This window comes from Galendromus occidentalis, unplaced genomic scaffold, assembly GCF_000255335.2.
Source record: "Galendromus occidentalis unplaced genomic scaffold, Mocc_1.1 scf7180000077185, whole genome shotgun sequence".
Lineage (NCBI taxonomy): Eukaryota > Metazoa > Arthropoda > Arachnida > Mesostigmata > Phytoseiidae > Galendromus > Galendromus occidentalis.
The window spans coordinates 561,434-633,187 of record NW_003805173.1 but is presented as its reverse complement, the minus strand read 5'-3'; the positions used below and the strand labels follow the sequence as shown (position 1 = coordinate 633,187).

General features: G+C 53.3%; 1 protein-coding gene across 1 annotated transcript; it reads left to right on the top strand.

Annotated features, from left to right (window-relative positions):
• The first annotated feature begins 30,836 nt into the window (after window positions 1-30,836).
• Window positions 30,837-69,746, top strand: kug (FAT atypical cadherin kugelei). Its single transcript, XM_029110976.1, has 20 exons — window positions 30,837-30,964; window positions 32,182-32,353; window positions 35,754-36,005; window positions 41,545-41,734; window positions 42,599-44,990; window positions 45,127-45,413; window positions 56,137-57,474; window positions 57,620-57,817; window positions 59,024-59,182; window positions 59,367-59,548; window positions 59,670-60,342; window positions 60,506-61,390; window positions 61,686-61,709; window positions 61,876-62,218; window positions 62,403-64,221; window positions 64,322-64,688; window positions 64,917-68,011; window positions 68,165-68,399; window positions 68,557-68,856; window positions 68,974-69,746. Exons 1-20 carry the CDS (start codon window positions 30,837-30,839, stop codon window positions 69,744-69,746), a joined length of 13,812 nt encoding a protein of 4,603 aa, XP_028966809.1.
• Window positions 69,747-71,754: the final 2,008 nt, after the last annotated feature.

The following is a 71,754-nucleotide window of genomic DNA, read 5'->3' as shown; positions in this document are numbered from 1 at the left end:
ATCGCTGGGAAGCTTACAGCTGTCAACGCAGTGCTTGGCTCGGGCCGTACGAGACTTTTTGAACTATCTATATATGGAGCTTTCTCAGGCTACTCTGTTGTGTACCCCGTGGGGGACCAGCGGAGGGCTTCGCGCGGCGTCGTGAGATCCGCTGCGGTCGGCGAAGACATCTCCCAGAGCGAGACGTGCGTCTTAGCGTCTGTGTCCGAAGCTAGTGAAGTGATTGGATGGACAACTGGGGCTTGTCTACTAAGTACCGATTGGTTGCCACGACCGTCGCGACGGCTCGATGACTCTCCAATGAAGAACTCGTTTGTCGACCGATCCGACTTGAAGTTGATACACGTCTGCCTTCCTCCGTCCGCGGAATTTCGCTTGCGCTAAATGCTCGTTGTTTTTTTCGAAATCTCGGTCGACTTGTATCGATTTGACTCGTAATTGCTCCCTCGTTCCCTGCGAGACACCGGATCCCGAATCAAAGTGACATAGCTCATGGGTTCCGGAGCATTTTTCCGCCGACCTACTCTACTCTCCCTCCAGCCGAGCGAGCGGCGGCGGCCGGCGTCGGAAAGTGCTCAACGGGGTCCGTTGCAGTTTTATGGTTCTAATAAGCCTGCCGAGTTGCTTGCCTAGCTCCGTTGGTTTGTTGAACGGGTCCCCGGCCTGAGTCGCAGGCTACGAGCGAAACAACAGAGGGTAGAAGAAAGGCGGAAGAAAATCCAGCGACGAACAGATCGACGGGCTTTCCGAGCACGTTTGCCGCCGCCGCCGCCACAACCATCACGACCGCAAGCGCCGGTGGCGGAAGCAGCCGCCGCCACATTACGGAGGCAGGGCGAGTCGTGCTCGCTGGTTCGACGTCCGTGCCTCCGTCGGTCTTCGTCGTCATCCCTGGCGCTAGTCAAAGGATACGAGTAAGAAAGGACGACAGAATATAGACAACAGATAAGTGAAGGCTACACTTTACTAGGGTGCGGGAAAAATACGCGGCACACACCTCCTCCTATTCCGACTTCAATGTCGGGAGGTTTACTCATGTTCCACAGAGCGCATGGTGAGGCTCCGTCCCCTTTATCCATTTCGCGCCCTCACCTCACGCTGTGACGAAGCGGCGTAGATCGCGAGAACGGAGCTTCGAACACAAGGAGTGACGAAGTTGGTTGAAGCCCTTGATGACGTAACTCGCTCCGAAATACCTCGCGGTGCGCATCCGCGGATTTGACGTGGTTTCGGGACTTCAACATGGAGAATACAAGCGCAACACGAAGGGTTATCCGGAGGCGACACGGAATTCCCTTCATTTCTCGCCTCGTTCCGGTACCTCTGTTAACATTGGCTAATAGCGGAGACTCAACCCCCTCTCCCGCGAGAGCTCTACCTCTGTTCCCATTCGATGTACGTGGGTGCAATCCTGAAGGGAACTGAAGCCCTTCAGCAGATAGGATTTCGTCGTTGTCAAGGTCCCAGGGACATCGCCACTCCGCGCCGCACAGATTAGTCCCGGTAAAAAGTGCTGTGTTGACCCTCTGTGTCACTCATTGGCACCTGCTCCGCCTCTCTCACCACCTGTTCCCTCGATTCAATCTCTCTTTCGATTGTAGTCTGAATTCCGCTCTAAGCCTCGGTCTCCTATTCGTATGTACTTTCTGAAATCTATTCCGTCTCCTGCCAGCTGCAGTTGTTGAAACGTCGAGTCCCACTCTCCAATAGTCTTGTCCTCCCCTCCAGCGCGGGTAGTTCTCCCACGACTGCAGCTGTTGTAAGTGCATTCACTTATTTCGCCACTTTCCGATAGACCTTCACGCCCGCCGGGGCGGAATAGTCAACAAAGTTGGAGCCGGCTGGAGCGAAGATCCCGGACCGAAAACCTCACTGTGCAGTATCCTTCACTTGTCTGCTTCCAAAGCGACCCCTCTCCTCCCTCTCCGTTACTTTCCACGAGGGTCCGCTTTTAGAGCGCACTCCATCTATCAAGTCTAAAAAGGTCCAATGAAGCTTGCTCCCGTCTCTTGAGGCAGTGCGTCCGAGAAGGAGCGTTGGTGCCACCGCGGCATCTCAAAACTCTTGAGTTGGTCTTCGTCTGCTTCTCCTGAACTCATCTCGTCACATCAAGAGACTCTCCCTCTTTCTCGAGAATATCGTTTCGGAATTCTTCCGACTCCTCCGGAACGCGCCGTGGCCGGCCGGCCGGTCGCTTCTCTCTCCCCTACTGCGGTCAACAGATCTCTGATTCCGGCCGGAAGCGTCTCATTGATCCGAAATAGGGGAAGTCATATAATAATACGTCATGGACAGAGATGAGCATATACGTAGCTTTAGAGACGTGCTGGGTCATTAATGTTGCTCCGTCACGTAAACTACGCGTAGGAGCCTCCTCCCGTCCAATGCGGCCGTTCGTTCGTGAGGGAGTCCGTCGCGATCCGGGACAGGCGCAGTATCTCGCTCGATCGCTGCACGTATTCTGTCTTTCCCGCGTCTCACTCGTCCACTGCGAATCGCATACGTCGCGCTCTTCTGCGAGCAGACAACAAGCAGACAGGCGGGTCGGCTGTCATATGGGCAAACAGGTCCGAGAGCAGCCTACATGGGAGCTCACGTGTACCTGGTCGACGTTAGGCAGCTGGTCTAACGGAGGGTCGGTCGGCTGGCTGGCTGACTGAGTGGGTGATTTGTGGCTCAAGAGAACCAACATGCCATACGTTGGTAAGGAGTAGAACCCTCGTTTCGTTCTCCAGGCAGTATTTCCGTTGGCCTCGTTGTCGGTCGGTACGAGAGAGGAACAATTCGACTCCTCCAGCCGGCGTGTTTTATGACCGTGTGCTTGTTCTCGCCACGCTCGTCAGAATCCTCCGCCGAACGGTCTCTTCTTCTCGAGCAGACATACCTACATGGATATCCGACTCGGGCTCCGGGTATTCCGACGCACGCAGACCGCCACTGAACACTTGGGAGAACTCACGAGGGGGAGCGGACGGTTCTCTCCGCACCGCCGTTGATCGATTCGCTAAAATGGAAGAAATGCAGCATCGGTCGCTGCTGCCGTCGATAGCGCGTGGACGCTGGGAAACACCACATTGGCAGTGGCAGCGAAGAAAAATAGAGCCAAATGGATTTGTGAAATACCAGGAGCCGGGGCGGAGCGCAGAGGAACGAGAAGGGAAGACAAGTGCACAACTAAATTTGCAAATGACCAAAGCAGACCGATGCGGAATGGAGGCAGCGGCGTCGAGGCTCCCGTCGAGCCGGGGCCCTACCTATGTACCTACATCTTTTCGAGGCTCTTGATCGAGTTTGAAATTCACGTTTCGTCGGAAAACGAGGAGAGGGAAAGTGAGCGAGAGAAACGCGAGAAGAGCTACGAACAAATGTGATAAAAGCAATGAACAGAATGGAGTCCAGGGAGGGGAGCCGGCGGGAGGCGGAAGACGACCAGACGAATGAGAGAGAAAAGACAGAGAGGTGGAGCAGAAGGGGATGGCGACGAAGTAACGCGAAGCCTGAGTCTAGCAGGAGGAAGCCTCAATTTGCTGATGGCTAACATCGCCGCTATCGCTCGCTCTCCCGAGCTCTCGTCCTCTCTCTGTTGGTTTCGCGCTCCCAGTGAGACGATTAGACGCTGGAGGAAACCGGGTCACGGCATCACTGAGAATTTGAGCTTTGGAGTTCGCCGAACAGCGGACGCGAGAAATTGAGAGTGGAGAGACAGAAGCGGAGGAGGAGAGCGCGCAACGCTGCTCTGGAAGAGCTCCGCTCGCAGAAATAATTCGGCTGCGATCCGCCTAATGTCTCCGACGACCATTTGTCCACTCCCTTGCCTTCCCCCCTATATTTAGTGGCTTGCAAGTTGTGAGGAACGATCATCAGAGGATGATCGTCCTCCGGTTCCTCGATCTTCACCGCTCCATCTTTCCCTTGCCTCCAGTGAATTAGGCTGTTTGTGAGAGGGGCGGCAGATCGGGAAGGAGAAGCACGCCGACGACGACAGAGACACAATGGGAAGCGGCAACCTAAGGAAAAGTTAAGAATTTAGGTGATGAAGAGGAAAATAGAGTACCATCACAGAATGAGACCTACGGAGCCTCAGAAGGGAATGTGCTTGAGCGAGGGACTCAATTCGCGGGAAGGCTGAGTGCTCTGACGTCGAGAGAGGTCTAAAGAGAGTCCAAGGAGAACGAGGCACGGCCGAGCGACTGCCGTGGGGGCGAGGAAGAGGACTAAAGGAGCTAGGGGGCAGAAAGAGAAAGAAAACGATGACGGCGACGGGAGGCAGGACGAGCTCGACATTGCGGGTCTTTATTATGTTTAATGAACTTCATTGAGAACTCGCCGGGGACCTCATTATCCACACTTCGGCAGCGATGCCCGCCTGCTTGTTCGCTCGCTTGCTCGCTCGTTCGTACGTTCGCTCACCGAGGCCTAGACGTTTTTCGTTCACTGCCCAGTGGCCGTCGTGCCTGTGCGCCACATTCTCACTCGACGGAACGAAATTACAGATAAGTAGTTTTTCGGCTCAAGAGCATGCCCAGATATTCGTACCCGAGCACGTTGACGATCGCCCCTCTCGGCACTTCAGGAAAACCTTCCATAGCCCGCGGAAGTCCAGAACAAAGTCACGAAATCCATATGATCCTGTCTGTTCATATCTTCATGGGGAAATTCACGATACATCTCACCTATTCAGTGCCTCGCCGAAGGGGCAAAGAGGTAGGGGGCAATGGAGTAGTTAATTCCGATTTTCTTCCGGACTGCCCCTAGGCGGGAAACTATCGCGGGCGACGCATCTTCCACATTTGGGCCCCCGTTCTCCGTAACAGCATGGGTCTCTATGGTGTGGGCACTAAGAGCAACCAGTCCGCATCCGACGAGGGTTTTAGCGTTATCCTTTCCGTTTTTATCCGCCACCCCACCACCGACATCATCACGGTCATCACGATATTTCTCGTTCGTCTTACATAGCCCCAACCCATCTTCCCTCGGCATCATTATCGCGGTGAGTGAGTGACACGGGGCTTCTCTTGTCCCAACTGGGCCGCCGAGTCCCTCGGCGACGCATCATTCGCGGGGATCGCCGAAGAATAGATGGCTTGAAGCGTCATTTTTCTTATAGCGGTCTCGAGATTCCCCTCGGCTGTCGCATGAGGCACGGCAAGTGTCCAGTGTCCTCAATTTCCCCTGCCCCTACTGGAATTGAAGTTCCCCTCCAATAATTTGGTTTTTCCGTCGAGAGACACGGAATTACTCCGATACGGTCCCGATGCTGATGTCCTCAGCGATTCGTGTTGTGAGTGTTTCGAATCTCGCTTGCGTGCGCTTGTCGCCAGACGTCGGAGACAAGAGGAACGGCGGAGTGGAATCCAGCAGTTGTGCGATCGGAGAGGAGAGCGGAGGGGAATTCGAGAGCGGAACTATATTGTATTCGGAAGTCCATTGAGCTGACTTGCCTCTGGCTTCATCTGTGCAGAAAAGACGCGCGTCTTCCTATGATAATGCGTTCCATGTCAAAAGTTTCAACAATGCGGCCCGTCGTGATGCCTATTACAACGTGCGATGCAAGTTCGACGTTCATTCGATGTTCGAAGACGGCGCCACGCGTCACGACAACAGGAAAAGACGACGACAAGGGGTGACTAGCGTCTGCTGACTTGACAGCCATACCCAATCCGAGTGGAACCCCTCTCGGAAGGACACCATAGCGTAATGTCATCGTCGCCGGCGTGTTCGTAATGTCGGGAGACCGAAACGACGCTCTATTTTTGCTGCCTTCTCGGTGTCTGTTTTCTCGGATGGGCATCTCGAGGACAATTTGGCGCAATACTCTCTAGATACAATTTCCACCGAAACGAATGGAGGAACGCACAAGACGCGAGGATGCGCGCTTGGAAAATTACTGTTTTTTGTAGCTCTCTCCATCCGCGCATCGCCAGAGAATCGCGCCAACCGGTGTCTAGTTGAGAGTTTGAGCCTATAATTCGAATTAAGCAGCGTCGTCGTGTCGTGCTCGCGCTTGTGCTCGTTCCCATGGAGGAATCGTCTATGCGGTCTCAAGGAATCTCTTCGCGGCCCCGACTCAAGACGCGCTCCCCCCTCATCCTCTTGTGAAATTCCACAGAGTGGAGGTCTCTCACCATTCCCATGGCCGCTTCCATCCCTTTCGTCATTTCCACGATTTTTAGTGCGAGTCTACATTAATGCAGCACTATCAGGATGATGCGCCCCAGTAATTGAATTAAATTTCATCACCCTGAGGATTCTTCCTCCGGACTCCTGGCGTGGCAGCGAATGGAGCATCAAACCCGAGTGAATGTAGCGATCCATGATACCGGCAAACAATACGTATGAATATTTCCTGCTGCGGTTCTCCGCAATTCGATACCTCGCCTGTCGGAGGGAGGCTGGGACTTTTTAGAGGTCTCGCTCAGGTCAGGCCGAAACCTCAATGGATACGGACAAACGTTTCAGTTCATCGTATCATTGCAGACGACGCGGGACGTCCATGCGGTGCCCCCTTCTTCCCCACACGGTGCAACGTGGACGTCACAGCTAGGTGCCCTGAATCACAAATCTCGCTATCTGCCAAAGGATTTCGAGGATGTTTTCGCGATTCGCTGCAACTGCTGTGAATGCAATACGCAATATGCTTCCCTCTAAGGCTTTCGCATGAAAAATTCATATGGTCCCTGAGACGTTTCCCATACCTCCCGATTCGCCCTGTATCCTTCCATCAAAATTCCTTTACGTGCTCATTCTAAGGCCACGCGGCAGCTGTTGCCTGGAATTCTGCGATTCCGAGGAACTACCTACACGTATATTCCATCTCGCCTTGAAGAGGATCTTCCTACAACAGTGTTCCTCTCCCGTCGCGTCGTTTATTCCTTTAAACACTATAAGAGCGAAAGGCCCGATCGACGGAGGGAGATAGCTGACAGGAAGAGCGAACAGGAAGTCCCGGGACAGTCCGGCTATTAGGGTTTCGGCGGATCTGCGCTGGAGGAGAGCGATGCTCGCGTCGGGCAGAATCACGTCGGAGAAAAGGAGGGCGGACACGCGGAAAAAAAGAGCGAGCGAGACGACAACCAAGACAGCCATGATATCAAATGTCCTGAAATGCACTCTCTTGTCTTTTTGCTTTCATCCTTGCTTGTAGAGGACGGAGATTGTTGTTGACGTCGTCAACGCTGTCGTGCGATCATCAAGGCTACTCGGAACCTCTATTGTGTTCCATCAGCGGATTTCCGATCGCCGAACGATATATAGGCCATTAATTCCACTTTGTCATCCCGTGTAGTTCGAGCCGTCCCTGCCGCTCGGATCTAGGGAAGAAAGATAAGTCCTTCGACTCCGTGGAAAGAAAATATTGTTTCCCCGTTGTCATTCACCTGTTTGCGAACGGAGAGCGCAGTCAATCCTCCGCTTCGCTTCATCGGCGACCGAGCATGACTGACACAGTTTCCGATAAATAATTCAGTCAAGGACTCGTGACTGGACTCGGAACGACGAATCTGCTTGGGTCTCTTATCGATCTTGAAGGGCAACCTGGAGGCCACGATGATGCTCATATCTGAGTCAGAGTGGATCGTTCAACAAAGAAGAATCACAGACCTATTGATCTTCGTGCAAAGCTTCTCACGACAGCTCTGAGAATCATCAGGCAACATTCTGTCGCACTCGGGCGTGCTACAAGGAGCTACGAATTTCCTCATGGGCTCCGGGGATTTCCCGACCGTACCGCGAGATCGATAGCGAGCTGACAGAATTCAGGTGGATATGCGATTTCGAGCAGCATACCGAGCAGAGACGGAGCGAGAGATCAGAGCGATACGCTACTCTACGGGGAGCTCGCTTTCCGGGACCCACCGGACGTTTGGGGCGCCAGCAGCGTTTCCCGTCGCGCCCGTAATTCTTCGTTAGTTCTGTCTCAAGTGTTCTCGGCTCAGCAGTTGTTCTGATCACTGGACGTTGCTTTCGACCACCGACGGGTGGTCGAGTGGTTAGCGCGTTTGTCACTACTCGTGCAAACGTGCATAGCCGCAACGACGCCGCTCGCGCGGGAGGCGGTGTGGGTTCGATCCCTGCTGCCGGAAAAATATGCAGGTACTCGGCCTTGATCCTCCTGGGTACATTTGCTCTATGGATCCGTCCTCGGAAGCAATGTGAATAACAGTACCCGGGACGTTAAACCTTGGCTGTGTGGATCAGCCCGAAAAAGTTAGGTCGTTCACATTGGTGGCTCGCGGAATGTTCCTTTTTTCGGTGGTTTGAGGCAGGAATTCTCTTTCTGTTCCAAGAGCAAGCATTCTCTTAGTAATCTCATTCGCGACTATCGATAGTGTCCCCTCTCGATTTCCAGGATCTCTCTCTCTTCCGCTCGCTATGCAGCCCGGTCCGGTCGTCCCTCACTGAATTTCGAGAATTTTATTGTTGCGCCGTCGATTCCCATCCTCTCGCAGCGAGTATTCCAAACGGCACGAGCAGGGAACCGAGAGGGTGAGGTCGAGCTCCCGGGCGAAAGTCCTCAGCGGCTCCCTGCCGACATTTTCCCAGCTGTTCTCCCAACTCCAGGGTTGCGGTTCCTGCTTTGGCGGCTCCGAGCTATTTAGACCGGTGCTGTTCCCGTGGCGGCCGAAATAGGCAATCCGACCGCAGTAAATGGAGTCTGTCTATTGATATGAAAGTGCATCGATTCGATATGGCGGCTGGTCTGCAGCATTCGGACCGGCCGAGGGAATAGGCGGAGTTAGGGAAGGACGAAGGCCGGGCCGTTCGACACTAACAGCTCCTAATGCTTGGTTGACACTCGCTTGGAAAACTTTGCCACTAGAGCAAATTGCCTCTTGATGTCTTGCCTCTCGTTAGCCGCCGTGATGACGTGGCGTAAAGCGATCACATTGACATGTTGTAGCCTCTCCCGTATTATGACTAACGGCGACTCGGGTCGGTTGCGTGCTTGTCTGCCTTCTCGGATGCGCCACGCATATCTTATCCTGTCTCTTATTTCTCTGTAACCAATCTGTTTGGGTCGAAGATTGGATCGACGACCCCTTCGTTAAGTCTCGAGCGGCGGAACCCTACGTTCGTTCCCTCGACGCCGACGGAGGAGTAAGGCTCGGGCTCCGGTCCATCCCACTGCGGTCTCCGCTGAGCGTAGCCTTCGTTTGGATGGCCCCTTGAAACTCTCCCGCTGAATTCGGAGCGACCAACTATCTACTCTAGACGGGCTGCTTGTCGCCCGCCTCCATTTCCTCGCAAGAACCGACCGTGATGAGTTTCGCTCGAGGGGAACAGGGACACTACGTGATTCCCCTAGAGCTGCCGGAGTTGAATTGAGCTGCCAGAGCCGGTTTTCAGGCCGCCCGTCGCCATTCGAGACGTTACATACATCCTCCTTAGATCCTGTGTCCGAGCTTTCTTTTCTCTTGTCTATCGTGGTCGCCGTCGTCTCCATTCTCCTCGTCCCCTCGCACCGATGTCTAGCCCTCGACTCGCGGTGCGGCGTCCGCGGTCGTCGTTGTCGACCCGGTCTTCCCGTACCATGTTCTCCCGTTCCTCACCCCGATTCTCCGGCTCGTTTCTTCCCGCCGGGGTCCCCAAGCGTGCGAGCTAATTCCGTTGTGGGCTTAATCATACGTTATTAGTGTGTGCAGGTGCGCTACGACAAGGCCCTAGACGTGTTTAGTGACCACGTGATGCCCTGCCACATATTTCCCGCGCTCGAGACTTGAGCCGTCGCCCTCCCTCGAAGACTATTAAGAACTATTTTGTCCTAACTCGAGCGTAGTTTCCCCGAGTCGCTTGAGCTCCTCAATCTCATTATGATGAAATCCCGGGAAAATCACCGTTCGACCAGAACTATGGAAGCGATGGAATCACTAACGGAAATTTCCTCTTTCCAGGTCGGGAAAGGGCGTCTATAAACGATGAAATGAGCGGCTGGATTCAGAGAAGTCTGAGGTAAGTATTTTCGGGGTCTACATATATCGGATCGGATTCGCCGTTCCATCCCGTATTTTCCCCCCTCACACGGCACTGGAAACTTCCTTCGTTGGGCCAAGCGATGGAATGACAGCAGTCGTGTTCATGCGAATGATCACCAGATCCCAGTTCCCGTCAAGAGTTATCAAAACCATTCGTCGCGACCCGCGCTCATTTTGAGACGAATGGTTTTGATACTGACTCGCTCACGTTAAGATTCTTGCCGACAAACTCAGACAGTCTCGGTATTCGCGCTGATGTGAAACCGCGCGTACAGCGGGGAGGATCCTCGCTCGTTTCGGCTTTCGCAAAGTTTTGCTCGTCGACCAGAGTCGAGAACGACGAGGCGAGCAAACGTAGGGCGCTGAAAAGAGCATCCGTTTTCTCTCTTTTGTGCCCGGGTCATTGAGGTCTTATGACGCCCGTATACAAACCATATCTTCTCGCCATTGGGACTGCCAGTGACGTCGCATTCCTCGCCATGGTTGCCGACGCCGTTGTTGTCCAAGTGTCCAATGAGCCATACAAAATTGCCAAAAGTCCTCCCTCTCCTTTCGTTCATGCGTCCTAGACCTCTGGTCCGTTGACTTCTTGCGGCCGAAACTTCTCGACACGTCCCATGTGCATTCAGAAATTAATCTAATCCACCTCCCGATTCGGTGACTTGATCCGGTTATGGAGTGGGGACGAAAGAGTAAGAGGCACAAGCGGATTCGGTTTCGCTTATTCCTGTCGCTTCCGCCGCTTGCCGAGCATCTGGTCGCTGGAGCTACAACCACAAGCCCCACGAAGGGAGTTAATTAGACTGCGCGACTGAGAATAGAAACAACAGGGTGTTGCATTTGGCGACGAATTAAACAGACAGACCGGCGCAGGACATTAAGTCAATGGGGTTGCACCACCTGCTGCAGCCTAACTCTTCTGAACTTTTGACTTTCCGCCAGTTCCTCAGTTCCTGGTTTTGATAAAGCGACTCGACTCGCTATGAATCTCGGTCGCGGTCCCCGAGCTCTGGCCTGTCCGAGGGAATCATCGCTGCCAGGAGCCGACTTCTCAAAAGTAAAATATCGCGGAGGACGGGCTGTCCTAATTCATGAACTAGATACTAGAGAACGCCGCCGCGAGAACACCGCCGGCCATTCCGTTCCTTTCCTCCGCAGGAGACTCCGTGCCCGGGTCATTGTGATTGGAATTTCGAAACGACGTCTCCTATTTCGATCCACGGATTCGCAATAATGAGGCGCAGGTCGGCAGCAGCGGATCGAGTTCGAGGGGACGACAATCATCATTGTCGTCTTCAATATTTCTTCTCTATCTTCTCACGATTCAATCGTAGAAGATTGCGTGACTTCATTGTATCGACGGATGAGTCTGTCCTCGTTGAACTCATTCATCCCTCCCACTCCAGTCGCCGCACGAACTGCATCCCCATCGAAAATTCGTCTTCGCCACCCATTTCCGTCCGCGTTTCTAATCTCGATCCGAGGCTTCGTTTCCCCTCTCGTTCGAGCTGTGTCTGTCCAATCGGTCTCCTGCTCCAGGGGCATCGAATCCCTTTAGCCGTCCGCGCGTTATTCCTTTCAGGTCCCATCTCGGTTACAATCTCAAGCTTTTTCTGTCCCGATCGCGAAGCGAGCAAGGCTGCCCCACGAATAGATTGAACGCACATGACGCATGAGTCGCTGATTGTGAACGCATCCGAGGCTGTTGCAAAAGGTTCAATGTTATGTAGCGATACTAGACTATCGAACGCGAGCACGGAAAACGCGTCGTTCCATCTATGTACGCCTGCTGGCAGCCGTCGGCTTTATCGAAAAGCTGCACCCCGTCTCTATTGTCTTTGCTTTGTCTCTGTCGGTTACATTCTGCCGGGCGGCAGAGGCTGCTGCTGTACACCACTGCGTTCACAGCAGATAGATAGCGAGCAGAGCTTATAGGCGACCCACCGACCCTCAGGCTTTCCTCCGCGCCACCCCTCGAATGAGAGATGAGCTGCGGCAAGCTGTACATTCATGCCTCAGTCCCCGGGCTTTTGATTCGTCGATTTTCCGTGCGATAGACAGTAGCACCGAGAGCCGCATACTTCAATAGCGCGCTTGTTCTCACCGTCGAGGGCACGCCTATCGCGTGTAACGCGTGCTCTACCGGGATTCTGGGAAATGCGGTCCCGCTCGGCTTCTAGGGAACACATTTGCCTCGCTTTGCTCTATTGTCTCCATGTACCTATTCAGCTAGGTACATCGATGAGTAATTTGAGTGTCTGCGCCCAGCCTCTTTTCGGAGTCGTTACCCGACCTGATCGAATGTGACGTTTTTGGATGACAACAGCTGTGCCCTGAGAGGCCGCGCGACAGCCCGACCGTCCGACTGACCGACCAACATGGCTTTCGCGTGAAGTTCGTGACCCTAAGTTCCCTCAATGTGGGTATTTCATAGTCTCCGATAATACGTTCGTCCGTTTCTCGAGACGGAGATTCGAGCTCACGCTCAGAATTTGAATCGGCCGAAGTTCGAAGCCACAAGCGCCATTCGCGTCTGGGTGAGGTTTGAATTCGAATCGACGGGCTATATGAAATTGTTTCCGAAGGAAACGGAGAGGGGAAAAATATAAATGGCTGAAAACATCCACTCGGACGGACAAGCTGATGGTGGAACGGACGAATGGATGAACGAAGTGGCACACACCGGAGTGCAAGCGAAGCGTAACCCCCAATGTTCAATGGGAATACCCACGCCTCTCCATGCGTGTTCGCTGGTGGGTCGCTTGGTCGATTGCCCGCCTCGCTCGCCGTCCCTCGGAACGATCTGACTGCTGTGCAAGACAGAGTTATGGAGTTCATTCGCAGAGCCGAAGATTGCATATAGTTTGAGGGAGTTCTCAATGAGCGTCCTGAAACTCACATCGGTCGCCGCATCTGGGTGCGCGAGCAGGGAAACTCCCACGATGCGCGGGATTCGGGATCGCGCACGCAATGCGCTCGAAGTTCAGCATCCTCGAGGTATAACGACTCGGGCATGGTTCGCCAAGCGATTTCCTCTACGCCTTAGTATTCCTCGGGAAGAACCCACACCGAACGACCTACGTTGGAACGCCGGTCCGCGATGAGTAGGAGAAAGATATAAGGGGGGGAGGGCAAGAAGCAGAAGGAATTCTCTTGGAAACATCGCACTCCCTCCGTATAAGAACCGCAATCAAGCGATCACCGAAACCGCACCTAGGAGCCCCAGTCCCCCCTGTGTACAGGACGGCCCGAGCGGGAACGATTTGCGAAGTGGGAGTGGAATCCGATATCGAACATTTCTGCTTCATTCCTTGCCTTTCATAAAAAAGAACGTCTACTCGCGTCTTTTTATTGCGGGTCTGTTCTCCCTCGTCAAGGCGATGGAGCCATGCAAGCGTCCGACTGAGTGAAAGAGAGCAGAGGAAGAGCTCAGAAACAAATTACAACGGAGACTGCCTAGGCTTGTGTTCCGTGGTCTTTTCCAGCGAACGGTCAGAGAGAACTTAGCCCACTCTAGATCGGAAGCGGAATATTCGCGAGTTGTTTTCGAATATGCGAATCGATCTCGACAATTTTCTCCCGAGCTATTCCTATCCTACAAACTTCCTTCCTTCGGTCAGGGGGAGCGCATTATTTCGGAGAAGCATTTTTCCGACTTCTCGGGATCGAAGGGGAATATTGAATTCTCTGCTCTCAGTAGCTTTCTTCGAAGCGGTCGCTTGTCTTTGCGGAGCCTTTTCCCCGCTCTGTTCTGTCGTTGGACTCCGAAGCGGCCGAGAGACTGACTGACTGCCCTTTCGCTATCTGAGTTTTGCTGAGTTGCGGCTCCCTCTAGGAGCAGCAGACGGTGCTCGTTCGACGCCTTTGTGATTAAAAAGCCAAGCAAAGCAGAGATTTGTGCTGCATACTCGAAGAGAGCTTTGAGCGAGTTTGAAACCACTCCGGAAACAAAGAAGGCAGCGGGCACAACTCTCTGAAGAATCTGAAGGAGCTCCCCGGATATGTGACTGGTTGGCTTCGAGCTCGTTTTCGACGTCTCCAGAGCTCTCCGGAAACGTCCGCAGATGCCGGAGGACGACGACGTTTTCGAAACTTGAATGAGGGACTCGTGCAGTTGTTATATTCGGAGAGTGAGATTACGGGGAATGGCCGTCGAAGATCTCCCGATGCGAATCCTGATCGAGAGTCCAACCATTTATGCTTTCGAGCCTCTATCAGCCGATTCGAGGAATGACATTGAAGATTGTCGAGAGAGTGAGACACATAGATCGAGAGTACATTAGGCACGAGACCGTCTAGAATTCAAGTAAGCTGCGAAACCGAATAAAACAAGAAATCCTCGCTCTCTCAAATCCTTTGACGAGCTTCGCTCCGAGGGATGGTACGGCTCCGGATTTCCCCTTGCTCAAGGGTAATCTGGTTTCGATATCTGGCACAGTCCTCGTGAGCTTCGTGGGAAGAATGAAATGGGTCGTATGGACTGTCGAATTTGAAGGCCGCGGCGACATGCTTGAGAGTTCCGCAGGTTTCGGAATCGATGCGCAGAACGTACAATACGCATAGACAGCGACCACATCATCGCGTCGCTGCTCGAATAGCAGGCAGGCATCCTGTACGGGTTCCCGTCCCGAATTCATCTGACTCAAAACCAGAGAAAATAACCTAGCCGGCGAGACGATCCTGGTGCCTGGTCATCCAAGTTTCTTCTTTGAAGAACAGGAAATCCTATTCTTGCGGACTGGAACAAATAGGCGAAAAACTCTCGAATACGGAGCGTCTGCATGTAGAGCAGAAAACTCCGCAGGAGATGCTCTCCCACCGTCGGCAATACTTTGTTTCTTGACTCGATCCAGCTTTTCCTCGAACGTCCCCAACGTGACACCGCAAGCGCACCTCAGTTCGCGGTGCCCATGAGTTGGTTTGCAACAGCAAGAAAAATCTGGCGGTCGAGGAACCTTCTCCCAGATGTCCCTGGCGCGAGGAACATGAATAATAAAGCAGCGTGTTCGGCACCACAATGTATCCTACAACCCAAAAGTTCCACCTCGATCCGATCATCAGACATGAGACTTTTTGTGATTTTTCACGAGCTCAGTGTTTCCCAAGATATACTTCGCTCCATCAATCGTGGCATTCTTCATTCCTTCGTTTCCGCTCTGTTGGAGGAGAAAAATGTGTCTTTCTGCTGAAGTTCCTCAACCGCAGCTCCGGAAGGTTCGGATCGCAAGAGGGTGGAATGAGTGAGACCGCAGTATATATTAGCAATGGGCGTTTCCTGGACCGTAGAATCAGCAGGGTAGCAGGCTCAACCTCTGTTGCAGATCGACCTCTACACGGCATCCCATCGAGGTCAATGTCGAAAACGAGGGTGCACGGCAGGGCTTAGACGAAAAGGAAAGAACAACGGTCGAGGAAGGCGATTTTCACTTGGAAAGATTTGTTTCAATGTTCCAATGTCCTCAGTTTTACGGTACACTGATGGATTCACGGTCAGCGACTATCGATGGGCTGCCCACGGCACGTACGGAGAGGGAAAACACTGTTTCCGACTTTCTCAGAATGCGAGCGACGATCCGTGTCCCCGAGTTTCCTAAAGTGTCGACGACCGCTCCGCTTCTCCCTGCTCTTGTTCTACTCTTTTCCCCTGCGATTTCATAACGGCCGGTTCCTGCCTCGGCGTATTTCTGCGCTTCTTATTGCTCTCTCCCTCCGGTGCCTCTTTGCGTCTTCGCCGTTCCGCTTCTGTTTTTTCCCATTATGGTTGCAACAACTCATTTATATTCCGCGCTTCGACAGCATGTGTAAATTTCATCGATATTTCCAACTCGGCCAGCGGGGTTCTTCCTTCGTGCTCGTGAATTCTTCCTGGAGCGGACGAGGTGAGTCCAGGCAACGAAAGGCCCAGAGAGACTCGGGAGTGGCTCGAAGGATTTCCTTCGGATTCGGTGAGCGTTGGAAGCTCGAATCCGGTTCAGGCGTCCAGCCGCATTCTGAGCCGGGCATCAGAGAAGCATGGACGGCAAGAAAAGTTCCGCAGCTCCTGCTGAAACCTATTGGCAGAGAAGCCTCTCAAAGGAACCGCGTCCATTCCAGACACGGCTGCGTCCATTCATTTTCCGTCAGTATATCTGTCCGATCCGCTTTTCGATGCGTCTCCCGAGGATGAAGTTTCGTATCGGGACACCGTAGACATGCTCCGAGGGCCTTCGATATTTCATTTCGTTCCCATGTTTTCCGGCGCTCCGTGCGGGAATTCGGGCCTCCCCTCGACCCGCCCCGACATGGAGATATTCAGATCGATATCGCTTTCAGAGCTCCGATCGAGATTATCTAAGCCTCGCAGACATTCCTCTCGCGGCGTCCACTCTGCTCCCGGACAGGGAACTTCGGCATCTGGATCTGTCGCTGGTTGGAGTAAATTGTGCCTTGGGGGTACATCCTCATAGAGAACGACCGAGAATTGAATGAGGTAGTGGAGGAGATGGATCCTCTGTTCCTGAAAAGCTCTCAGCCGATTCTCTCAGACGCAGATCTGTCGGTAGCCATATTGCGCGTTAGAGCATGCGGTCTTGGAAAATATTATCCGAACAGAGGAATCTGCCTAACATCCGGGCTTCCTTTCCTCCATTTTGCTCAACAGAGAAGGAACGTTGTCGTATGGTATCCAGGACTAAAATTCTGACGGGGGAACATTGTGATGAAAATGTTTCCTGGATGCGGGAAAGTATTCCCGCGGCCCCGAAAACACTCAGCGTGCGAGGGCAGCGCTGAGCTCATTTCCCGACGGGAAAAATGCTCGTGACTTCGACCTTGCGGTCGAAAATCTACATATTTGCTTGCGGTGACGCAAGTCCGCAGCATAAATAAAGTGATCAAAATGTGTCACGAGCTCAGTTTATTGAGCGGCGAGTTCATTCACTGACCTCCGAGCTCCCTCGCTCACCAACGGACGGACCGCAAGCTTGCTTATAGTTCGTTGGAATGAAGCGAGGGGCTGCTCTGGCTCGGGTTCGTCTGGACGAGCGATATATACTTTAATATTCATAGAGACCAGTCGCAAACTTTATCATGCTGTGTGGAGGGGGGGGGGATGCCTAGACGCCTGCCCGCGGGTCCACCCGCCCGCTCGCTTTCATAGAGATTATCATCAGAAAACTAAGCGAAGAAACTGACTATATTGCCTTAGCGCCGGTCGGCAGCAATCCGACTTCGTCAGACTGTCCCAGGGCTGGAACTTTTATGTCCGAGGATAGGATGGGGGTTTTTGCCCCGGAATACTGCGGAACTCCTCTAATAGGCGTATCGAATTCGATATCGATATCTTCCGGCTTTCTATCGAAGACCGAGCATTCGGAGAATTTTCCCGTCATCTGCTATCGAGATCGTAATCTGACTTCGCTAATTCGCTGCGGTATGCTCCGAGTGGTCTGATTTCTTCTTTCCCGACCTCGGGTATTTCCTCCAAGACTCGCCGCGCCGGTGAACAGATCAGGTATGAACTCCGTCTGCCCAGAGCTGTGGCCCGATGTCGTGACTGATCCGTGAAGAATAAAACAAGATGCTGGAATCAGGACACGAGGGGACCACGAGGAAAAACAATTGCAGAGGACAAAGGTCCCGGAGGTTCCAGACGGCAGACGTCGACAGTTCCTCAGCGGACAAAGGTCCTGTGCCGAGACAAAAGAGCAGGAAACAGCCTCAACGAAAAAGTGACGAGACTGAACTCTGCCAGCGGACAGTCGACGACACGCTCCGCTAGCAGGAAAATCCTCTCTGCGACCCTGGCACAGAGCGGCTTTCCTTCACTCTGGGCTTACGGCAAGCGTCACGCATTCAACCTCACAACCGACGGACGGCCGGGCCTTCAAGCGGTTCCAGTTTCGCATTTTTCGCATTCCACACCGCTGGGCTCTCTATGTAACGAGGAGTTGATTACAGCCGCTCTCAAGCTCTTGTCGACTGACTTCAGAAAGAAAATATGAGCGCCAGCCATATCTTGACATGGATGGGAGAGGGCCCCGGATTCCAGGACGCATCTTTCTGCTGATTTGGGTTCGCACGGACAGACGCAAGATCAAGTGCGCTGTTCTCACAGCGACTTCTGAATAAGTCCTGGAGCCGGACGAGCCATATGCTCATTTTTTTGTATGTTCCTTAGGACTCAGGACGAATGATATGTGGTCGATGGGAGCTGCCTGGAGCGTCCTGGGTCCAGAGAACGTGAAGGAACAGAGGCTATTCGGAGAAGGTCGTGCTCCGCTCTATTGAGCCAAACCGTCGAGTATTTTGGATGGAGCGCTCCGTTCCTCGGTCCTCCGGGAACTTTCCTTAGGAAAAGACGACACAGGAGAGCTGGACTTCGTTGGGAGTCCCGTCGCGAGGTAACGAATGCGGGCTCACACAGTCGCAGCCTGAAGATTCGCGATGCATCAGAGACTGTCACTCGGTGGAAGGAAATCAGCACGTGGAGAGCGACAGACGCAGCAAGCAAGCGACCGACCTCGAGGAACGGAACCAGTCTTGAATACGCGGACTTTTCACCGTCGCGTCGTATAGCGCGACCGAGTCGACGTTTCCCTCTGGCTCCTCCCCGAAATCTTCGCTGCGAGCATGCACAGAGATCGGCGGAAGTGAAGTCGTTCGAACGCAGACTTCGATTAGCTCCGACGAATTGGTGGATTGGTCCACAGGGCGATACGATCTCGAAGCGTTAGAAACATCCGCTAATCCATCGAGTATCGAAAGAACGGTAGAGTGGGTCCCATTCGTGTAAACCAGCGGATCTAAAAGTGGTCCACAGAGACCCCCGGGAAACCGGGCGGGCTGAAAATTTCAGACTGGGGCTCCCTCAAAGCCTCAGGGGGTCCACACCGTGACTATCATGAGCGGTTTTCTGACGTCGTATCGAGGCAAAAGCTCCTGCCGGGCCACCTAGCGAGCCGAGCTTCCTCTCTCTCAGCCCGTAATATTTGCATGCACGTTTCATGTGTTGATTTCACACATGATAAGTGAAAAGGTGTAAACTGTGTAGTTTGCGCCCACGAGCAAAATATCATTCTGACAAAGTATCGGACATATCGACAATCTACCTGATCCGTTTGGAGCTTGTGCCCGAGCCGCGGGATGTTCAAAATATATCGGCCGCTAGGCTCGGAGAAATTGTTGAAGTATCGTCAAGCGAAGAACGAGAGGTGGGGAGACCAGTTCGCAAATCATCGGATCCTTCGACGGCGACGAGACAAGGCTTTCCCCTCCGAGTCCCCAGTGGAGGAGTCCCCAGTTCCCTCACACGGGGGAACGTAGGCGAGTGTGAAACGCTATCATAAATATGTTATGACGCTCTTTCGCTCACAGGTTCATGTTATAAAAACATTCAATCATTCAGTCTGTGTGCCGTTCCGGTTCTTGGCCCTCCCGCCCGTCGTTAAGCGCGACCGCTCGTTTGCGTGAATAAGGCTGTTAACCGGCCGAGGTTCGTTTCCATCCTTCACTGAAGTTTACTATCTCAATGTGGGAACAAACCGCCAAGACGTCTCCCCGCTTCTCTCCGCCGTCAAACTCGTGCAGAACGGAAACGTGCGAGCGGGCGCGGCAACGACAGCATCCTCGACTCTGAGTGAAATTCACGATACAACCACAAGGATATGGGCTCCCGCATTCCCGGGTCTCCGGCGTAATTGGGGCTAGGAGTTGGAACAGGGCGCGGAAAAACTCACGTTTGAGGATGATGTCCGCGAAAGTTCAGTTCCCGACGCTTCAAACATTGCGAACTTCCGGACCGTCCAAACGAAGTTCGAATTGTGTTCCGATCCCGAGCTAGAAAACCCCGGGAGGTCGGAGGTCAGAACCGCTGTTCCTATCTCGATCATGAGGGTTCCGACACATAAACATAACATGTCGCTTGTGGATACGAACGGCCCACTGCTTGTTGGCTCGGTTTATAGGAAACAAAATACACGGAAGTACGTTTCTATGCGTCCGAGACTCAGTCTGTCGGAGGGTTGACTATGTCTGAGAAGATCGACGTCGAGGATTTGGACTGATGCCACTACGTTGAAATTCGTCTATCAACAACAGCGACAGGCCCAGCGATGTCTGAGTCCCTCGCAGACTCATGCCGCTCGAGCGAATAACTCTGAAAGCGGAACGCACACCGTGGCTTTTCCATCTCAGGGGAAGAGCTCCCGTTCCATCATCTTCCAAATTCTTCTCTTTTGTGTTTTGAAACGGAGCGAACCCACACGAAGGGAAATAATAAGACACTCGGAGATGAGTGGCACGCGAAGTGAATGTCGTCACGTGACGTATGCCTAAAATGTCTCTCCATACCGCCTGCTTCCAGCTCAAGAACGGACTGCGAGAGTACTCTGTGATACAGTACGAGATCTCATCATCAGGGTATTCGTCGATGCGAGCGATCAAAAACTACCCATGAATGCTAACGGATGCCGGGAGCAACATGTCGCGTCTGAATAACAGCCGAACCGAGTCTCTGATCGTGCATTTTTAACGTAGTGTTTCCACGAGAGATTAGCGTCACCTGGCATCGACCGTGTCGCGAATTCCGAAAGTCGTCTGCATCCTTGGGGAAGGCGCAATCATTCACAAAAAGTCGAACATGGAACTCTATCATCCGCGTAATAGAATAGAGTGACGTGAACTCCCATATCTCACGTCGAAATTCCCAATATCCCCAATTAGGTGATTACGGCCGTCATTTTCCGACTCTCAGCCCCTAGGGATGAGCGGATCGCTGCGAAAGTCGCCGTACCGAGCTGGTTTCGGATCGGATACTAGAAGCCACAGACTAGTGCCTACAGTGGAGTCACCACGTCAAAATGGGCTCTCTCGAACCCGCATACCGATGCCTGCACAGGGAGTCCCCGGATAGGAGGAATTTTCATCGGGTCTCACCATGCGATCTGATTTTATCGTCGACGGTGACGGCTCCAGCCGAACTGCCAAGAATGACGCCCGACTCATCAGAACGAAACTACATGTGACATCTATTGTACAACATGCCCCTCACGAAGATCTACGCGGAGGAAGCTTCTCCAGCAGACGTGGTCATTGGAGCGAATGATCAGTTAACCATATGTCCGAATGCCGTGCCGTGTGGTGATTTAGACGTGAACGTACAATGTGGCGTATATCGATGAGTTTTGATTGTGTCGTGCGGAATTTAGGTTTCTCTCGGCTGGCTCTCGTCTGTCTTGTCCTGACTGACCGCCTCCGTGGCTGCCGCCCGCTGAACGTATGAAACGAGCGGCTCGCTGATCGAATCTCAATCCGGGTGAAATAGAAACAACGCGGTGCACCAGTGACAGTTGGTCAGACGGGGTGGGTTTCCTCGTTTACGATCGGAGGTCATTCGATGCTACGGTTCCCGAGTGTAGGCCATTGTTTCCGAGACGGCCGGCGCTCATACATATTGTTGGGCATAACGGTCTCCATTGAGGTCCGGGAAAGGAGGTAGAAGTAAAAGGGAAAGCCATAAGACGGAGAAAAACAAAGCACAAAAAAAATCCACGATGACCTCCGCGTACGAAGGGGTGGGCGGTTGAAGATCGGGCGGTGTGCGGCACAATGCATCGGCACGATCGTCGTCATAGCTGTCTCGACCACTAGGCTATATTGAGTCGGAATGGAAGTCTTGCTGCTCCCTCGCAGGAGTGTAGATATCTGTGGAAAACCAGAGCGACGTGGAAAATAAGGGAAATTCTCTCGGATACAATCGTAGCTTGCAGACGCAGAGTACGAACAAGTGATTCAGAATGATTCCGCGCGGAGGATGGATCGGAAGTGAAGCTCGCTCGAATCGATTGGTAGCTCTGACCCCACGAGGACAAAACAGCGACGAGAGAACTCGCTTGAGAATTCGAACCCCGCTTGTCGAATCGAAATTTTCGCTTCATCCAAATCTCTGCTGATGGTCCGGACTCGGTGTTGAGTTTAATTCTGGGTCCCGGGCGAAGCATTCTGCAGCCTTCAAACCCGGGACTCGTGTGGCCTCGGGCACTTTGTCATAGCCTTAATGATCGTTATTAGGGTAGAAAACTACTCATACTCGGTATCTCGTCAGCTGCGAACTCTGAGAAGCCTCGAGCCGACAAGCGAGCTCACAGGGAGGGGTGCGAATCTCCATCACGTTCGAGGGAAGAGACACGATACGCTCCGCTCATTCGGACTTTCGGAAGGCGGGAAAGATAAGGGGACTGAGAAAAGAAGGATTCTAACTCAGCCCAAAACTGTTCTGTCGCCAGACTGCTCTCCGCAAGCAGAATATTGAGGCAAACCGAGAAGGAGTCGGCTCGGCTACTTCGAGGATTTGTGAGCGGTAACGACTCGGTGGCTCCGATCGGGTTCGAGCCGTTGGTTGGGCCGACCGACAGCTGTACGGGTGGGTCTCGGAGCGGGTGAGGTTTTCTCACGAATTTCCTTTGAGGGGCCGGACGATCCGCGGTCTTCTGTCGGTGGTGCGACGGAACGCTCGCCAGCGCAATCTCGACGGCGGCGGCGGACTGAAGTCGACTCTTTCAATAACTTCACACCTTTGGTCGGAAACGCCGCCCGCGATGCTTCCCAGAACGTGTCGCACGTCCGACGGTGAATGTTTGACCACAGAAGCGTTTGAGCGCAATATCTGCTCCGTCACATTCTATGTATTCGCCGAAGAAACCGCCGGCGCGTACCGACCGGCTCGTATCTGCATATCTTGGGCAAGCTCAATCATACGTTAAATTCCGCGGCTCGCTCCGTGCCCGGGTCACGCGTCGCCCCTCGAATTGAATTGAACGCGTCGTGTTTCTCGGCGGTGCGAGGCGACAGAGGCGGCGGCTGCCTCCGTCGTCGTCCTCTTCTGACTCGACGCCGAAGGCGAAGACGAGCGTGTTGATCGACGCCACACGATCAAGCAACAAATTGCGTCGGGATTTACTCTGGCCGGCGGTAATCTGATTTAGCCAGCGCACTTTCACGCTAGCGGGGTTACGAGCAAACTCTTACGCACACTGACACGTTTTGACGGATTTCTACTCAAGTCAGAAGAACGAATCGTGCGGTTTCATCTGTTTTCGGCTGTGCTGCCGCCGGTCAGTCAGTCAGTCTGTCATCGGAGCTTACGAAATGTGTTCACACGTGAAGTCTTTCGATTGGTGCGATAAGATCCGCCTTTAACAACTCGTGAACAGTTCACTCTCCTGAAACGACAGCGCTCGGATAACGGCGAACTGAAAATCCGGATGGGAGCGGCGGAGAACTAATGATCGTACTGATACCATTTCAATAATTATTCATGGACACCCACGGATCGTGATTCCGAGTCTGACTGCTTGTCTTGGGGATAATCGGCAGAATCGAGAGTAATTCATCATTGAGTAACTCATCACCATCACGATATCGAGGATATCGCAGTGAGATATTCGACGGATCGACTGACTGAGCAGGGAGCGAAAGCCCGACCTTCGATTAGCGGTTTGAAATTATTCGAGAACGAGGACCCCCTGAAGAAGCAGCTGAATCACGAGCCGCATCCGTACACTTCGCTGATACCGCTCGATGGGAGTCATCGTTCCTCTCGATAATTATTGAGCTGACCGTGTCCTATTCAATAATAATGATCTCCATGGGAATGCGCGCGGCTTCTCATGTCTCGGAAAGCATAAATATAAGTTTCTCCTGGAGCAAGCAGCCGGCGCCGTCTCCATCTGTGTGGCATCGTAATGCGATCCACGATAATTGACGTAGAGCTCGGCGATGATCCCGATCGAGGCTTTCGCCTGAACAGGAATCTCATTCGTGTCGAATTTGCTGGAACGCGCTGTAGAGCATCGGATGAATCTAATGACTCAAGCGTATCTACTCAAATGTCGATATGTAGCTCAGAGACCATAGTCTTTCGAATTCTCACGGTGGGATCACAAAGCAGCGCCCGCAACTGTGCGGCAGGTATTGTACACAGAATCTAAATTGTCGAAGCGATTCCCGCGGCCCTTCAGCGGAGAGTTTTCCAAACGGATATGTCCAGAAAAGGAGATGGAAGAGCCGTCAGAATTAAGTTAATTGCAGCGGGCGGACCTTGGGCAGGAAACGTCTGTCTTGCGATCTTCAAAAGCTCAACAGTGATCCAATATAATAAACGGGAGCTCAAAGTCGACGACGAGTTTTCCCCAGAGTGTCGATCGGGATGCAGTGAGTCGTAACATCTCGTGAGCGAAGGGGTCGGAGCGAGAGTGATCGGTGCCGGGGACGGTCTGAAATCCATCAGCGACATCAGTCGGTGGTGACTCCTCGAGATCTGCTGAAAACTTCATTTACTCGCACTCAGACAGCAAGATGAGCACTTTTGACCGCAAAAGCCGAACAAATTCGCTACAAATTGTCCGCGTGCAGTGAGTGATCCTGCTAGAGAGCCCTACGTTTCAAATTGGCCATAAAGCCATAAATACCGAACGGAGACTGCCTCTGGCGGCATCCTAGCCTGAGTTCCCCATTTAGTTCGGTTCCGCGCTCGCTCGCTCGCTCACCCATCCACCCACCGCTCTCGTGCGAAGGAAGAAAAGTAACCGAGTCTTCTGACTGACTGAGAGCAGCCAGCCAGCCAGCCGGGCGGTCATCCCAGAGAACTTGGGAAGGGGCAGCAACCGCGATTTCTGTTTTCTTCAAGTTACAAACTTGTTCTTGGTGCTCGCCGATCACCCGTCCGTCTGCCCGCTCGCCCGGGCACCTGAAGGCTGCCGGAGCGGCGGAGTGGCGCGCACCACGACAACGCCTGACGGCAACAGATGGCCGTTGAATGCCGAGTGAGGTGAACTGACGACGACGACGACGCCGCTGCAGCTGCTGCTGCCGCCGCCGCCGTCGTCGTCGGTGGGCGAGAGTCTCTTACATGTTGTCGTCGTCGTCGTTGGTGCTTGGTTCTGCTGCTGCTGTTGTTGTCGTCGTTGCTGCTGCTGGTTGAGAGAGGAGAGTGATCTTCTCTGGATCCTCGCTAGATGCCTCTCCGCCTGCGCTTGCCTGACTGCCGGTGCGGCGGTGGCTTGCCGAACGATAGACGGACCGACCCATCGGGCGACTGCTCCGAGTGCTGCTACCGGATCCTTATTCCCGTGTTTTGGTTTCGGTTTGTGGAAGACTCTCGAGACACGGCAACAACAACAACGACCGCTCCTAGTGCTCATCTGCCAGCAACCGGTCGGAGTGACTGACTGACTGAGTGCTCGCTTTCCAGTACTGCCAGAGCGCGTGTGGGGCGAACCCGACGACAACAAACCGCGGAGCGAAGTTTCCGCATCGACGAAGTTTGTGAAGTTTGAATTTGTGCTTGCATCGAACCGCGAGAGATCTCGGCGTTGTCTCTCTCACGCAGTCCTCCTCCGTTCACGTGACAATTACGCTCGGAAACGAGTGGCACACTCGACAAACTCTGCAAGTTGACGGCGACGGACGTCGAGTTTGCGGATCGGGGCCGAGCTACCATGTCGGGCGGGCCGAGCGAGTCTCTGACCGAGCAGCAAGTTACAACTTACGCGGATTATGTTCTGGACTAGTATTTGCTTGTTTGTGTTTCGCTTGCGGATTACAGTGAGTCTCGACGCTGTCGGTGATGATTGTGCGGAGCGAGTGCTTGCCGAGGATCGTATGCTGTTAAAAGTGAGTGCCAAAGACGCGCGTAACTAACGATAACGGTAAAACCAGAACGGAGAGAAAAACCAATCAAACGGGCCTCTATATGGGCCGGGGAGCACCTTGTCCACCGGGGAATGGAGCTCACACATAAGTCCTCTCAATTCAACTCTACAAAGTTTTCGAAGCCCCTCGCTGGCCGAGAGCAATTGCTGTCGGCCCAGAATCCGTGAGCTGGCCTGTCGACGTCGCGTCGCATCGGCTCTTCTCTTCCCGCACTTGCATATCAATGAGAATTTTTTTTCTGTGGTTTGGAATAGGAGTTGACCATAGCACGAGTTGCCTGATTCCGGCCGGTAGTTCCGTGGAGAGTTCTCGGGCGAAATTCTCAGCTCTTCGACCGTATCTCTGAGGTCCGAGATAAGGAGGACCGCTGTCTACGGTTCTGTCTTCGGTTTGGGAATGTTCAGCTTCGGGGAAGTCTCCGCGTTAATCTGGGTCCTTGTGCAGCACGTCGGATAAAAACTTCGGAATTCGGAGTTTCCCTGCCCCTCGGACTCTGAGTTGAGACTCCATCTGTGATAACGACCCTCTTCGAATCGTTTCGGAGAATTTGCATGAGGACCGATCTTGTTTTCGGAAAAGTACGGCACTTCCATTTATCTTGACATCGGGCTATACGGGTCCAGAAGACCCGTCGAGGTATGTAGTAGACGAGTCGAAATGTCTCCCGAGCCGTTTCAGAAGACAGAAGTGAAGAACTGCTTCCGAAGGAGAAGATCCGCTGTCGACAGATCATTTTTCCAATTTGCACGGATCCATACGAACGCGGGGGGACGGAGAGTTGAACGTCGTCGTTTTCTCCGGCGAGATCGTCATCGGAGCGATCAAATGAATCGCAATCGAAAAGAGCGCTCATAAATCAATTCATAATCCTGACGTTTCGTAGACATTCGGGTGAAGCGTCAGCCAAATGTTTGTTCGGCTATCGCGGTTTGCCCGTTTGGCTCCACGCTCAGCGGTGTCCACTTCCGACCTCAAGGTCGAGCTCTACTGGTTCTGATTTCCTCGTTATTCCGCTTCCATGCGAATTTCAATTAAATTCTGTCTTCACCGGCGAGCATTGGCAAGAATTGTTTCTTCCAAAACCGGATCGACGCTTGCGCGCGGAGCTCTACCGCCAAACATCGCGGGGAGTCTCCAGGTACGGCGACGACTTTCGATTAAAAGAAAAGTAGCCGTATTCGCCTTGACGTGTTCATTCCCCCTCCCTGGAATTCGGTATTCGACAATCGAGTACGGTGATCACGCAACGAATTCGATTCGCCGTGGACGCGCGGCCCTCGTTGTCGTGGAGGGCACGCATCGTAGACACCAAATCTGGGAGCCGCCGGTTTTTCTTCATCAGAATTTTTTTCTCGGAGCGTCTTCTTCCCTGTTCAGAGACTTCGAGACAATGGGAGAGGCACTTGATATTATGGGAACAGCTGTCCCGTTGGGGCTCCGCCCAAGTACTTGTCGAGCTGGTACTCCATTCAGCTCTCTCTAGAGTACCCCCGACGGAGGTGGTGCTCGTCGCACGTGGCGCAGACCCGATCCGAGAGCATACCTGACCGAGTGAAGTTGGTACCAACAAGCGGGGAGAGGACTGTGAGCGAGGGAGCCGGGAACGGTAGAGCTTCAGAAACGTTGGTGGGCGAGCTGATCATCCTCCGAGGGCTTTCACGGAGAACAAGGAGACTCTTTTGGCAGTCAGTCACTCGCCCGCTTTATCAATCGCTCAGTGAGCCGACCCCTGACCAAAATGCTCGCGTCTGCTTCTCTTCGTAAAAACCATTAGGCTTGATAATAAACGCTGCACCACGCCATTATGTGTACATATACATATGAGAGTTGGCGGAGACTCCCCTGACGGACCCGACGTTGGACCGAGGAGGAGAATGGAGAGAATCAAGTGACTGCATCCATCGCCGGATATGGAAGCTACGAACGAGTGAACGAGCGACGAAGTACGAAGATCTACCGATGGGTGGCACAAGGCCGTCCCGCATACGACGTCGTCGTCGTTGTTTGGACAGTTGGAGGTGATAAGCGAGGGAGTGAAGGCGGCAGTGGCGGTTCCTAGGGTTTTGTGTTTGCCTTGGGCAGTGCTACTTTGCGGTCTGGGTGGAAACCGCGCGAGAGAAAAGTAGGCACCACAACGGCACCACCGACTAATGTCATCTGAAGAGGGAGGCCACTACGAATGTCAGTCAGTCAGTCAGTCACCGACTGACTGCCCGTCCGTCCGTCTGTATTCGGGGCTCGCTCACTAGCAGGCTTAACGAAGCAACGCAGCTTCAGGCACAGATGTGTTTACCCTGCGCTCCACTATGAACCAGAACGCGGTGGCGGTGCTGGTAAAGTACTCTGCCACGATAACCGCCGACCGGTCGCTTAAGCCGCCACTCCCTTCAGATGAACCTTCTCGGTAGTACTCCTATCGGTCCGGAGGCTCCGAGAAATCATCCACCCACCATCCGTCACTCGACGCCATCCATCTAATCATTCGGGACGACGAAATATCCGAGCGTGGACTTGAATCGATTCCCGCGCGAGACTTCGGTCTCCGGCCATCTCCCAAATAGATGGTCGCTCAGGATGTTAGTCGAGAAGCCCCTGGCGAGGCTGCGGCAATGATAGCGTATGAGTGGTCTATGTCGTTCTTTTCTGCAGGCTTTCGCTAATTGTCAGAAAAATCCGACTCCTACTTTTCCGCCAACTTTCGGAAATTGGACCAGCTGGCATGACATGATGCGAAAACGCCGCTCGTAGGCGTTGCGGACATCGGTTCCTGTTTCTGCTTCAATGAAGATTCGTTCTCCTCATTACAGGACTTGTCTCGGTCCATCTGGATGCTTGTGTACATCCAGAGGCTGATTGTGTCGTCCAGTCAAATGGGGCATGCCTTGATAATTCTATTTATTGCTGTCAATGGAGCCTGATGTCGCTAGATAGCTCGTCGAGCGAGAGAATACGCAAATAGACACTTCGATAGACGGAATTAGGGATTTCGGGAATCGCTCGTTCAGCTCACTCCGCTCTCGAATCGATCTTCTGGGACTCGATAATTACTGTTTCTCTATTTTCGATCTTCCCCGCAATCCCCCTCGAGGATCAGCCGAATCAAGCAAGCCACAATCGGTTCCTGATGGCGATTAAATCCCGAATCGGGAGACATGTATCGCATAGATGGAAGTCGGTCTATGGTCCGTTATTATTCTTATTATTAATGCTAATCAATATTGATATTATTATTATTCATATGTACATTCCAATCCTTCTTCCCATTGTCAGCTGGGAAGATCGCTCGATTTTTTGCCTGGCCCCTGACCGACTTTCCGTTGGGTTCTCCCGAGTGAGAGAAGGACGGGATTTCCAATCACAGATCCCCGATTTTCGATCGGAAGCGGTCATATAGACTGAAATTGATTAGATTCGATGTCGGAAACATCAGCGCCGAAGGAATTTTGCTCGATATTCATGAGGCCTTTCGTTGTCAGGGAAAAAATCGAGTCAGTCGTAGGGGATGTCGTCCAGTTGCCGGGCGAGCGCGCAATCAATTTACTTGCTTTCATCGCGATCCATCTTGTCTCCAAAATATTTTCCTCAAGGCCATTTCTTTCCTACCCAAGACGTCCAGCGCCTCGAATATTTTTTCTTCTCTGACCCCGGTCACTCGGTCCGAACAAAGTAACAGCCGACGGGTTGGAACACCACATGCCTTGAGCATTCAGGACCGTCGTCGTTTTTATGAAGCACAAGCTAGGACAACCAGAGGCGACTCGTGCCCATGGAGATCATGTCGATGTTTACCTTGTCTGCAGGCGGGTTGAGGCACCACCGGAGAGTGGGGGAATACCCCGAAGAAATTAAAATGGAAAAACAAAAACTCCCACATCAAAGACCGGCTGACGCTCCGCGTTGTTACGATGCGAGCGAAGCGACTGTTTACCTTTTGGAGGGGAAAAAATTGGAGCATATGGTTTTACGACGCTTCCTCTGGAATCCGATCTCCCCAGCAAAGAAACGGAAACGCTCGGGTCGATGTGCATTCCGGTCGTTTGCGAGTGCCCCGGACGAAGGTCCAGTCGCTGGTTCAGGCACCCGGATCGTTTGAGGGAGATTCGTTCAGTTTTGGGAATCCGCACCGATTCGGATAGCCGCGGCGAGGGCGAGAACCGTTTGTTCTCGGCGCGGGAACCGCAGGGTCTCCGATTCGATGGCGTTCGTTCTCGTACACCGCCCGCAGCCGGTTCACCTCTGCCATTTGAGCGGTCTCTGAGTGGATCCGCAAAATCCGAAGCTCCTCCAGCTTTTATTTTCGTCGTCGTATCCTTTGGAGGCCCAAGACTCTCGCTTCGGGAACGCGCTTATCCACTGGCGGCCTTGCGCACACTTCCGGAGTTTTCGGAGAGCATTTTCCGACTCGATGCCTTGGCGCAAGTCACCGGTCACTCGTGGGTGGTCGGAGCGCTTTCGTGGAGCGCCCATGGACGTTAGCGTTACCCGCAGGAGCGACTCTCGTTGAAATTGCTGCGCGTGGCGTTGTTGTCACTCTTGTCAACATCAAACGATTACTCCGCCAATCAGCATCGGAAAGCCATTAGAAGCTTACTTTGAACCGTAGGCAGCTCCGCTCGTAGCGGATGCTCGTCAGAGAGCCGATCGGATGCTTTCGTAAAGGCGAAAAGCAGAACGAGTCAATCGGAATTTCCAACCTCAGTGAGTCAGATCAAAGGGTTTGACAAATCGATATATTATCCGGGGAGCTGATAACAGGATCCCGCCGATTTGACATTGTTTGAAAGTCGTGTTTCCAGAAGGATGCACGAGCGACGATCGCATAAATATCCAGACATAGGTAGACGTAACTTTTTTCCGGAACCAAGCCTGTCAAATTGAATTCGCACATGTCTGTATGTCTTTCTCGGAACATTTTCGTCTGGTTATTCAGCACCTCGTCAAAATAAGCTATGCCGTTTCGAAGGGAGACACGGCCGGTGACGGGTCGACAATTCTGGTGGTTCTTTCGATTTATCGACGACACCTGACGTACACATCCTGCTTGAAGTTCGTAGATGGAACGAGATTAGGCAAGAGTGCGCGGCGAATGTTAACTAAAAGCCCGTTGTTTTGTTTCAGGACTGTCGGAGTTCGCCGACTATGAGTTTGTGATGTCCTTAGGGCCTATACGGCGCGATGAATAGGAGGGAGCTCCTACAGGGAGGACGTCCCTTACGGGGAGTTTCCCTACAGCTCCTTCTAATTATTAGCATTCTCGTCACATTCAATCGGAGTGCGGCCGCCATCGAATTATCCGATGACAGGTAAGCTGCTTATAATTATTTACATTCAAAATTGTTAGAGTAGCTCAATGACCGGCTCGACTCGTCCCGTCGAATCGTCCCTGGGTCTGTGTTTTCGGAGCGGGGAAATTCGGCGACAGGTGCTAAAAAATCTCCGGCGACTCGATAAGGCTTCTCTGTGGAGGATGGTCGGATCCTTGCTCACTCTGTCCAATTATTCAGCTCTGACACCGAGTCGTCGAGGATTGTGTCATGCTCATGTCTCTCTGGATTAAGGAACCTCACGTTCCTCTCGTTCATACCATGTACGGATTTATGCCGTGACTCTCGCAGTATCCGTTCTCCTCCGTCAGAGGCGAACGGGATCATGTTTCTGGATTTTTGCCCTGATCCGAACCGGCTCCTCTTTGGATGCAAACCTAGAAGGTTTCGAACGGCGACAGCGTTCCAATCGGCTGTTCAAAGCTTGCCCATGGAGGGACTCGCCGTCGTATCATTAGAAAATCGAAATAGTCGGGACAGCCGAGTCTTATCAATGTCCTTCGCAGAAAACCCATCAGGTCGATCTTTGACATGTTCAGGAAGTTGTTTTCTAGTTGAAATTCTTGTGATGTCGCATCACTCTCGATAGTAGGAGACGTATTTCGAGGGCCAACATTTCCATCGCTTCCCCGAACTTTCTGAACTCTGCACGACGTCTCTTTCGCGAACCAAATCCTATATCTGAGATTCTGGAATCGAACTTTGATAAATCTGGATCATCGCGATTTTCCCGGAAGAAGCGAGAAGGCATGGAAATCGGGCGGAGAGGAGAACATCTCGCGGAAATCGGGTGAATAGGAGAACAGCTCGCGATTCGCAACGTGAGGGCCGAATTCTCGGAGGGCCGGCATCGACGAAGGAGCGGATAAAGAAAAATCCGTCTCGGAGAATTTCGCTCTCCTTGGAATAGTCAGTCGTTCGACAGCAAACGACAGAGCCGCCTCAATTTTCCGGGTCTGACGAGACTGTCCGAGAAACTTGCGGCAGATGAGAACGAACACGGTTAACTGCCCTGAAGATGAATTCCCGCAGAGACTTCATTAATGAAACGTAATTCCGAGGAGTCGATCTCCCGGTCTCCCAAGCTTTGCGGAATGGAAAGATCGCTCCCATGAATAGTTCCCAGAGGGGTAGACGGAGATCTCTTCTCTGAAAACTTCGAGACGAGAACTGACTATCTCCCTTCAATTTTCCAGGCTCACGTTTACCAGAGCATCGTACAATGTATCGATTCCTGAGAATTGCGTCGGAAAAACGTACGCGCGACCTCAGGAGAGGATGGGAATCCTCGCGACTCCCGAGGTCAACGTCAGGTACAAGATCGTTTCCGGCGACAAAGACAAGCATTTCAAGGCCGAGGCAAAACAGGTGAGCCAATATTGAAATTTATGGTTCCCCATCATTCAGACGTTCTGTCCCTTGTAAGCTACGTACAAACATCTCTGCCTCGACGCACCCCGCTAAGTAACCCGTCACGCCAGCCATTTTTCCCTCGGATCTTGCTCTTCCGGACGACCGTATAGGTACAGTGACGCTGCGGTCGGGTGACCGGGGCTCCGACTGACTGACTAGCAGTGGCAGCACCTGCAGCGGCATCACCGGAGAGGCGAGCACGCCTTCGAATATCTCATCCGTCGGATTATAAGACCGCCTCTAATAAGATTCAGTCAGAGCTGAAAGCGAAGTTGCCGTCCGAGTGAGGCAACTGAGCACTACGAGATCACGCGAGAGCCTCATCGAGCACCATAGTGGCGGTAGACGTACAGACGTCCGCGGACGACCAGAGATATCGCCGACATAGTGACCGAGTGAGGGCAGACGATTGGGAGTAGTGAGGATAGGAGTGATTGCGTGTTACAACAACGTGCCCGCTTGCCCCATGTCTGTCCTGACCGCGATCGAGCAGGATTACGGCTCGGTCGGATTGTCGGTCAGCGTGCGTTTAAGTAGTCGACAATAAGGCGAAGGGGAGCTCTCTGTTGAGAGCGATACCGATGCCGTGGCACGGATCCTCACCCTATCTGGCCCGACGGCAGGCGAATGAGTGCGTGAACGGCAACCAAAGCGCGCCGTTGAACGTCAATGCCACCCAGGGGCCTCACAAAACTGCTGTCATCATCGGGACCCCAACAACACGCTCTCGTACTATGGCGTCTTCCCGAGCGGGTGGCTGCCTGATTTTGGCTTCGATGGCGAAATTCGTTCGGAACGTATCACAGCGCATCCAAGTTTTACTAGAGGCATTCTCGCCCGCGTTTCCCTCCGGTACCAGACCGGCAAGCAAGCGAGCTTTCACTTTTGTTGGTGGATGTTTCTTTTTGGATGACTGAGGACGAGTCTTCCTCCTTTCCTCCGCCTCCCTCGCACTCCCACCGGAAACAGAAGTTTCGGAGATTGCGCAGCCGCTGCGCTGGTAACTGCAACGTCGACGGGATGATGGAATGATAAGGCACGGAAAGGGTTCAGACTCGAGAAACAGAATCGTTCGAGGAAACGACGGGGTTCGGAAGAGGAAAACGGTTGCCCCCGGGCACTCGTGTTTCTCGGGATTCTCGCGTGTTGGCAATGCGACTCCCTTGACGCAGGGTATGTATGACGCTATGCCAGACCGAACTCTAGGAGTCGTTACGTGAAGTGATACCGGAGTATCAGCCCCCACTGCATCCGTCATCGAATTGTTCGGTTGCTTCGTATTTGTATCCCACCTCGCCGGATCGGATCGCTCACCGTCAAGCAACCCATGAGCGAGCGAGTGGATGACAGCGATCGGGAGACCGAGAGGAAACCCATTGATCTCCTCAGTGTCTTCCCCCAATCACTCCTCGTTTCTTCTATTGCCGCGCTCTCTCGGTTCTTTCTTCGGTCTCCACATCCATTCGTCGGCCGTTTCCCTCATCTACTGACCGTCATGACTTTCCGGGGAAATTCGGAGACCTAACGAAAGCACAGGGCCAACCCAACCCGAAAGGACATGGATCCGATCGACCTTCAGGCGAATGAGAGCGGGAGGACAAACGAAATCAATGACCTCCAACGACTCGGAGGCACGCGAAAGCACCGGACAAGAATTCCCGGATCCAATAGGAGCTCGAATGTAGTCCATCTCACAATCAGTGCCCTCGACTCGGGCGGCTCTCCTTTCTGCGATTCGCACAAACTTCACTCCGACGACCGACGTGAGCTTGGCCGAAGGTCATCGGGACAGATTACTCATTCCCGCACGCGCGCTCCACGCAGACGTTCAATACATCCCTCTTCGAGCCCTAGGGATTTCGGTTTGGGGTCCTGCTCCCGAACTGAGCAACCACGGCGCCGGCGAAGTCCACGAGCGTGGAAGCCATTGACTGAGCACCTCTCCCTCAGAGGCACTAAGCCGTTGATCTTCTTCTGTTGGGTCCCCTGGAAGTTGCCCGTCTCTTTCCCGGACAACTTATCCCTCCGACTTCAGCTCACGGCAGAACTGACCGAGTGACCGGGTATCCGAATGACGAAGTGAGTCGGGCAGCCGGCAGAGAGACTCGCGTCGTCGTCGTTGGTGTAGCCAACGTTCCATCATGAGCGAACTTTGCTTCCGATTCCGCGAGCTCTTAATCAGATTTGTCTTCTCGATTCCCCGCGGCCTCGCACGGTGTCCTCCTTGCTCGAGGGACAACCTCTCCGTTGGATCTCCCTGTCCTCTCTGGCCCCGACGTCTGCATATATTCCGTTCCATGAGAGGAATAGATGTGCTATCTCCCGGAAATACATATACACATACACGTGGGCATACACGCATGCATGGAAGGCGAGACGCGGCCGCGCTCCGCGGCTCAGATGCTTGCGCGTACCTACGTGAGGGACGCGACGTGTTTCGGACCGGCAACCTGTCCAGGATGGTTCTAACGTGAACTACACGCAAAATCGACGTTGATTGCGGTGCGAGTCTGAACGCATACGCACGTGGGTCCACTTCTGGAAAAGCCCGAGAGCGAAAGGGGTTTACGGACTCGAGTGAAACAAAAGCTGTTGAGATACCGGATGACAGAAACTGTCCCGGGAAGCGGTCCCCCCCTTGCAAGACCCAGCATCGAAGTCCTCGAGAACTCTGTGGCCATTATCTCTCAATAAAAGTTGACTCGCAATCTCGGGAGGGTTCAAACTTCGTCAGTTCAGCCGGCGAGAGCCGGCCGGAGGAGCTCAACTGGCGTAACTTCTAAGCAGATTACTGCAGATACGCCTTCCTGCTCTTCGGTCAAAGCGCCGACAGCCTCCCGCGGGATGAGCTCTATTGAGAGTTTGTATTGCTAACGGTCTTCTCATATGTCACGTAAGACACTCCCGCGCCGGTCGACCGTCCGTTGGCCCGCTCAGTTTCTCCCTCCCTCTCTCTCGATAGACGTTACTCGTAGCCATCATCAATCCAATATGTTATGTACGTCGAGGCAGCTCCACGACAAGTTTCGAAGACAAGCATGTCTTTTTCTTTCTTTCGCCCAACTCTCGGTTCTGCTCTGTCTTCCGAGGCTCTTCTGTCGTCTCGCTCTCCAAATGCATTCCACGGCGTTTGTAGGATATTCGCTCTTCGTACACTCTCGATTTCGCTCCGATAGTCACCAACCCACCGCAGCGGACGACGGGAACAGACGAAACGCATCGAAATCTTATTCGAAAACGACGGAGACAGAGCTCGAGTTGAAAAATACCCACCGAGATTCCATCCACAGCCGTGTGTGAGGAGGAGCTGAACAGGGAGACTTCGATAATAACAATTATTCGTCTTTGATTGCAGGTCGGCGACTTTTGGTATTTGCTCTTACGGATACGAACCGAGAACAGTGCGGTCTTGAATCGGGAATATCAGGAACATTATAAGCTCAAGGTCAGAGGGACCCTGCAGCAGAAGAGCCGGAAGCTGTACGATGTTCACTGCGACGTCCTAGTTACCATTCTCGACAAGAATGATATATCACCACTGTTCTACCCGAAAACCTACAACGTCACGGTTTCTGAGATGACTCCGTTGTTCCAAAACATCCTGAAGGTGAGTCCGATTCCGTCGATTCTTGTCGAATTTCCTCCGCCATTTTTGAAGAGGAGATATGCTCCCTGGAATTCCGTTTCCTTCACGACGCAATACGTGTCGGTGGACCGACGATTTTGAGCATGGGTTTCGACTAGGTAGATTCCGAGAACGCAAGACGATCACTGGGATTGAAGGCTTCGAAATGCAAGGGCGCCGAAGGAAATGCATTTTCTCCTGTGGATAAACTACCCCGAGACTCTTCGCTATGCTTCGACAGCCGCTCGTGCGGCGTAGCGTACAATCCTCTCAGAATCGTTCGTTTCAAATAAGATTAAGCTTCATGAATCCGCATTTTATTCAGACGCGATCCATTTAATCGGGAGCTCGCCTCAGGCGCTATATAAGGCTTGGGACGATCCCTATCACATCTTCATAAGGCCTCGGAGCGGGAGGAAGGTACAATAAAGCTCTTGACGAAGTGCATTCCGGGAAGACAGCGAGGATTTCGAGTACGATTGCGACGGGATTCGCCGTGCCGCTGGTCGACTATTCCGCAGCGGAATCTGTTGCTCAGCTACGAACGGTTTCCGTCTTGTTATCTCTCGGCAATCTGTTTCCTGTTCGAGATCCTCGATATAATCCGCCGATGTCCTGCCCCGCGAATAATTCACCCTTGACTCGGATGCTGCCGCTCTCCAGAACTTTTGGTCAGAAGCCTTAGATCTTCGGCGCCGTCATCGGAGTCTATTGAATGATTCCGTGTCGACCGGGGACTCGACGCAAATACTCAATACGAACCGTCCGGAATTCTGTTCACCCGGTCTTGGTGCTGGTGTGAGAGACTTCCGAATCGATTCGGTTGCTGCTCGAGCGTGACTTCCCGCGGAGCTCACATCGGAGAAGAATGACTCGAGCTCGATTCTCCGGAGGATATTCTTCAATCCTCTCGACGGAGGCTATGAAAGGACGAACGAGGAAGCAAATGTTTTCGATCGGTCGATGTTTTGAGTCACGGGGGAGACGAGTGTTTGGGCTGCTTGTTGACAACGCGATCGAATAATTTGTCGCCTTGTTCTCCTCGGCCGCTCTCATCGGATATGAATAAAATCCCCCTCAGAGATTCGTCCAATCGATAGCTGCGCGTAGGAGTCGGGATGAGTGCATGTACTCCGAGGGTAAGGGTCGCCGCGCCGACGTGGAGTTTGCAGCATGTGCATTTTCCATTCATCTGAGTTTTTGTGGCTGCACTACGCGAGCGATCGAGGGAGGGGGCGGTCGGTCGGAGCGATATCGTCGCTGATTGCGGAACGCGAACCCCGCGCCCCACTTCTGTCCGATGGCATGGCCGCGATGGGAAAAATAATTACAGATTGCCGTCGTGCGCTTTCGGTGACATCAATAACTCTTCCCAATAACTTTCCTGGCCGTCTGGCTGGCGAGCATTGCAATTCATCCCCATAAGGCCGTCATCGACTTAATGACATAAGGTGACTTCGGAGTCGTTCCATCGCTTCGATATTCCCTCTGTAGCCTCCGACGCGACTGGAACGACTTCCTGGAGGATTCAGGACCGGGTTTCCTGGAGTCTCTCCCCCATTCGTCAGCGAGCCTCAGGAATCCAAGGGCCAGAAAAAGTGAATGGAGCCGGTTATTGCCCGGAAAGTACTTCAAAAGGAATTCCCGAACCGAGGTCACTTGGAACCCAGAAGAGTAGTAGTATGCATGACTAACAACGGCCGCGATGAGGACAACGACGATGACAGAGACGACGGCTGCGATCATGGAGACGACAACGGCGGCGATGAAGAGTATGATAAGGCGGGCGGCCGGACAGGCGGACGGACAGACGGGCTTCGAATGAGGACGTTAGGAGGCAGCTATGTGGGTCCTGCCGAAAACAGGCCGGTCCTGCGAAAGAAAGAGGATTAAGATGTGAATTTTACGAGCCCGCACGCAGACTTTCGCCTCGGTCTGTTCGTGCGTCCAGTAGGAGGAGGCGGAGGAGCCGCAATGCGAGCCTCCGAACAAACTCCTGCGAGTCTCCTGCGTGGCCTTTTATGGCGGGTAGGAAGGCTGGCCGGCCAACGTATCGGTAGCGACGACGACGACATTAACGGAGGCTAGAGTGGCGGGCATCGGGTTCTGATCAAGCAATTGCTCCAGGAAGTAGCCTTTAATAAATGAGCTATAAGTTTGGCCTGATTATGTCTTTCTTTGCCTTCTGCGAGCTTCCGTCCATCCGGCAGACAGGCCGGGACCGGCAGCTGTTTAGCCGAGTCCGAATCGCAGGTCCGGGAGACCGTAGTGCGACGATGGACACCGCCCTAGGGCGAAAGTCCCGTTATGTGGATGGTAACCCACTAGTCTACGTGGCCTCTACGGTTTGCCTTCGCTCGTCGGTTGCTTGTCTCCGTGCGTCGGTCGGTCGGGCATTGCTATGGCCGTGTGACCATTTGCCGCCACACTGTTGCGTATATGGGAAATAAGATGACGACGGCGATGCCTTCGTCATATGCTCCGTGGGTTCTACGATGTGACCCCGATGTGCCGCGGGCCTCGGCACGGGGCTCAAGAATGTTCGTGGATCAATCGGGAAGAGTCAGCCATTTCGGCTTCTGATTCTCATTCCATGGGGAGCCGACTGAGTCAGTATTGTTTAATTTATCATAAATATCATCGCCTGTCTCGTGGTCGCCCTCGGCCCGAAAGCGGCCCGCACGCCGCGACGGTCGCGGACAGGAGAATAGGACTACTGTTGTTTTTTCAGTCGCTGTTGTATCGAGCCGACTGTAGGTTTCGGCTCGGGGCCTCACACTCCGCAACAGTCCCCTGCGAATCATCGAATTCCAGGACGAAGGACGTTCCCACCGAGGGTTCAGGACCTCCGGGTGTATGCGAGGCACCGTAAGACGAGAGTCCGAACTGGTAGGGGGGCGCACTGGTAGACGGACGCGCGAGTGGGACCAAAATTGAAACGGGAAATAAAACATTGTGCCCGGCACCACTTTGCTCCCTCATCTAGAACTATTGCACAAGAACGTCACGCTGTAACGTGCAACGAATTCGGATCACGTTCAACACGGTCGAAGAGAACGAGAGAGTTGCAGCGGGTGAGGAAGGGAGTGAGTGGGTACAGGACGACAACGGAGACGAGTGGCCGTCGGAGGGCGATGCGGAAAAACGAAGAGAATGGAGCGGGTGTCGAAGCCTTCGTATGTATGTACGTCTGTTGTCAGTGTTTCCGTTATGACGGAGCATTTCCAGCCCGGCTGAACTACTGGCCAACGTTTTCCGAGTCGTGACTCTTCTGGGAAATCTCATTTTCCGGGGCATTTGTCTTGAGTGTTTCTCGAGCAATGTCCGGTAGCCATCGAAATTAGCGGAATGCTGTCCTTCCGCGCACTTGCGACAATGAAGCAAAGTCGCGAAATAATCGCTCGTCGGGCGGAGCGGAATGCACAAAGAGCGGACGCAAAGGAAGATACCGCGGTTTGTGATTCCGTTTGTCGCTGAATGCCAAGGCACACCTTGAAGAGGGCGTGCGCTCCCCCGAAGCCGCGGCAGAAGACGTTTGGACCGACTGACAAAGACGTAGTCCCTCAAGATGTTTTCGAGAGCACTCGAATCTATCTCTCTTCGCAGTCTTGAATTCCCAATTTTTAGCTTTCTTGTTGAACAGTGTGCTCAGTCAGTCAATCAGTCAGTGAGTTCATTTAAATGCTAATAGCCGCAATAGTGAACCGAAAAAGAAGGCGGGTTTTGCTTCGAGTCGGCGAGATCCCGTTCCTCTATCCCTCACAGTCCTGCTGTGTTTTCCTTCGAAGAATCGTCCCCCATGGGAATCCGGCCTCGACTTTCGTTGACGATCTGACGATCTCGATGCGTCGTTCGATCGGAGACCCTCAAAATCACGAGAATCTATTTGAATGGTCTGTCGCGGGGCTCAGGGCGAGAAATGTGGTGGGCTCCATGTGGATATCCTATCAAGCTCAATGATACGTTCAAGTTGTCTGTCAATCCCGTCGAGGTCGCGAGAAGGTCGGCCAATGTCCCAGTTCGTTATGTCAACTCGAGGAGGCTCACCGAGAAATAAAATGGAAGGGGGGTTGGGGTGGAGGGCGATGGTGTCAGCGGCTCGTCGAGCTCTTCAGAAGGTTTCTGTCCGAGCGAACTGCGATCGTCTGAGTTTTCCGACTCGGCCGATGACGAAGATGAGCTCTAAAACCGAACTTTGTTTCGAGAAATCTGACACCCGTTTTCATTTGAAAAGTGGAACTCGGTCGAGGATGCTCTCGACTTCATCCGGGGACGCATTTCGGTCGTTGGCGTCGAAGTCTGACAAATGCCGCGGGAGTCGAGCCGACCTATACCGACGTCAAAAATGTTTCTCGTTCGAGTTCGTTCGCTTGAATGGGGTTTTTGTGACGGTGAGCGCCCCTGAGAGTTGAGCACGGCTAGTTTTGGATATTGTGCTTTCTGTTTTTAGGGACGTGACGCACCTATAAGCATATGGGAAGCAGTGAGAAGGACGGCCATTACGCTCCCGGGAAAGGGCGTATCCAGACGTGAACACCCTCGTTAGCGTAACCTGTTCAGTAGAGCCTAATGCCATTTATGAGCATTGCACTGTTGTAAACCTTCTCTTCATTTATTCCCCTCTGCCCTCGGCTATCTTATCTGTCTCATCTCTGACCCCTGACACTAATACCTAATCCCTAATCTCCTTTTGAGCGTCGAACGATCAAGGTCGTCAGGAGGGCTCATTCATTTCCTTGTTGCTCTGGCTCCGATCGATAAAAGGACGGGTGCGATCGATCGATCGATCGATTCACTCGATTGAGCCCTTTTTTTCTGCTCCACCGTTTGCTCGTTGTCGTCCGTTGTTCGGCCGAGATAGGCTGAGCGGCACGATCACGCGCCGCTTGAATTCGGATACTAATTAAATCAGCTGGTTAGCCTTGCACACTTTTGGAGGGGAATGCAACTGTTACGTTACGTCCGACCGTACATCGGTTAGCTATGTATGGCTGCGTGCCTCCTTTGATGATGCGAACGCTATGCGGGACGGAATGTAACGGAATTCCGTTTACATCATATCTCCGGCCGGACCGACTGGTTAGCCGACTGATGGAAGCTACATACTCCTCCCGCTGTCCGCTCAGACATCTTGTCTGACGGAGAACAAATCTAATATTCGTATGCGGTGCGAAAGTCATTGCGAGTCCCAACAAGTTCATAAAGCACGCTATTAGCGTATTCTCGGCCGAAACAAGTACTCCACCAGAGCAAGATCAGGTTGCCGCGCTCTCTACGCGTACGGCTACATTCGCGCCCGACAAGCGGCCGAGACGATTCCGTGCTGAACAATGACATTTTGCCTGAGCGCCATTCAAAGGGACGAACTTTTGAACAATGGGTCGAGTCGAGAACTCGGCCGGCATCAGCTACGGACATCCACGACTATGCGATTAAGGATCGCGAATGAGATGTCGACACACCTAGGATGAGAGCCCCCTCTCATCAGAAGTTTCCTCACCGACGCTTCCCCACGTTACAGGTTAACGCCGACGACCCCGACGAAGGTATCAACGGTGAAATCTACTACAATCTCGCCGAGCCGTCCAACGTGTTCGCCATTCATCCGACGCTCGGCAGTATATCCGTGACGCGGCCGCTCGACTATCGGAAATCCAATGTGTTCAACCTCACCGTCGAAGCGAGGGACCGCGGACCAAAGTTGGGTACAGGTAAGATGGACTTCTCCGGTCTCGCATTGTTTCACTGGATCTGTGCACCCCCGAGAGCTCGGTCGAATTGCCGGGGAAACAAATGTTTCATGAGGAGCTACGGTAATTCGGTGTGCGGCGCGGGAAACCGTCCGGGAGGGAGAGGGGCGCGGAGAGAAAGAGAAACGAAAGGAGAGCAGCGTAGAGGATTTCGAAGTCAAAAGAAAATTCCAACCTGATTATGTGTAGTCGAGGAAAGGTTTCAATTTATTTCTCGAGCCGGTCGTGAATATTCAGGTGCTCGTATGCTTCACCGACTTTCTGCCGAGGCGCTCTCTCTCTGCGCGGGAGTCAGACGGCGCGAGATAGTCAGACGAGTGACGAATTTCCCCGAGGAAGAACCTTCGGAGCAGAATGAGGAAGAGAAGAAGGAAGGGAACGAAGGTGGAATCAGGGCTTTTTCATAAACACGAGGCCAACGCGGAGTCGGCCGCCGGCCTACGGCAGGGCGTCAACCTTCAGTGCTACAGCGAAGATAAACAGAACAATGTTCTGAGAGCTGCTTTGCATTTTAATTTAACCTAAGGCTGCTGCTGCTCCGCTCGACAGATTGTCCTATCCGAGAGAGCTTACGCGCACGCACTGGAACTACATAGTTCGAAGCCGGGATGGGGGACGCGAGACTGAAGGTGTACGAGAGCACGTCAAAAACGCGCGTCTCCTTTCGTGAGTTTCTCTCGGGTCGCATATTTCTCTCTACGGGATGCAGCTCCTCCCGCGAGGCACGGATCGTCTCCGCGTACGCGTCGTGCAGATCCAGTCTATTCGATTCCGAAGGCTCTCAGGAAAAAAAAGGCTCCTACTAATCTCGTTTTCTTTTTCCAGATACGGTTATTAAGGCGAGTACGGCTAGAGTGACCATTTACTTGTCGCCAGCGAATCGGCATCGACCGCAAATCATTGTCAAGAATCTCCAATCCTATATCGAGCACGGAGTCGGTCCCGAAACGTGGGCGGCTGTACAAGTGAGCGACCAAGACGTCGGGGTTAACGGAGAAATCGGTGGTCTCGCCATCACCGACGGAGACGTCGATGGTCAGTTCCGAGTGCATCAGATCGGAGCTGGCGAGTACAATATCGACTTCGATCCGCGCAACGGGGCCACCGGGGAAAGCCGCGGCTACAACCTGACCCTTCGCGCTTGGGATAAAGGCGCCCATTCGCTATTTACCGATCAGAGCGTATTCATTCGGGTGCGTCCTTCACTCGGAGCCATCACGCCCGTGTTCAACAGAGAAGATTACGACGTCCAAATCGATGAAGTCGCCCCGCCGAATTCGCCCATTGTCCGAGTTTCGGCACATCTACCCCACGAAGAGAAACACAACGACGTCATCGTTTATAGAATAGAGACCGGAGACGAGGACGGCGTTTTCGATATCAACTCGAAAACGGGGCAGATTTCCACCAACAAATGGCTCGACCGGGAGCAGAGACGCTACTACTCGTTGACGGTGAGCGCCACGAACACGAAAAGCCGCTCGACGAGACACCGGACGGGAGCTGCCGTGGCCACGACAATTGTAAATATAAACGTGTTGGACTGTAATGACAACGCGCCTCGATTCAACCAGAGCATCCGATCGGTGGTAACTATCGATGAGAACGTTCCAATCGGTACAAAAGTCGTCACGGTGAGCGCCACCGATGCCGACGACGAAGAGAACGGGTACGTGACGTTCGCGCTCGCGAACACCAACAAGATCCCGTTCAAAATCAACCCATTCACGGGCGTCGTGTCGACGACCGACAACATCGACTACGAGAAGATGAGCTCGAGTTTCTACCTGTTGCGCATACGGGCCACCGATTGGGGCACGCCGTTTCAACGCCAGACCGAAATGACGGTCCGTGTTCAAGTTCGCGACCTGAACGATCACAGACCTCAGTTCGAGAAGGTGGACTGCGCAGTTAGCATAAACAGCCAGACCCCGATCGGGACCGCGATCCTCACACTGTCAGCCATTGATTTAGATCAACAGGACCAGGTGCAGTACAAGTACCGGATGAAGCCGGCTAGCATACACCAGTGCTTTTCTTTAGACTCGCGAACCGGAATTTTGTCGGTCGCGTGCGATTCCAACGAGCTCGTCGACCTGGACGACGTCATGCTCAACATCACGGCCACCGACGGCGAACATTTTTCCGACTCGATGCACGTCAAAGTGAAAATCGAGAAGTACAGCGACAGTCAGAACCATCTGCTCAAGAGTCGCAAGGAGGAAAAGTTCAGACCGCATGTCGAATGCCGAGAAGCCGGTCTGACCAAGAGTCTAAGGGAATTCCTCTCGAAGAGGGTGTCCACAGCGGATCGCAGCCATGATCAGATAGAGGACACCCTTATTTCCCATAGTTTCTTCGAGAACAGATTTGCGCCAGAGTTTCCCAAGGACACACCCGTGGAAATCTCTGTCAACGAGAGCGTGCCGGTCGGGACCACGCTCCTTCCACTCCGTGCCAAAGACGCCGATCACGGCTATAACGGTCGAATCGTCTACGTAATTTCGTCAGGTGACGACGATTCGTGTTTCAAGATGGACCTCTACAAAGGGAACCTGATGCTCGTCGAACCCCTCGACCGGGAACGGACCCCGAAATACGTCCTCACGATAACGGCCTACGATCTGGGAGAACCAAAGAAGTCCGCATCGATCAGCGTCGTGGTGTACGTGCTCGACGTCAATGACAACCCGCCAATATTCGAAAAATCCCTGTACACCTTCAAAATCAGCGAATCGGTCAACAAAGGCGCCGTCATGGTCAAACTACGGGCCACCGATGCCGACGAGGGGGACAATGCGAAAATTCGATATAAACTGTCAACTGAAACCGACGATTTCATTGTCGATGAAAAGGCCGGAATTCTCATAGTGCACCGGAATCTAGACCGAGAACGCCAGTCAGAATACAACCTCATGGTGAAAGCAACGGATTCCTCGATCGAACTGCCTCTGACCGGAACGACGATGGTAAATATACAGGTTCAGGACGTGAACGACGAACGTCCGCGATTCACTCTGAAGAACTACATCGCGAGGGTTCGCGAAGACCTCCCGAAAGGCTCCGTCATAATGACCATGGCGGCGCAAGATCCCGACCTCGACGATGCCGGGAAGGTCAGCTACCAGCTGATGAGCAAAGAACTTCGGAACCTGTTCGAAATCGACTCGGAGACGGGCATCGTGCGTCTAATAGGCGAACTTGATTTCGAAACAAAGTGAGTTCCTCATCCAGCATCTCGCGTTCATTGCGAATACCGCGATGAATATTAATTTCTCGCTCGATCCCTAAACATTCATGAAGGTTATTCACGGCGAACGAACGAATTATGAACCTCTTTTTCTCTCTCGCAGCCAACTGTACAACGTGACCATTCGCGCCAGCGATTCGGGTGAACCGAAACCGCTGCACACCGATACGTTCCTCCTCGTCGAAGTGGAAGATGTCAATGAAAATCGACATGCCCCAAAATTCGCCGACGTCGTGGTCCAGGCCTCTGTGGACGAAAATCTGCCACCGGGAGCCTTCGTGACAACGGTCACAGCCACCGACGACGACGATTCCACGAAACTCGATGGCATGATCACATACTCGATCATCGATGGCGACGGACTGGGACTCTTCTCGATTGATGATAAGGGTGAGTTGCTGAAAGTAGAGTTTTCCTCCTCATAGAAACACCTCGTCGTGTGATCACACGCAGAGTTGCGGTCAACGATCGCTCGGGACAAAGAGTACGTGGCTTGGAATCAGCTAGAAAATCCCTCTTGGCGGAAAGGACGAGCACGAGTCAAGGTCGTTCGGTTTCGAAACGAATTGCTCCGCGGGAAAAATTAGAAGAGACGCTTGAGCACGTGCGGAGCCGAGTATCTCAGCGTTCCGAGCCCACGTCCGATGCCGATAATATTTCCGCTGTTGTGCTCTTTTAATTGGGGTCAGAGTGTGGCTCACGCTTGCTACATTGCCCAACCGACGGTAGGCCGATACAGGGAAGCCATTTGACAAATGCGATACTCCAGCCTGACCAGTCGGTGGAGGCTCGCGCGGCAGGTCGGCCGGCCGGCCGCTGCCCGATCGGTTTGTCGAGTGGCAAACGCGCGGTTTCGGAGTCACGTAGAAGCTTTTACACACATATATCCTCTCGGGTCGTGCAGGCATATTGGCCGGATGGCGGGATTGGTTCGCTCCGCTGGCATCGTTTTGCAGCCACAAGTAATCGACAACGTCGAAGAGAGGTGGGAAAATGCTTTTATCACTGCAAAGTAGCCCCTGTGGGACTCCTCATTCCACGGAGTTCCGACCAAGACATTTCACACGGTCCCGATGCCGCAAGCGGGAAGCTGGAACAGGGGAATCATTTTCATCGGAGCAGGAGCTTTCCGGCGCTCCCGGCTTCGAATCGATATAGGGCTCGAAGTTCCAGCGTTGTTCGGTTGACCGAGCGGGCGACTCGTGATCGAGGACCGATCGATATTCTATTCTCTTATTTTTTTGAAAAATCCCGCGCTGAGAGGACGGCGCGGCGCCCCATCACCGGGTCGAGAGATCTGCTATGAACGTCCCGCTTCGCTCGCTTTGCGCTCCGTATGCTGAAGCTTGCGCATCCTCTCCTCATTTATTTGTTTGCTGATTTATTCCCTTTTGCGTACTCTTTCGCTCCGCTTCATTCTGCATGCTCGACGCCGGAGTGCAATCATTTCACAAAGAAACCTTCGAGATTTCAACATTGATGATTGTCAGCGGGAGTCCTTAGCGAAACACTCCCGCGCTTTTCCCTGCCGGCAAGGAATCTTCCTTCCGAAAAGACTGGCCGGCAAGCAGCTTAGGAGAGAAGATCTCTTAAGAGGGAAGTCATTACTGCCTCGGGACTAATGATTGTCGGTTGGAGTCGAGGAACTGTTTGGCACGGCTCCCGCTGTCGATGGGAACAAAAGCTTTTCCAAACATGGAGAGCAGCCGGAGGGAACACCCGCACCGAGACGCCAATCAAACTTTTGAGCGTCTCGATTGGGCTTTCAATCACGGATCCGTTCAACAGAGCAGGTATCGGAGCCCGTCGAGGTCCGGAAGACTTCCAGTGTTTCGTCCGAATCCTGGAGGACTATGCTTCCCCTCGCTTCCCGTCACGTCAGGCCTCCCAAGTTTCGTATTTCTACGGGGGAACGTTGTGCAATTCGATGGCCTTCGACACGACTAGTAGACCGAGCTCGCTTCGCAAGCTAAAGTCTTTTCCCTCCCCATAGCAGCGAAATTCCTTCGCAAGCCAAGCGTTCCCTGACGTTGTCGTTTCTCTCTGACTGTGACAGGGAGAAGAAATTAACAGTCCATTCGAGCCCGCTAATTTGCCTCACCATTCAAGTTTGCGGGCAGTCGTTTGACGGCGAGGCCCTCGATCTTCGTGAGCCCGAGCTGCAAACGAAATGACCTTTCAAGCCTTATCTGATCCTGTCCGGTGGGAGTGGTACGCATCCCGGCACGCTTTGTCCGGCGTTTCGTAGCTGTCAACATTCGATGTTTCCCGTTCCGCACGTTGCTCCATGTTGTAATACACGCGGACGCAGCCCAGCTATCAAGTTCAGCGGTCGCGCCACTAATTCCGAACCCGTCCTGGAGCGGAGCCGACTCGAGCTCCGCTTCTTAGGTGGTGGGGGACAACTTTAGAACGCAGCTCCAAAGATATACACTGAATTAATGCGTCCGCGAGGCCTTCGTACCTTACCCGTGCCTAAGGTCGATTTCCGATAAGTTCGGGCCCTGATCGGAGTGTTTCGCTCCGGAGACAGTCTCAGGCGGTGTTCCGTGCATCTAAATCAGTTTAAGTGAGAGACCCGGGAAAATAATTCATTCAAGGACGATTTTTCTCGGAGCAAAGGAAATTTAGAGGTCATCCATCTTTCCGTGATCTTCTCGCCCTAATGGAAGGTCACCAGGGTCAGTCCGAGACGGGAAAGCTCGCCCGAGCAGGATCCGCCGTCCCGGGATCTCTTCGGCCGGCAGATCGTCCTGTTCGCAAGCGGCTGCGTCTTGTGAAATTTGTCCAGCAGCGACAGCCGCGAGAACGGCGTTGACGACAACAACGACACCCACGAGGGATTACGATGACCGATTGAAGGAGACACTTGACACCTTCATCCAACAGGGGCGTTTGCCGTCGTGTCAAGTCCGCAATACCGCACCGAGACCACTGTGAGAAAAGAAAAAAAAACGTCGACAAGCTCCGCTGAGTAGACGGAAAGCTTCGAACGGTGGCCGGTGGGCGAGCGACGCGGCGGGCGGTCGAACGGGCGGGCGGGATAAACTTGTTCTTGAAGGAGAGGCTCCCGCAGGCGCGGGGGGAGGGAGGGAGCGAGCGGCTTTCGGAATGGGTATCTCTGTCGTCTTTCCTCTCGTAGTCGCCGGCAGCGTGTCCGAGGGTATCGCCCTCCACCCAGACACCCCGTTGTGCTTCCTAGCGAATCAAATGAATTCCCCATAGAGGAAATCAAGAGACGAACCGAGTCCCCCTCGCCCCGTCATTCTTGTTTTCGACCGTAAGAAATCCTCTGACGCCACCTCAGCTGCCGGTGCTAAAGCCACTGCAGCCGTCGCAGGCAACCGCTCCAGCCATGATCTTCCGCAGCAGCGGCGACGACGACGACGCCTCCTTCTTCTCGTTTGGCCGCATTCCCCACTCACATACATCTCGCACATGACACTCGCTGCTAAACGAACGCATATCTGCATCCTCATACATATTTCATTCGCCATACATCTCTCTTTTAGCTCGTTGGCGGCTTCGTTGACTTCATAGCTACCTGGTTCTGTGGGGGTTGTACTAGACCGATGATTTACAACCATCATTAAGCATACCATTTCGAGAGCAGCGGTCATCGCAGGCAGTTTTTCGTGTGAGAGGAGCGCGGACACCGGGCGAGTCCGGTCTCAGTGAGACGGAAGCGGACGCACGCGACTCCAGGCCAAACTCTTTTCCGAAGTTCGAAGCCGCTCTATTTCCCACGCGGAACTCGATCGACGGTGCGCAATGGAGTTTTTCGCCGTTCGCTGACGCAATCCTCCGATATCTGTATTTTCGAAAAGCTCTTGGTAATCACCCCGAAAGCTCCTAGAATTATTCGTGATACACGATGCGAGTTCGTGGATTCATTCGGAAGGAACGTCTTGCAGAGTATCGTGGTGGACTCTCTGCGTTCCTCTGCGAGTTTGTTTTCGTCTCCAGATATTGGCGGCCATGCTTTCCCCATCGTCGCGTTGAACACGATGAAGTACCAACCGCTCCCGGAACGCCTCTCTGCGCCTCACGCCGCGCTGTCCCTTATGCTCGACCTGCGGTCGCTCGGGGAACTCTGTTGGCCTAGGTGTGTCCGTTTCCTTCGCATACCGCTCCTCGGCTGGCGCAAACGGCGCATCGACCCAATAGCCTGAGCACTCAATTTTAGTTTCGGTACTCCCGATGAGCAAATGATGTGGTCCTGGCCGACTTGCGGATCATCTCTATTTCGGATCCTCATTCCGCACTTTGATTTTCTCAAAGGTGAGTTATCGATCGGAAGATTAGCCACGACCGTCTCCTGCCGGTTCGGGTATTTCCCTTCGGAGCACGCCCGTGAACAACTGGAGGTATCCTCGCTTGAAAGCGGTCACCGGGAGCGGGGGTAGCGTTCACGCGATCACTCCGACAATCAGCAAGATTTTACAGTTCTCTTTGCGCCGCAGATCGGACAAAACACCGCCATTGGATGAGGGAAAAATGCCAGAAGAGTACGAACACAGAGTTCGGAGGGGAAGAAAGGCGCTATTGTACCGTTCCATCCTAATGGTCATTGGATCCATTTGTGCGTTTTGGCCTCGCTTCAAACCTCTCCGGTCGCCGCCGGCAGTGGTGTTGGCGACGGCGGCGGTGTGGATGTTATACCACCACCGTTGCTGCGGACGCCACGATCTGCGTCGCTTTTTCCCTCGCGAGATTCGGTTATCTTCCCCCGACACAGTCTTTCTCTTCCAATATTTCCCCCGCTTGCCGTGCGCTGTCCTTTGTGTAAAGTCAGTGTTTTGAACAAATTGAGTGCCAACTCCTCCCACCATTACAGCAATCAGCACCCCACCCGGTTGTTGGACGCTCAGTCAGTCAGAGCTGTTGGTTAGCCGGATCGGAGTTCCCCACGGCTCTTGAATCCGCCGGTCCGGGCAAGCTCGCCGATTCCCCTCGTCGGTCGTTGTCCGAATAACAATCGCTGCCGAGTGGCAAGTCGACAAGACAACGGGGAACAACGGACGCGGAGGGAACAAGCGGAGACATTCAGCAGGATTGGTGCTGACTTTGCACAAGAACACTCAGCTCGACGAGCGGACGCAGCAAGAGACACGATTGACGCAATTGAATCTATGTATATTTGAGTTTGATTCGATTTGCTGAGCGGTGATACTCGTCGTTCACAACCAATCTATCGATCGGGCAACAAGCGGGCGAGCAAGCAAGCACAGATACCTGCTGAGGGAGGACCATCGAATCCGTGCGAGGCTGTTGACGATTTCTCATTCTGGGCTGCTCGACGTGTGCGATCGGCGGGAGGAGATTTGAGGGAGGGCAGGGGACGAGTAATCGGAGGAAGAACAAATACAAGGGAGACATTCGATGAAGCCTCCCCGGGCATCGGTCGCTCGTAGCGAACCGTCGATCGGTCGAAACCTTCAGTAGAGTTGAACTGCGATTTCATATACGACTCACGTCACCACTTACACTGCTTTGATCAGCTTCTTCTACGAGAGCGAACAGAACGAGGGAAGGTAGAGAGGGAGATGATGAAAGGATCGCGACCGAGACATCGGTATGGGGCCGGGGCTCGAGACAAACTCAAAATCCCGACATCTGGCCTCGGGACGGAGCCTCCAGAGATCTCATTGAGGAACAAGGAATGAGTATATCTCATGAACTTACATATATCGGCTCGCAGAGCTCCCCGCAGATCGTCAGGAGTCACAGCGAATAAGGGGAAATAACTAGAAGAGGAAATCAGCCAAAGAAAAGAGATTACGAATTGTATAGCTCAGGCGGAATCCGCGAAACGCGGATTCGTCGCACACTCCGCGTGCGCGTTTGAGATGCAGGATTGGCTTACACGGAGGGCTCTCATTTTTCGCGATCGACGATCCTGGGATGTTCCGCGGGAAACAACTCTCCGCGAACTCGGAGTCCCTCCTCCCAGTACACACCGAGCTTAGGTTATCCGCGAAATCATGTCAAGCGGGTAAAGTCTCCCCATTTCTGAACTGGGAACACCGCGATCCGTTTCCTAAATGACTTCGCTCGAGTCTTCACCAATCTGAGGAACTCGGTCGCGGTGTCGACTTTCTCCTCCCTCAGGACTGGGTCCTCCATGGCATGCGATATCTACCAACGATCGAGGGAGATCCAATTTTCGGTTGATCAATCGGAGAGTTGCGATTCCGCTTGAACCAGAGCAGGAAAATCGGAGTACTATTAAAAATTCGCGTATTATGGGGGCGTGGAAGTCGCACCGCGAATAGTCGGGGGCACTGTATTATTCAGGGAAGCTAGTCAGTTGAGTGGGGGGAAATATGGGAAAACATTTCATAGAACTCGGATACTCTTGCAGCCGAATAAGCCTGAAGGGGGGAGAAAATGGAGCGGGGCCGCCCATTAGGTTCGCCGGCCGAGTTTTCCGGATACTGCTCGCAGCTGGTTGGTCGGCGACGCACAAGGCGTTGATGAACAGGGAGAAAAGCACAGTTTTGGGTTATCTCAATGCCAATTTGCGCTGAAGGACATCATTACTGCTCCTCCGCACAACTTCGTCGCTCGGTTTCCCGGATGGGATCCGGCGAAGAGTTCACTCAGCTCCGAGCGGGCAACTTAGCCGGCTCAGCCGGTATTTTCCTCGTCTGTGGTAACGGTCAAGCCGAGCCTGGAGAACGAAGGGATCCCCTGTTTCCTTTTGTTCCCGAGTCGGTAGGCGAAAGAGCTGCCTAGTATCCTCTGAAACACCACGAACTCCGCTCGTGAGCAATCAGCGGCAGGAGAGTCTGTTTCCGGTAAATCGATGGATCTACCCACCCATCAATCCGTCCGTCCGTCTATCTCTCGGCGTAGAACTCCCCGCACCTCCCTTTGATCCCCTTTTCATCGAATGTCCTCATGGTGATAAAAACGTCATTTAGTCGCCTCTAAAGTTTTTCCTGGAGCTCATCGCATCAGCCCTTGCAGCGATTCCCTTCGTCGCCCCCTCTATCCCTGATTTCCTCGATCGTCGTTCCTTGAGCCGGCCTTCCCGGACGCTGATCGGTGTCCGTGAAACCAGCCTTCGGCGGTAGCGAGTAGACGGAGTACCGCCAAGGGGAGAAATCCAAAATTCTTCAGCACGCTCTCATTCCATCATCCGATGAGACGACAAAGCCGTCACGCGGAAAATCGAATAGTGAGAGGAGCGGGACTCGCCTATGCAGCCATTCATTCAGTTAAGCAGGCAGGCGGGCTGATTTATTTGCCTAGCGACGCCGGGAAGCTGCGGAACACACGCGGGCTTTCTTTCCAAGAGAAATTCAGAAGAAAAATGACAGAGAACTCCGCGCTCTTCATTCTCGGACCTATTAAAGGCCTCAACGTCTCTCGAGCTCCAGGGGTGCGTCTAGCTCAGAACGATGAACCTTGCTCCAGATTGGTCGCTTTTTCCCGCTCTGAGCACGCTATCCCTTCTTGACGTCTCATTTTACGACGTTGCCCGCCGCATCTATACCTTCGCCTTCTATCTCCGTCCCCTACATGCACATGAACGCGTCAAGGAGCGTTCTCTCGCTACCTCGGCGTATTTCTTGAGATTCCGCATCATTGCTGCTCGGGGAGTCTTTTGAATAGGATTCACGCCGAATTTCCATTGCGTCCACGCACGCCCGATCCCCTCGAGTCTCACAAACCCATCTGAGGGTCTTTACGCTTTCAATGGTGCATCCACTTACGTTGGTTTAATTCCGTGTTCCCGCATGTGCCTCTTTCCACGTGACGTCCGAAGCTCCCCTCCGGTCGGCTAGCATGGAGCGCCTCATTACGAGCGCTCGGAGCAATGCTCAAAAAAGTAACGTATGACCCAGGTGGCCAGGACCAAGAGCGGGCAATATTGTTCTCGAATTTCTCTCGGAAACCCGTTCGGAGATTGATATTCCGCGACGCCTGCGTCGAACAGTTCCGGTTTCGTCGCTTGTTTCTACTGGAAGAAACAGCAAATACGGGTCTCGTTTTCTTCGTGACTGCTATTTCGTTATCCGTTCCTTCTCCCCGCTCGGGACTTCTCAGAATCGGTCTCTTATCAATGTGCTGCCAGACTTGAAGACGGTCGCTAGTATCGGGGAGACCCGATGCGGAAAGGCAGCGGGTGGACTCTCTGATGCTTGACTCGCAAGCTATCTCTCTGTCAGTCTTTTCTCTAATGCGCATTGAGTCCATCAATATTTTCCCACTCGCTTTGTTTGTATTTTTTCTCCAGCTCAGCTGCCATGGCAGACGTCCGCCAATGCGAACGAAACGAGTCAAACATCACTCACTACAGCTCTGAGCTCGTCGCGGATTAAAACAAACTGGACGTCCGAGCGACTCGGGACAAGTCTTTAGTCCTTGTCCTCAAACTAGATTCGAGGCGGCCGATCGAGTCAAAAGCTAAGCGAGCTCCAAACGATCCTCGGAGGCGAGACCGCACAAAGAGACACTGACTCGCGTGTGAAGGAGACTGCCGGATGGAAAAAAAATGAAGGCAGTGGATCCGCGAGCGCTGCCGGAGTGAATCTCGATTTGGTTCAGCAGAAGCGGCAGACGTGGAAACAGCAGCGGTCGCCGTTACCTCTCTATTATGGCGTTAAATGGTGCTGCAAGCAAGCCGTTGATGATGTGGTAACGGCTTAGATTAAAAGTTCCTCCCCGCGGACGAATGGCTCTTATCCTTGCTCGCAGTCCTCCCCCTTCTCCCTCCGTGTCCATCCGCAACCGAATCCCCAGTGCCCGTATGCACTCCTGATAAACGTACTCCTCGATCCGAGTAGATGTGATACAATAAACGAGAAGTCCTCTCTTCCCGCACATTCCTCATTTACCTGTGGTTTGAGCACCGACTCATTCCTAAATCGCGAATTTCCTCAGAAACTGATTCCTCACTTCGCCCGAAGAATTTTCGGTCCCGCGTTTCTGAGTCTGTCAACCCATTCATTGTGTGGTGTGCCTATCTGTTCCATTAGACGAACTCGCATCAATCCGGGTGTCGATTCGGACGGGGGGGCGGAACGTCAGGTCAATTAAAAAACGCTATCCATCGCTTTTGGGGGGGACTTGGAGGGAGCTCGGGGCTGCTGCTTCCACCGAGCTTTTTGCACCGAGCCGGCTCCATTCGCCGCGTGCGTATCAATGGAGTCGCTGAGCGAACAGCATCAATGTTTTTTTTCGAGTCCGGATCCTTTCAATGCCGGAAACGTTTGCGAGCGGGAGTCGAAACTCCCTCCGTTGGGATTCAGCTCTGTCGGATGCCCCGTTCCCTCGGGGCCCCCCGTCGAGATATATGTACATATATGTCTCTTGAATTCTGAAGTTCTGGAAACATCTCCTCATTTTTTTCCAACGGTCACTCTGTGCTCCTCGCTCCATCCGGGGAAGTCGTACGAGACAATGGGGGGATTAGGCTCCGTGGGACCCGCGCCATAACGACTTGTTGTGCTCGCGTAGTTGTCGGCGATCTCGGGGGTGTATGTACTACGAATGAATGTATGGATGGAGACGTCTCGGGTGTCAGCGGTTTACAAAGTCTCTTCATCCATGCAGCAGTCATGCCGCCATCGCCGCTGCCATCGGCCATTTGTCATAGACGACGTTTTTGTGGACCCTGTTGGTCGGTCGCTCGCTCGGCCGACTCTCTCGTTCCTCTGCTCGTTCAGTCGGTCATTTTCCCGTCCCCCACGCAACGTTCCTTCCTCCGTTCGTTGCTTCGTTCGTTCGTCCGTCCGTCCGTCGGGTTCCTGTGTCGACATGGCGGAAAAGGAGAATGGCGTCTATTCCCAAAGCGCATGGACGGCTCTCCGGGCGAGTCATAACGGCATGGCAGCACCGGCGATTCCATCGAGATGTTGCTGTACTGGTCTCGGAAGAAGTTGCGAAGGAAAGCGGAGAGCTTATTTAGACAGATGCTAAATAAGTTGTTCTAACGATCGTATAACGATGATTACTCTCGGCATAGCCTAAAACAAGTGAATGCTGTTCGCCGTAATTAGGCCGAAACATTAATTTTCTGCTGGTGCTGCCGCTCTAGTCGCAGCTCCTGGTGCAGCTGCCGTTCGTGCTTACGCTCGACACGACCGCATTGACGAATGCTCCCGCTCGTTCTGCAGCATCGGCGAATAAGTCCGGACGAGCTCGGGCTCTGACGACCGTCGGAGCGATGAAGAAGAAATGAAGGTCCCCGGGGACGGGGGCACTGAGAAGCTGTCGCGGATGATATAGTGGGGCATAATAACAGAACGAAATTCGTCCACAATCTATGGGTGGCCTGGTAAATATCGATTCGGATTGTTCGCATATTGTTGTCGGCAAGCTTTGCCCTTGGACTCGAATCGATTCGTCCGATTCCCACAGTCCGAGCAGGATGATGATCTCCGACGCTCAGGAGATCGAGCCGTCGGCTGGCTCTCGCTGGACTTGGAGCTGTGGCGGTTGCTCCTTCCGATGCACTTGCAGAACGCGAGACTTCCGAGACTCATGACGCGGGAGCGCCGTGATGAGTATTGAAAAGTTGCTGCGTCAACAAGCTCGTTCGCGTGCGCCTACGAACGGAACCGGAATGCCTCCGTCGGTAGCGATAGTGGCTCAATCGACACTGGAGCGTGGCGTGTCGAGCCGGGCCGGCAGCCAGTCAGAGAATCATCGGTTGGATATCTCCGTCCGACTGAAAGTAGGACGTCAACTTATCCGATGTACGGGGTCGCAACTCGAAGAAGACCGACGGCCAGGAAGCCGATATGAAAAGGATTGCCATCCTTTGTTCCAAGCGCGAAACTTTGATCGGAAAGCTAAGGACCGCTGCGACTGGACTTCTCCTTTTAACGTCGTTGCTCTTTTGTGAGACTGTCGAACGAGTTACCCCTTATATCCCGTACAAGGAGGAGCCGCGTCTCGGTCGCTCATTGTTGCGATCTATGGGGTCCGGCATTCTCCTGCCGCTCGACGTTTTTCCGCACCTCCTTTGTCGCCGCATCACTGCTCGCAGCGGAGTCATCTTCCTAGCGCTCGGAACTTTGGGGGAGGAGAGGAGGCTTCTCTTTCCGGCTCCTTGTTTTCCCGACGCGACGACTAACGCATTCCCGGTCTCTTCTTCCAGGAACCATCCGGAGTAGATCCGTCCTCGACTGCGAGAACAAACCCTACTATTGGCTCGTCGTGTCCGCCACGGACCGCGCGGCGGTGCCGCTCAGCTCGCGCCTGGACGTTTACGTGAAGGTCAACGACGTCAACGACAACGCACCGTTGAGCAAACTACCGTATTACAAAGGCACTGTTCTCGAAGACTCAGCAGCGAACGTCTCCGTTCTCGGGCTCGAGGCATTCGACAACGATCACACTGCCAACATGGACAACATAACGTTTAGAATTACGGCTGGCGACCCCCAAGGCCATTTCCACATCGATACGTACTCGGGCCGCATCACGACCACGGACCGAAGACTAGACCGTGAGATCCAGGACAAGTTCCTGCTCGACGTGACCATCACCGACGACGGCACGCCTCCACTGTCTTCCGTGACGCAGGTGCTCATTCACGTGGGCGACATAAACGACCACGATCCGAAATTCACTCAAGTGCAATACCGTTTCAAAATCCTCGAGCAAGAGGAGCTCAAGGAGCAGGTCGACTTGGCGCAAGTGATCGCCACCGACGACGATACCGGTGCCAACTCGGAGCTCGCCTATTCCATAACAAAAGGGGCCACGTTTCGTTTCTCGATCGATCAACAAACCGGAATGATCCGTTCCCGATCCGCTTTGCTCAAAGACGAAATCCACGAACTGCACGTCAAGGTCAGCGACCTCGGAGAAGTTCCAAGACACTCCACTTGCGTCGTGATGCTGCACATCGCATCGAAGCCGTCTTCGTCGGAGAACCGTCCGCCGAAAATCAAATCTGTCGACGTAAGCGAGGTGTTTGAGGTCGACAAAGTAGGACACGTAGTGGCCATGATCTCGGCGATCGACCTCGATCTCCACAGCATCTTCTTCCGAATCGTTTCGGGCAACGAGAAGAAGCTCTTCGCGTTGAAAAAACCCGACGAGGGTGCTGTGATAGTCGCTAGACGGATCGTGCAGTCGGACGTGGGAGCGTATACGTTAGGCGTAGAATTAAGCGACGGCCTCGCCAAGACCTATACCGAGATCAACATAACCGTCATCGACGACAACAATCAATACCCTGAGTTCATTGAGGAGACCTACAACGTCGAAGTTTCGGAACTCGTCTCCCCCGGTACGGAGATCCTAAAAATCAAAGCCGTGGACAAAGATCTCAACGATCAGCTCTTCTACGCCATTCACAACGCTGCGGCGACCAACAGTGTGCAGAAGTTCCATTTGGCGGCGTCGACCGGCGTTCTACAGGTTGCGCAGCCTCTCGATCACGAGGAAACCCGCGAGCACATCATCACCGCTCTAGCTAAGGATTCAGGTAAGGCAGACCGAGGGCTTCGATCGGAACCTCCTCCTCCCGTTCCCCCTTCCGCTCCCATCCCGAAATCCTGGGAAGGAGAATGGTACTTATTCCCTCGGGATGGTCCACGAGGAAACTTCAAATATTCTGACGCTCGTTACAGGTTGGCCTGGGAAACGCGCTTATGTTCGGATCCACATCCACGTGGCGGACCATAATGACCACGCGCCTGAATTTCTACAGAGCTCTTTCGAGGGCAAAGTGTTCGAGAGTGCAGCTTTAGGAACCTCGGTCGTTCAAACGACCGCGGTCGACAAAGACCGCGGAGACAACGCCCGCATTTCGTACAGCATCGTGTCCGGTGAGTCTAGCAAGTAATTGAAAGCAAACGACGGTATCCCACGCTTTGCCGTCCGCCCCGGTACGTGAGGCCGACCAGGGAGCGTGCTCCCGGGCATGGAAGACAGAAATAAGAGGCTTCAAAGAGGAAAAGCCAATCGAATTTCCGAGGTCCATCGAGAAGTTCCGGTGTTCCCCGTTCTACCCATCGGTGCAGCAATTTTCGATGAAATCCGTATCGGAGCTATTGGCTCCGTCACTCAAACGCCGAGAGAGGGGCGTACTTTGGCCGTGAGCGGTCTCGTCTTCGCCGTTACAGTGATTGTGTCAGATTGCATTACGTGACGGAGGAGCAAGAGAGATAGTGAGGGACACGGGAGGAGGATGAGCGCCGCCGGTCGAATTCCCGACTAATTGCGCAAAGACTCCTTGATAAATATGGTTTGGCGGAACCGGGACGAACGCTCTCTAAAATCCTCGCCCGCCTTTGAAGCTCGGCTTCTGCTCCATCGAGTTCACGACGTGAAACCTTCTCCCCCCACATTCCGTCCAGTAGAAGCTCCGGATCAATTATGCTACACTGGGAGTACAGCGAGAGAGGGGGAGAGCGACCGAGTTAGCCGAAAAAAATGGCGGCACTCCTTGAGACGAAACTACAGCGCCAGCGTAGCCACTTGGCTCAATATCTTCGCTTGATCCCCCGTTTTCCCCATGGTCCCCGCTCTGCTCTCGTCGGCTTCCGTCCGTCGCGCCGCTGACCCTTTGGCCGTCAATCGTACCTTTCGGGGACATGCAGGTGCTCGGCAGCGATGGATCCGACTCGAGCCGACTCCAAACATATGGCGCAGAGATCATCTAGACTTCCGAATCCATGACCCCCCCTCCCCCCGGAGATGTCCCCGAGAGGTACGCTTCCCCGCGAACCCAAGCAATTATACTCATCCCCAAATACGCGTCTTATTCTCATTGATCTCGGGTCCGTCAAGGAGGTGCCGCACCTTCGAGTCGACGCGTATCGTTCCGACGCACTGCCGTGCCTTCCTACACGACGGTGTTCGGAAGAATCGGAGATTATTCGAGCTTGTATACGCTTGTGATACGCCGGGCTCTTAAGCCGAACGCATGCGGTCGCTCTCGTTCGGGAGCGATGGGCAAGCACACAAGCGATCCGAGCAGGCTCTCACAAGTTGATTTCATGTGGCTGAGTTCGTGTTCTATCTGCTCGCAGGAAATGTCGGGAGCAGTTTCGCCATCCAACCCCAACTCGGAACGATTAGCGTTGCGAAATCTCTGAGCCAACAACTGCTTCCTGAATACTATCTGGTGGTAAGAGCCGCTGACCACGGATCCCCATCGCTGAACTCCACCGTGACCGTCCATATAAAAGGTAAGTTTGCCGTGGGCTCGTCGCGGTCTAACTTACTGAGGCGGCCACCGCTTCCTATTTTATTATTCCTTATTGCTCAGGATGCTTGCTACCTTCCCGGAGCTAGCGTTCTCATAGTTGCGGGCTCCCACTGAGCTCCAAACAACATGGACTCGAATCAATGCGTGTCCGCGCTCCTTTCCAGTCACCATGGCGACTAATGCACCTCCGAAATTCGAAGCTGATACCAAAGTCGTGGAAGTCGAAGAAAACAAACCGATCGGAACACCCGTGGTCGTGACCCAAGCCCAGAGTGGATCTGCACTCTACTATGATATATCTCTCGGAAACGATGAGGGATGCTTCTCAATCGACCAAAATTCTGGCGTACGTATCCGAGCTCTATGCTGACGCCGTACTCGTTTTGAGCAAAGCGGCCCATTTCCTTCATGAGAAGGAGTCTCTCCCGTCCCTTTTGGCTAAATTCTTCCTTTCCGACCCCTCGCAGATCGTGACGACGGCATGCGTCCTGGATTATGAGCAGAAACAACAGTACCTCATTATCGTTCGGGCGACCAATCTCGTCAACTCCTGGACCGAAATGGCACTCACAATTCACGTGGTCGACGTCAACGACAACGCTCCTGTCCTCGAACCGAAAGTATATTTTGGAACCATAAGCGAAGCCGCCGAACCCTCGAGCGTCGTCATGACCAACGAGTCGCTGCCTCTGGTGGTCACGGCGACAGACGCCGACCGTGACATCAACGCACACCTGTCGTTCGCAATCGTAGACACCTGGGCTAGGCGATACTTCAGGATCGACTCCTCGACCGGATCGATCTCAGCTGCGCACCGCCTCGACCGTGAGCTCAGGAGTTCCTACACGTTCAGCGTCGAAGTCTGCGACAACGGAAGACCAACGGTTTTGTGTAGTCGTGGACCAGCGAAAGTTTCCGTGGAGATCCTCGACGTGAACGACTCGCCACCGATCTTCGAGAAAGACTTGTACAACGTGACGCTTGTGTTGCCCACTCACCGCGGCGTCACGGTAGCCGAACTCGTGGCCCACGACGCCGACATAGATCCAGTCATCAAGTACTCGATCATCGGCGGAAACATCGAAGAGCACTTCCAGGTTGATTCCGTGACCGGACTGGTCAAGGTCAATCAACCCGACAGTAAGTTGACAGGCCGTGAGAGAAGTATCGAGCGGAATCATTCCCCCTCTCCCCTTCTTCCTGCGTGAATCGCACATTCGATGAGGGGAAATTCAAATTTCCCCCTCAGACTCTTCACCGGACTCCTCGAATTTCCCTAATTCCCCCCATTTTCGTTTTGCAGACATGCTCGATTACTATCGGTTGGTTGTTTCCGCGCACGACGGCCTCCACGAGCGTACAGCGTCGCTGCACATCAGCGTTGTGAAGAGTCCCCTTCACGGCAATCCCTCGTTCCGATTCTCGTATCCACTCTACGAGAGCCGCGTGGTCGAGAATTCGGACGCGACGAAAGCACCGCTGCTCGTCCTCAGCACGGTTGGAACTCGTCTCCAAGAACCGATCCATTTCAAGCTGTTGAACGAAGAGGCCAAATTCATCGTCGGCGAAACATCGGGCGCGCTCACGGTTCGGCCCGGCACGGTCTTCGACCGGGAACAACAAGCCGACTACAGGCTTGTGGTCAATGCCGTCGCTCTCGCCACCGAAAGAGTTGCGAGCACCTTGATTGATGTCACAATTGAAGACGTGAACGACAATGCGCCAACATTTGTCGATACACCCTACCATTGTGTTGTGCCGATCGAGTCCAACAAAGGCGAACAGGTTCAGAAGGTTCGCGCGGAAGACCCCGACGACGGAGCGAACGGACGAGTGCTCTACTACCTCCGCGATTTGCACAAAGGAGTGTTCGACATCGACTCGAAGAGTGGGAACATCACCCTCCGGAAACGTCTTCCTTCTCATATGACGCAGTACACGATCACGGTCGTTGCCAAGGACGAGGGCAACCCACCAATGTATTCTGAGGTGCAGGTGCCGGTCAAAGTGGTTACGCGGACGATGCCCTCGTTCCAGAAGCAATTCTATAGCGCTCATGTGAAGGAGAACCATCTGCCAACGGAGCCGGTGCTCACGCTCATCGCCCAGAGTCCAGGTGGTAAACCTCTCATCTATGACATCACTGAGGGCCACCACAAAGAGGATTTCAGACTAGACTACCAAGCCGGTAAGTCCTGGCGGATATCTGTCGATGAGTTTCGCCTCTATCACCTGCCGATCGCACCCAGTTGTGTTCGGTATTCCGTGCTTGATTGTTTTTGTGAAGTTTCGTGTTTTCCCTCCATCGTCGTGCTGGTCGTCCCGTTTGATCGATAGTGAATAATCATCGTCGTATCATGATTTCACTCATCTACCCAATCAGTGGATTGATCTCGAGGTTGGAGGAATATGACGTTCGGATGGAGGGAATGTTTTGCGTTGCATGCTAAGTTTTTTCTTTTTTTGTTTTCCGTGTGTTACAGGTCCGAGCACGGCCAACGCGCCATGTGAGTACGGTTTCTCGTTTGGTTCGAATTTCTACTGCAAGCTTGCGTTCCGTTGAACAATTTAATCGTCTTTGGGGTTGTCGTCGGGAGAAAAATAAAAGACAGCGATTCCGGAGCTTTCTGCTCGCGGGGTGAACGCTTGCTGATAATTTTTCGTTACCCATAGGTGTCATGTACGTCAATGAAGAGCTGGATTTCGACAAGACGGCGAAATACGACCTCACGGTGCGGGCGACCGACTCATTGAGCGGGGCACACTCCGATGTTTCTGTGACGATCTACGTGGAGGACGTCAACAACCATCCGCCACTGTTCGAGCAGATCATGTACAACGTTTCCGTTTCTGAAGTCTCGCCGCCGGGTTCGAGCATCCTTACGGTCCGTGCGCACGACAAGGATTCAAACAGCGTCATCAGCTACTCCGTCGAGGATTCTGATCGCTTCATCATCGATTCCAAGACGGGTGTCATCAGCCTGAGACGTTCATTAGATTACGAGAGGCATTCCAGGTCAGTCTTCTCCCTTGGATACCTTCTACCTGTTTTTTCGGGTTTCAGGACGACCCTTCTGCACATTTGTCGAAAAGTGAACCCACCAGTCTATTTCTTGAGCGTCGGCCGTGGCGGGATTTCCGCTGCAATTTTCGAGACGGAAAACGTTTCCCTGACAGAATTCTCCCTTGTCCTTCCGCAGAATCACACTGACGGTGATGGCAACCGATTCCGGACCCCCACAGCCGCTGTCGTCTACGGCCTTGGTCTTCATCCAAGTGACCGACATCAACGATAGTCCTCCAGTTTTCGACCGCCCCGTTGTAGATTGCTCCATAAGCCAACTGGCCCGAAGAGGGCAATTCGTCGCCCACCTCGGAGCCAGTGATCCAGATTTTTCCCCGAGCGTTCTGAGCGTTCACCAAACGTTGGCCCGCTTCCCAGATCAGTTCAATCACAACACCCCCACTCTCGCTTATCAGATAATTTCCGGCAGCCAAGCCTTCACTGTCGACCGTTACACCGGAATCGTCTCTGTGAGCAACTTACACTTCTTCCGCGAACTCGTCAAGTCCGACCAGGACGTCCACGCGCTGAACGTGTCCGTCACCGACGGAGTGTTCGTCGCATTCTGCAAACTGAAGGTCCACATCGTGCCCGCGAACAGCCACTCGCCCAAGTTTACGCATTTTGAATACGAGGCCATCGTTCCCGAGAACTCATCAGCCAGTACGTACATCATCACCGTGTCGGCTGCCGACCAGGATCGGGGCCAGTACGGTCGAGTGAAGTACTCTATCCAGTCGGAGGAAATGACTCATTATTTCACCCTGGATCCGGACACTGGCGAACTCCGCACAAAAAGAACTCTCGATCGGGAAAAACGCTCCCTGTACAAAATCGCCATCGTCGCCGAGGACGGCGGCGCCAGAATCGGGCACAGCGTCGTCCGCGTCACCGTCACCGATGAAAACGACAATCCACCGCAGTTCCTCTTGCCGGAATACAGATGCAACGTGAAGAACTTCACGACAGGTCAAGCCATTTTGAAGGTCACCGCAACCGATCAGGATCTCCAGCCAAGGGGTTTGAAATACTCGTTCCGAGACGGCGATCCGCAGAACATCACCGACAGCTTCGGTATCGTCGAAGACAATGGCGAGATATTCCTCAAGAAACCGCTGACAGAAGGCGCTCGCTACCAGTTTTTCGTCAAGGCATCCGACGGGGTTTTCGAGACGGTGGCACCAGTAGTAGTGGTAGCCCTGCATCCGAACCAGAAGGAACCCCACGACTCGAACCGCATCCGAGACCTCTATGTCAAGGAGAACGCTAAAATCCCAACTGTGATCACGACGTTGAACGATCAACCGTCGGGTGACGTCAGGTACGAACTCTTGTCGTCCGAGAACGAGATTTCCCTCTTCACCGTAGACCGGGACACCGGGAGGGTCACCGCCATCAGGTCGTTGGACCGGGAGGAGTGCTCCAAGTACCACATCGGCATCAAAGCCGAGTCTCGTTCCAGTGGATTAATCTCCCAGATCCAGATTAACGTGATCGTCACTGACGAGAACGATAATAAGCCCGAGTTCGAGTCGGGCGCGGCAGGATATGTCGTGCGCCTGGCCGAAAACATTCCGGTCGGGAGCAAGATCTTGCGACTGGTGGCCAATGACGTCGACATCGATCTGAACGGAGTTGTGACCTACGATTTCTTCGAGCGCAACGACCCGGCTGCCGATATCTTCCAGATAGATTCGCAAACGGGTTGGATCACGAACCTAATCGCCCTCGATCGGGAATCCGTTCCGTCGTACAACCTCTCGGTGGTCGCCCGGGATAACGGCTCTCCTCTGAAACAGTATTCGACGAGCTCGGTGTTCATCAATGTGGTCGACTACAACGACAACCCTCCGACGTTCTCGCGAGATCTATACGACGTTGAGGTTGACGAAGACGCACCCGTGAACACCGAGATCTTCACGCTCGAAATTCAAGATCCCGACGACCCCAAAAGCGTGAGCGTTTTTTCTTCTTTTCCGTGCATGGACCCGAGGCTGGGCGGCAGATTTTCCCTATACACTCCTTTATACTATAATTTTTCTTATTTATTTGCAGCAAACCATGTACTTCTATCTAACGTCCGGCGACGACCGGAATCACTTCGGACTGTCGGACACGGGCGTTTTATTTGTCCGGCAGCCCCTGGACCGTGAAAGCCAGGAACATTACATCCTAGAAATCGCTGCCAGCGACGGTCTCCATGTCGCGAATACGAAAGTCAGCATCCGACTGCGAGACGCCAACGATAATGGTCCCGTCTGTATACAATCGAAATATATTGAACAAGTCAAAGAAGACGTGTCCCCCGGAAGTTACATCCTAACTGTGGCGGCGAAAGATGCCGACATCGGGATCAATGCCGAGATGCGTTTCTCGCTCCGAGGCAAGGGACACGAACAGTTTATTATCAACTCGACGACGGGTAAGATATACACATACGCTCATCGGGTTCCGGCGCGATCGATCTTTGTTCTGTGTTCTTTATCCGAGGAAATAACATTGATCAGACGATTCGGAGCGAGAAAAATATTTCCAAATGAATTATTATTAATATGTCACGGAATGAAGGCAAAGCGCTAGGTTTCGTTCTGCGGTATCGTGGAGCTATGGCGCCGTTATCTCAACGAAGGCGAAATTTTTCTCTCCACAGGAGAGCTCCGGGTCAGCAAGGCACTCGATAGAGAAACGCAGTCTTCTTATCTACTGACTGCCCACGTACAGGACAGTCAGCACATGGAATGGTCTTGCACGTCGAGTATTCGCATCATGGTCAGCGACATCAACGACTGCGCGCCACAGTTTCTCAAGGACAACTATACTGTGGCGATTCAAGAGGACGCCGAGATAGGCACCGTGTTGATGAAGATCTACGCCACCGATCGAGACGTCGGCATCAACCGCAAGGTGTCCTATAGTCTGATGGACAGCGCCGGGGGCTACTTCGAAATCCAGTCCAATACCGGTATAATACAATTAATGAAGACGCTCGATCGGGAATCGGTCGACTCGTACCGGCTCGCCGTCGAAGCGATCGATCACGGCCAACCGAGGTTGTCCTCGGCAGTTTCGGTGAATGTCGTTGTCCTCGATGTGAACGACAACCCGCCCGAATTCACGAAGAAAATGTACTTCGCAAACATCAGCGAGATGGCACCGCACGGCACGCACGTGGCGCAGGTCAAAGCGTTCAGTCGAGATATCGGCATCAACGCGGAGATCAGCTACAAGCTCGAGAATGCGGACAACTTCGATATCGACCCGGAGTCCGGAATCGTTTCCGTCATGCGTTCTCTCGACTACGAAACGCAGGCCCAATACATGCTGTCGGTGGTGGCGCAAGACGGGGGAACGCCGGCGCTCAGTTCCACCACCCTGCTGAACGTGACCGTGTTGGATTTCAACGACAACAGGCCAACGTTCGACAAGGGCCGCTACAACTCGGTCATCCGTGAAGACACCAAAGTCGGGGAACGCATTTTGCAAATCCAGGCAACCGACGCCGATAGCGGCGTGAACGGGGAACTGTCGTACGCTGTTGTAAACGCAAGCGACTATCCAGAGTTCGCCATAGATCCGCAGTCGGGAGTTGTGGTTCTGCGCAAGAGTCTCGACAGAGAACTCCAGTCCGACTACTACTTCCTGGTGGTGGCCCATGATGGAGGTGAACCCGAACTGAACGAGACCGTTGAGGTTTCCATCACGCTTTCGGATATAAACGACAACGCCCCTCAGTTTGTGAAGGGAGGCAACTATTCGGCCATCGTCCAAGAAGGCAAACGCGATCAGAAAGTCATCGAAATCCAGGTGACGGACAGAGATACGCCCGCCAATGCCGGCCCCTTCACGCTAACGATCCTCAATGGAAACTTCAACTCGGACTTCGTTGTTCGGGGAATGTCCATCTTCACGCACGGGTCGCTCAACACCGAACGTCGCGCCGAATACAACCTCCAGATCCAAGTGAGCGATGCGGGAACGCCTTCGCTCAGCTCGAAAACGAATCTCCACATCAAGGTCATCGAAGAGAGCAAATACCCTCCGGACGTCGACAGTTTGCACATTTATATCACGTCGTATCTCGACGATTTCCCCGGTGGTCTCATCGGCAAAATCCACGCGAGCGATCTCGATCCGTACGACAAACTTAGATTCGAGCTGTCCGACAAAGAGAACGCCTTGTTCACCGTCGACCGAGAGGAGGGGATAATCTCTGCCCAGAATGGTCTGGACGTGGGTTCGTACGTTGTGAACGTCAGCGTGAGCGACGCGAAATTCACCACCGAGACCCAGGTGGTCGTCGACGTGACGCTGATTACCGAGGACGCGCTCAACAACGCCGTCATTCTGACGTTGGCCGACGTCACACCGGAAGACTTCCTGCTGACCTATCAGAAGGGTTTCCAGAGCGGTTTGAAAATTCTCTTCGGACTGAAGAAACAGAACGTCCACATCATCAGCATACAGCCGAGCATCAACTTGAGCCCGTCGAACAATTCCATCGAGAAGAGATCGCTTTCGAAACGCTCCACCCGCCGCGACAATCTCGACATTTTGTTCGCCGTTCGGAAGAACCAACTCTACTACGACGCTGCGATCATATCCCAGAAACTCAGGGAGAACCAGTCTCTCATGGACAAGGAAATCGACAGGAAAATTCTCCACATCTCCCAGAATAGATGCAGAGACGGCATGTGTGTCAACGGAGTTTGCTCGGATACCGTCGAACTGGATCGGAGCGATCTGCAAGGCATCAATACCGATCGGATTAGCTTCGTTTCACCGAGGCACTACCCCATGCTCGAATGCATCTGTCAACCCGGCTTCGGAGGCCCGAAATGCAAGGATCCAATCAATGAATGCTCGAAAAACCCGTGCATTGCGCCAAAAAACTGTATACCGTCAACTCTGCAGACGACCGGCTACACCTGTCAATGCCCCGAGAACACGGGCGGCCCTCTCTGCAACGAGACATGCGCCGATTCGAATTCGGAGACGTGCTACATAGAACGGCATCCTCTGAACTTCGACGAGAGGTCCTACGCTCACTACGAACTCAATCACGGCATCGAGAAACGGCTGATGTTCAGCGGCCGAGTGAGAACATTCCAGCAGTCGGGCGTCATTCTGTACGCTGCAGGTCCCAGAGATTATGCGGTGCTCGAAGTGCACAACGGCAAGGTGCAGTTCCGTTTCGATTGCGGATCGGGCGAAGGTCTCGTCCGAGTCTCGCACAAGACCATCACCGACGGAAAATGGCATCACGTTATCTTGGAACGTCGCGGCAACTTCGCCCGCGTTTCTGTCGATCGCAAGTGGGAGGCGAGCGGGGTTTCTCCGGGCAGTCACGATATTCTCAATCTGGATGAGAAAAATTCGCTTTTTATCGGGGCGATCCTGGTGGGCTACTATCGGGACGAGATCCGGCGAGGCTTTTTCGGCTGCATGGACGACATAAAAGTCAATTCCGTGTGGCTGCCTCTGCACGTGACAGGGTCGTCGAATGTCGCCCAACTCAAACGATTCGTCAACGTTCAATTCAAATGTAAAGACCCTCTGCCGAACCCCGGAGCTTGCGGAGCCCAACCCTGCCACAATGGGGGAACTTGTCTCCTAGGTCTGAACATCAACAACTTCACTTGCGTCTGCAATGAGCCGCGTTTCAAAGGCAGTCATTGCGAGGTTGACACCGATCCGTGCGCATCGAATCCGTGTCTCTTCGGAACTCTCTGCACGATTGTACAAGATGTGAGTTCTCCGTTCCTGGGCATTCCGCATCAAATCGACTTCGATAGATAACCCCGTCCCCGACTTCCGCAGCGGAGCGAATCCGCCCAATTTGTGGTCCCTTATCCGAACCCTGTGGGTGGTGAAATTCCTCTAACTAGTCATCTTTTTCAGGGCAAGAACAATGATTTCCAATGTGAATGTCCACCGCAGCTTAGCGGAAAACGCTGCGAATACGGCCAGTACTGCAATCCGAATCCCTGCCAGAACAAAGGGGTTTGCGAGGAAGGAGAGACTGGTTTTACGTGCAGATGCCCCATCGGATATCGTGGGGAGCGTTGTCAATACGACATCGACGAATGCTTGCATCCGATCTGCGCTCGAGGAGCCACCTGCATAAACCTTCTGGGTAGGTCTGCCGTAGAAACCCGAGGACTCGGGTCGAAGCCGAAGCGTCCGCCACCGTCACCATAACAAATTCGGATGTACCTGCGTATACCGAAACTCATTCGTCCTGGGCACGGTGAACATGTGATAATAATAGCGCGCCTTCCTCTTTTCTGCAGGTGGTTTCGAATGCGTCTGTCCTCCGAACGTCACGGGACCCTTCTGCAGCGAGCACTTGCAGCCACCACTGATCATCTCGAGCAAACTCAACACCACAGTCGAAGAGCTGATCGGTATCGTGTCCGTTGTGTCGTTGGTGTTCCTGTTAGCGCTCTTGACCGTGTGTTTCTTCCGATACCAATTCAAGAAACATCGCCGCATGCACCTCCAGAGCCAGGTGATGCTACAAGGCGCGACTGGGGACTCCCTCGACTACTGCTCGAACAAGAAACAAAAGAAAAAGAAACATCAGCAAACTGGTAAGCGCAGAGCTCAAGGAGTTCCTATAGCTCGGTCGAATTGACTGCGATTCGGAGCCAAACCCTCAAGTTCCGACATTTCCCGGTTTTGCCTCACCAACGATTTTTTTCCCGCAGCTGAGCAGTGCCAGATGGCCGATCTACTTCTGGACATTGCTGGGAAGACCGGGAAACTCGATGGGGGATCCATGATGAACAATCTAGACAAGCAGCCCATGCTCAACGTCCAAACCACGCAACTCGGACCCGAATCAGGGATGACACTTCCCACGACCCCGCAGTCGATTTTGCGTCTTCCTCGGGGCGGAGATCCCTACATCAACAAAGATCAGATGTACGCCGAAGACAAAATCAAAAATTGTTCGATCGCAAGCGCTGCAAGCCAGCCTGGCCTTCGCTACGACGACCTGCAGGGCTACAGCTGGGATTACAGTGACCTGACTGCCGAACAGAGAGCGCTCACGTCGAATATCCCCGAGCATGTGCCCGCCATAAACGACGAGGTCAATAGTCTTCTGAGCTCTACAGAGTCCAACTCCCACTCGAACCTCACCGCCCTCGGCTTGTCCGCAATCCAAATCACACCCCCGCCTCCTACGGGTCTCGGCGACCTCAGCTTCACCACGTCGAGTCCAGTACAGCTGGGCTTCGAGGACCAGAGCGTGCTGTACAACCGCGGCCTGAACGACTATTTACCTCCCCACGCACTGTCGCGGGACACGTCCATCAACTCAGAATGCGGAGCAGACTTCGTTTCTTATGGTTTTCCGCAGGGCGGCGGAAAAGGCTTCGTTCTGAACACTCGGAATCCGCCGTCGAATGTCAGTGATGGCAGCTCGACGAGCGACGACAACACGGACAACACCGTGGTCCGAAGGGTGCATGTATGATTCGCAGCTGCTGATCAGCATCTCCAGAACAGCTGATCAGCGGGCGAGTTTTCTCAGAGGATGTGATTTCGAGAGAGTGAGAAAGGGAAAGAGAACTTGGAAAACCCGAACTTCTGGATGGAGGTCCGGAATCTCGGGATTCGAGGCTCGTAACGATCCGAGATGCTTCGATAGAGTTAGCAGTCGCCAACGTCAGAAAACTACACACCTGCAATGCAAGATACCAATATATTTCTGGGGACGCGGAAAAAACGGCGAGCAGCTCGGACACTCAGAACGCCCGCGTTGGAGCAATGGTCAACATGCAATCAGAATATGCACGCAGGCGTAAAACAAGAGAGAGAGCAACACAGAGCAAGCGAGCATGTCCCACAAACGCATCCAGGTCGAGAGCGAGGCTGCACTCTTAGTAGAACAACAACGTAGGAACTGCCCAACTCCGGGCAAATGAAATTTTCACTTGTACAGAATTTCTACTGCCTGTTGAACGATGTGACTCCAAATGAAACTCCGAATGGATGAGTGCGAACATGGCTGAAACAAAGAGGTGTTAGTAGGACTTTTTTGTACTGGAATGACCGATGACAAACTGGCACTCAAAGCTGACCATCGATCTATTTTATTTATTGTCGACATTTCATCGAAATCTCACCGCGAAAGCGTCGACGACTCGTCATCGCAGAACTACGGGGGTCTCAAAACAATCACAATCACTCTCAGAGACGTCGGGACCGGGCCAATAAGTTCCTCCCGGCTCGGGAGGTTGGTCACCGATCCCAACATGATCCACTTGGTACCATCGCCCCCCCCCCTCCCCCTTGAGCAGCTCTCTATCTCGATACTTTCGTAAGGGAACGCAATCGGGAAACAAAAAACAGTTTTCTTGAAGCCTCTACGGAAATTCATGGATTGCTATGAAATATGAAAATGAATGCGATGCCCAGTCGTCTGTCCACGCGCTTGTGTGGGACTAGACGGGACGAGACACAGTGTACAAAGCGCGAAAACTGTATATACTGAATGAATGTAAAAATCTCAAAGGAGTTCGTTCTGAGGGAGTCAGGCGACCTTTCGCTGTGGATGAATCAAGCAAAAGTCGATTGAGCAAGTGATTCACGAATGAGAGAATTCGTAATGCTCTACTCGCTGGACCTTCGTCACCGCAGAGACCTCAACAACAGCGAAGAGTATTTTCCACTTCTACGTATCGATAAGATTCTGGAGAAAAACGATTTCAGAGCGTGTTGTTCTTCCTTTGGACCTGTTGAGAACTGCAAGGTGTTAATCATGTTGTACTTTTTGCATAGGATTCTGTAAATCTTTTCGAGGGGGACTAAGGGAATCGTGTGAAGGAGAGGAAGGGTAATCAGGGGAAGAAGGAGGAATGAGACAGCACCACACGGACGGAAACATGACTGTAAATACGAGAGAATGAATAAAGTATTGACGTTTATTTAAATTTTGAAAAAGTGTTCGCATCGACATCCGACCACGGAAGGGGAATATCATGTTCCAATCAGGCGGAAGGATAACTACCATCCCTTCGGTGAGGCCGCATGCTTGTGGTACGAAACCGTTCTTGAGCTCGGAGGCTCCTTCACATGACGGACGCGCCCGGCATTAATCTATAATTAGGACTCTCCCTGACGGCGATAAGATCCGCCTGATAATGATTCGTTCACGCGTCAGGGAGATAGAATTCCTCGACAGCTCGAACGGCGAACCTCGGATATTCGACATCGTTTCTCAAAGTCTCCGGCCGGCCGATCTGGGGGAGCGGATTGAAGAACGGTCTCGATAGCGGCACAAAACCAGCGAGCAAAACGACATTACGCGTGCTCGTCACTGAAAAGCATTATTTACGCCTCCATCAAATAAGATGCAACAAGAGCGGCTGATCCAAGACCAACGAGTAAGCGACCCGGGGAGACAATCTCCGGCTCAAGTTCGGCTGCTTCACTGTTCGCATACCTGAAGCCGCGCATCAAAGATGAGTCGAACAATTTCC

Bases quoted from the DNA above. Each gene is read 5' to 3' on its own strand.
- kug (XM_029110976.1), top strand. From the start codon at position 30,837: ATGAATAGGAGGGAGCTCCTACAGGGAGGACGTCCCTTACGGGGAGTT. The intron at 60,343-60,505 runs GTAAGTTGACAG...TTCGTTTTGCAG, and splicing joins CAAGGTCAATCAACCCGACA to ACATGCTCGATTACTATCGG. The intron at 64,689-64,916 runs GTAAGATATACA...TTCTCTCCACAG, and splicing joins TATTATCAACTCGACGACGG to GAGAGCTCCGGGTCAGCAAG.